A 67,033-nucleotide genomic window follows, 5' to 3' on the forward strand; every position below is an offset into this window, starting at 1 on the left:
AGAAAGCTTCGAGGAGACACCATATCATCGGAGACAACAGACAGCTACAGTGTCGGGATCCTGAGAGGTGTTACTACGATGGCTACCTCGAAAAGGCGAAGTGTCTCAACTCCAGTACGCAGGCGTCTCTCGCCGAGATCTCAATATTATTATATTCGCGGTTCCCATGCACATACCTGGGACAATCATCGTGGTGATCGAGGGATGTCTCTTCAGGATTCAATGAGCTATCGAGTCCGAATCGGCTATGCGAGATGATGCTTCCGAAGAGCAGACACACACTTGGAAACGTCTCCGTCAGCTGCGAAAATCTTCCAGAGATTCGGTATTGCGTCTTACGAGGTCAGCCGGGAGCGGAGTCAATGGGGGAGATGCGGTAACGGAAACCCGCTCATCCTGCTTTCAGTCGCAGAATTTTACGTTACAGATTCTTGCATTTTGCTCTACTCCCCCGGTAGGAGCACACAATTCTTCTTCTATTTCGCGATGACGTTGGCAACGGTATCAGTTCTCCTGTGTGTGCTTGCCGTCGGGTGCCCGAGATGCAATCACCAGCGAGACCTGAATTCTGCTATGAGGGGACTAAACGGAGATCGGCACGCCTTGTCAAGAGCCTCAGACGACCCGCCATCTTACAGCTCGGTGCGCAAGAACCCTGAACGCTTTGGAACACCTCTTCCGAGCATCGGGAGAGCCACAACCATCGGACAACGAGCATCATCCGAGTCTCCTCCACCGTCTTACGAGACTTGCACAGGCAATCGCCAGCCCTCGACGGAGGAGCTACGTCCGATCTCTGTAGATAAAATCCCGTGAGACAATTTCGGATCTAAGGGCAGGTGGTGCATATTTTCGCCCGGGCGTCAATATTGGAGGCTTTTTGAGGCGCTGGACTCAAAGCTTCGTTATGAGTGATGAGTGATGACGCGTTGGAGACCGTAATAAGCGTTTAGGTGATGTTCCACGATGGCTGGTGCTGGGAAGGAGCCGTAGGATGCTCTCCCTCCAGAAGGATACGCTCAGGCATGAGTCTGAAGGAAATACCAAACAAGTCCCTCTCTGTGAAATGCCGCAAGGGGTCCTCTATTTCCGCGAAGCGATGCAATACTTGAAAGCAGCCCCATGCCGTGTAGATGGTGGTCACAGGTCGCAGACCTCGAATGGGCGCGGAATATAGGCGGTATTCCCTAGCTGGAAGTCGGTAGCCCTCGTCATAGAGGATATTCGTGATCACTAGATAAACCGGAAAAAAAGATTAACGACGGATATTGCATGCAGGTTGCTCGTCATGATGACCCGACTCTACCCGTATCTCATCTAATGACATTTTCTCCCCACCAATCCCACCATTGAGCTGGGAAGCTGGCTTTCAAGTTCCATGTTTGAAGCCCGCGGACCATTTTCCTTGCGCCGCCCCTGAATCCAACTATGGAGTCAGGAACGCAGAACCATCGATCAGCGATTTCGCCAGTCTTAAATTGCAGACGGTCGAGCTCGATCATTATCGTCACTTCCGACTCATGATCGCCAGGAGTTGTGGTGCCACCAAAGTTCTCCTCCGCGAGCCTAATCTCAGGCCGAGAACATATCGAGCGTCAGGCTACGAGACTTTGTTGAGCAAGATATATGCTTGGCCCCAGAGACGGGAACGATCGAAATGGTAGAGGAGATCGCGTGTCCGGACGGGGGCTCAATGAGATCTGCGGAACTTCAAATCCTCAAGGAAGCAAAGTGCTCCCCGTGGAACAGGGACCTTACCCATTCCCTTCCGCGAAAATTTCCCCTGCTGAATGACCCGCAGTCGCAGCTGCCGAGAATGTGTGGACTGTCTCTCGCGTCTTTTGAGACCGTCTACGAGATATCAGACTGCTGTGCCTGGGGATCAGTCATTGTAGGAAAATCGGTGTTCATCTCGATGTGAAGCGAATATTCTTCGCGACTAGCGCAGACACCGGCAGGTCTAGAGACAGAAGCGAGAAGATGTCTGGGTTTTCATTGCTGCCGGTACGAACATTGCCAGGTTCCGTGGCAAGCGTGATCTCACTTCTAACCGCTAGCTTCTCCGGAGCGCTACAACGGTATGTTGACAATTCTGTTCATAGGCACATACCTAACGTATGGCCCTCATGGAGTCGATATGCAGAATAAGGCCGTCACATTCGGGTCAGACACTGAGCGACAAGGCGAAGATCAGCTAGCTCGGACACTCTGGTAAATGTGGAGCTCGGAAGGGGCGCCCGCAAAGTAGCGATGGAGATGAGGCTCGCCTGTTCTCTACTGAACTTTGTCCCATGTCACCGGGACCTTTGGAAGACCCCGGTTTCTCTCGATCCACGACCTTCGGACTGCTTGAAGTCTGGACCTTTGTATCAGAGCACTCCGGAAGACCTACGACAAGCCTTTTGCGAGTCCTCGAACGCTACGCGGGTGGCTTCAAGCTTCCGGACGAGCTCGAGGTATTATTCGCAGGACCGAATCCATCTCGATGAGTTACCGTCTGTCTCTTCTGGAGCCCCATTCTGATGACAGTAGAAGATTCGCATCTCTCTGATTTTTTGACAGCCTCACAGAATTCCGAATTTTGAGACGTTTTCATCAGATATCGCCCCATGATGATAGCATATAGTCCCGATTGAACCAGCTCTCCATCCCGCAGAGCGGTCAGTATTCGATTATCTCCGTAGGAGCTTACGAGTCTAGAGCTCCGAGTCAACCCCTTCTCGGGAGAAGGGGAAATCATTCATCCATGTCCCGCGATGGGAGGAGCTGCGTAGTCGCCGGAGAGCGATAGAATCATCGAAGCTCACCCCCTGAAAGGGAGGGTAGGAGATATCATCGCTCAGGTTCGGAACAATCTCGGAGAAACCGCGATCGTCAAAATCCACCCACCACACGGTGGAGGGGTCCTCTACGTACCTACATAGGTATCGACTCAAAATGTACGTCCTCCGTGCCAGGAAAGTGATAGGGAGCGGGGGTCTTACTCCGAGCGAACTTGAATCAAAAGTAAACTGACTGTTACGGAAAGGAGCTGACTGAAGTAACTCGTTTGAACCAGAATTCTTCCTCTTCTGGACTTGATCATGGAGTCGTCAGTAGGGTCTTGAAGTTTATCGAATCCGAATGATTCTACGCAGAGAACCTGCTATTCTCGAATAAACGTTCCGCTTCATACCGAACGTTGTCGACGCTCCTCACCACTCTGGCTGACATGGTCCGTGAGAGCCGGAAACAGCGAAAGTGTCGGCAGAATAAACTCATGGCTGTACACATCAGCCGGCCTGATTCAGTTGAACGACTTGGTGACATGAATTCATACGTGCGTGTATCATTGGATTTTCCTCATCGCCCCCTCCGGAACAGGCATACCCAGAGAAGATTAGAAGATGCCCTGATTTCGCGTGCTGAGATGGCGCGACCGAAACTCTCAGTCGGATCGCCCCGGGAGCCAGTAGAATCAGTGGTGATCATCTGCAGTTCCGGGAGATTTCCAGAGACCGGCCAGACATGGACGCAGGACCGTATCCTGCTTGCTTTGATGTCACACGGATAAGTTTCTTCGTGTTCAAACATGCTGTACGTGCAAATCACCAACGAGACTGATTACCTCAAATGATCATCCACCTCTGAACAGAGCCGTGGGAGCGTAAACGGTCCTATTAGGGAGATTGAAAGCATACTCATGAACGCTATCCAGTCAGTATGTATCTTTGTTGCTGCAAACGAGGTTCCAGAGGCTATCATAAACTCACCGGGCCGAGCCCGAGATACGTTCGCTCCACGGGCAGTGTACCCGCTGCCCGCTGCTATGTCTTTTCGCATGCAAATGAATCGGAGCACCCATAGAGGACCTGGAGACACCACAATCCACCCGGGGGAGGGCCGAAGAGCCGAAAACCAGCGCAGGAATCTGATGCGGAAATTCAATCTTCGTCGGAAAACCCAACGACTGTATTCGGGTTCCGAGGAAGTTCCACGGACGTTCTCGCTGAAAATCAACCGAGATTGACAATGTCCGGCGCATGGCTCGTTGATGAAGATCACTGCCATCGGACAATCCGCTCCTCTAGCTCATTGATGTTTCCGCAAAGAAGAATTACCGTACGTCTCTCCACGGCGGCAGCGACGCTACGCGAGTCGTATCTTCCACGGTCTCTCATGTACGACGTTTGTTTAGAGTTTCCCGAGTCACAAATTGCTCCTCCTTGTAAAACCTCGTAGTGATAATGATTGGCGATTCTCTGAAATGCGAGGTGATTGACCAGAACAACGCTATCATTGCTTTCGTGCACTGGACCATCGGGAAGAGGGCGAAAATTTGAGCTATCTGTCTCCCTTTTACGAGGGGTCAAGAAGAGACAGTCGCGAGTCGCTTCCCCGGCGGGCTCTGCATGATTTTCTAGTTGGGAACCACATCATGCACAACGAGCACCGGAAAGAGACCAAAGTGAGTACAAATCGATTCCTGATCCATGTGAGCGGGAAATCCGTGATTCGGTCGTTCGAGTCCCTGTAACAGCCTCCGACGATGAAAATTCCGAGTCGCACCGTCGTTCGGAGCCGTGGACCGGGACCGATTGTCGCTGCTCAACTATTTGATGGGGGAATGGAAACTCTTATCCGACTGCCGAACATTTGTTCAAAGTTATCCCAAATCGAGGAAGAAGGAATGCTCCCGAACCGGCGAGATGACATGCTCTACGGCTTGGAGGATTCGCCGCGTTGGTATCTCTCTGCTCTCCTGGGCTTCCAACAGTACCTGATAGCATCCTCCGGAGCGCTAAGTTACCCATTTATACTGGCTCCGGCGATCTGTCTGAGAGATTCCGACCCGGGGCGGGGTTACCTGATCTCAACCATATTCTTCGTGTCCGGATTCGCGACTCTTCTACAAACAACTTTCGGTATACGGTTAGTATCATGTGAATTTTAATGTGTCGACAGAACAGCCGCGTGCCCAGCGCGTTTTGTACCGTCTTAGCGAAATTTTCGCTACGAGTGCGAGAGGTTTCGGGCATCAATCCGGACTCGGATCGGCTCAGCCATTACCTATATTATTATCATTCCGTCTCCCTGTAAAGTGAAGCTGAGTTTGATCGAGTTCAAGGGAGGAACCCATTGAGGGCGAAGCCCGGTTCCCCTCCGATCACCGTCAATGTCTCGTTGATCTCGTTGATGAGCCTGGTCGTCACTGATACCTCACTTTTTCAGGCTGCCAATCGTGCAAGGATGCAGCGTAACCTTCCTTGTTCCGATCGTGGCCATAATGTCGCTGCCCGAGTGGAAATGTCCATCCGAACAAGATATCATTGCTCTTCGGAGCGACAATTCTACGGGTCCTGTGACTCAAGATGAGTGGACCCATCTCTGGCAAACCCGCATGCGCGAAGTAGACCGATTTTCTTTCCTCCTGATAGATTCTCCCCTCATCTGATAGTCGTCATTTCATCTGGCGTCGATGTTCTCCTCACAGTATTTTCTCTCTTCTTGCTTCCCTGATTTGTCTGTTCAAAAACGGCATGGCAGATTTGTGGAGCTATCATCATATCGTCGGTCTTCGAAGTCGTTCTCGGATTCACCGGTGTTGTTGGAAGTCTTCTGAAATGGGTAACTCCGCTCGGCATAACACCGACGATTGCCCTCATCGGGCTGTTCCTCTTCGAAGAGGCTGCCGATCTCTGCTCGAAAAATTGGACAGTTTCAATGCTGTGAGTCGACGTGGACACGGATTCTTGAAAGTTCGCGGAAAGATTCTAATTTCTCAGCGAGTTATCGACGATGAGAAGAGAGTTAAAACTCACTCATTGAATATCATATACGATGATGCTCGATACGACAATAACGACCGCGTTGACCAATTCAAGGGCCATCACGCTGATGACATTGTTTTCCCAGTACCTCACCAATGTCAAGTGTCCACTCCCAGTAATCACGAAGTCCGGCTTGAGTTTGAAGAAAGCTCCGATCTTCAAAGTGTTTCCGGTACGTTCCAATCCTCCTCCGATGCTTCGGCTGGCACATCGAGTCCGAATGAATTCCGCGTATTATTCGACGTCGAATAAATTCCCATTGATTATGTCTCCCGCGATGCGCGACTCAAATGTCTCGGAAAAAATCTGACTGTGAATAGCCGCTCGACATTTGATGTTCACCAAGATTGTGCCAGAACGGCGGAAGCTGGTGATCCGGGTGGAAAAACTCCCTCGCTGCGGCCATCCGCGCGTGGCTCTGACAATCTGGTGACAGAATCATGATCAGAGCGAGCGAACCACGCTCCTGACACCTTCACGAAATCGTCACGAAGGATCGTTCCGCAGGTTCTGATGGCACTATTAGCATCGTGGGCGATCTGTGGTATTCTGACGGTCTCTGATTATTTTGGACCCGAAAATGCCGCTAGGACAGACCTCCGGACGAATATCATCCGAGACAGTCCCTGGATACGATTCCCCTACCCAGGTAGGGTTTCTCATTATTCTCGAAATGACTGTCAACCCATCCGTTGGCCCCAGGATCAGGTTCTGCCCTCCGCAAATTATTAGCTCCGGAAACTCCAGCTCACTAGTCATATCTCAACACTCCGCGGGAGAATTACGCTCTGCTTATGAATTTCTCTCATGAGGCTCTCCTCGTGTCGCTTGGGACAGGTCCTCGACTGCAACCCACAACTCGACCGGAGTATGGCTTTCTACTCGAATTCTCCTCGACTTACAGGCCAGTTCGGTGCGCCCACTTACACGGTTGGCGCCGTGATCGGTATGCTATCAGCGATCGTTAGCTCAATCATTGAATCCATCGGAGACTACCTGGCCTGCGCTTCGCTATCCCGCGCACCGACCCCACCGAAGCACGCTATCAACAGAGGGATCATGTTCGAAGGCGCTGGAAGCATAATCGCAGGTTTCTTCGGCGCTGGCTGTGGACTGACCTCATACTCGAGCAACATAAGCATCATCGCTCTCACTAAAGTAACTGCGTCACAACCGCGATCAGATATTTCTCCCGGACCAGATTCTCCCATACCTCTATTCATTCGTCATGACAGCGGAACTCTATGTGCGGCTCTAGCATCGGGAAATTTTTCATTTCCGGGATTCAATTCCGATGGTTTAGGTCTCGGAATAATCGATATATCTTCTGGGGAACCTACACAGCGTACAAGCTTCGCCTCACAGAAGATTTCGTGACGAGCGCTCTGCCGGAAGAAAATTCAAGCAACGAGATATCGGATCTTTTTCAGGTGGCTTGCCGGTCCGTAATCATTTGGGCTGCACTGTTTATGGTGGGTTTCGGCATCATAGGCAAACTCGGAGCGCTTTTCGCAACGATTCCGGACCCGGTCATCGGTACGTGAGGTGCAATGTGACATCGATGTCTATTACCGAGCCGATAATTGCCATGCCTATGGAATTATGCAGAAGTGCACAGCCGCTTGAGAGGAGAAACTGAAAAGAAAGCCACAAGCGGGAACGGTCCTAATCAATAGCGCGGCGGAACGCCACGAGCAGAAGCCTTCGGGCTCTCCGAACGTTCGCTCTTTCTTCTGACGGCCTGAAAATCCGGAGTATGGGAGAACCGGTTGCGATCGCCGTTGAAACGGTTTTTCGATCGGTCGCTGTTATCGAGGTGTTTCTGTTTTATTTTTGTTATATATATTTTTATGGGATTTTCGCCTTCGATACGGTCGCCAACAACAGCGCCAGCACACCCTGATTCTTCGTCTCATCTCCTTCATCTCTAGAGCATCTTCATTAATAACGAAACTATTGCTTCGATAAAAATCTTCTTCTCTTGAAACGGCAAGCGTCGGGAGGCTCGAGCGCCGAATGCGTCCGTCCAGGATCGAATATTGACACGAAAGTGCATTGAGCAAGAAGATCCGATGAACACGGAAAAATGGAGCTCCCATCGATTCCCAGCTATGTTTCTCATACGTGATGAGGCTACTGACTCACAAAGCGAGCTTTCCTTCCTGCTGATCTCCCTGACTCATTTATACAACAAGCGCATTATATTCTACGCGCTTGAGGCCTCCGCTTCCGTATTCTGCTGAGGTCCAATGATTCGATCCTGAGAGACGGAGAAGCTCCTGAGGATTCGGACAATGTTTGATCGCTAAAAGAAATCAAAGAGAGCGGACGCGAAAGAGCGACATCTCGACCGCGAGGAGTTTGAAGACTCTTGAGCCAGAACCACTCGTGCTGCGCTGGGTGCTTATTCAAAGTTCTCGATTCCATCCAGGCGGAGTTTTCGTGGTGTCTTTCTCGCTGATATCGGGTGTTGGAATCGCGTCCGCTAAACAAGTGGACCTGCATTCATCGCGGAATCTTTACGTTCTTGGAACCTCGTTGTTCGGGGGAATCATGATCGCTCATTGGACCAGGAGACATCCGGAGTCGATCCAGACCGGTGAGTTCTGGAGTGCAATTTCGCTGATAGATGTTCCCAATTATCTCCACACTATTTTTCTCGACATCTCGCTTACCGGATACTTTCCGTGCTCCTGCACTCGCTCAAATCGCGACGAAAACAAACAGTCGTTGAGCTCGCTCGTAGTTTCTGAATTTGGAGGAGAGAAAACTTATAATGATCGCCTGCGTTTCCCAGGCAACCTGATGCTCGACCAAACTATAACCATCTTGCTATCGACTTCCATGTTTGTGGGCGGAGCGCTGGGAATATTTTTAGATAACACAATCCCGGGCACGTTGAAAGAACGTGGACTCGTCGAGGATAAGGAAGCATCGGAAGAGCCAGACATGACATGCTACGGCGTTCCGTTCATGGGGAGTCAGCTCGAAAAATTGCCATTCCTGCCGTTCAGCCCGACTTACACGAAATCCCCGCTACCGGGGCTCATCAGGAGTATATCTCGGGGTAGCAAGAGATCCACGGCGAGCTCCGCGGCCCAGGAAACCTCTATACCCTGAGTCCGAAGGGTATTTTGTCTCTCACTTGTTGACCAACAATTCTCTGAGGACAGAATGGGACGAAGACGAAGGCGATGAGCTTATTATCAGTTATTCTGTTCGGAATCATTCCAGAAATGAGCGATTCGCGAAGTCGGAATCCGAGATGAGGTGCCCCGGGCTCAGTTCGACGGCAGAAGTAGCGAATAATCTCGAGAGTCTCGAGTCGGAGGCACACCGAAACATCACTCACAAGTCAGTTGTCAGTTGTTTGCGACCTGGTCCGAAGGAATGAACCGTGCTCATGTTGTCGAGGGGATCTCCTTTCGGAAGTCGAACAGCGATTTGCGAGAGGCTCTCTTGGGTTTTGTTAGATGGCTGAATTTTGTAAATAAAATTTCTCCGCACGTTTCGCAATCCTGGCGCATCGGATGTCTCACAGTAGGAAGTCGAGATCGTTCCTTGAGACCCTCCGGCGCATTTCGCAGGGGTCTTGTGAGGTCAGGACACTGTTCCTAGCCACCTATCGGGAATGGGTCTTCTAGAGCGTGGTTTCTCGTCATGGACTCGATATCATCATCTATCAGGGAAATATTCAAGTCGGCGCAGGTGTGAGTGAGCTGTAGAAGGAAAAGGAGCCGGGGGGATATTTATCGATCGAAAGTGTCAGCTCAAAGGCCACACTTTTGGGCCTTGCAGATTCCCTAGCCCTAGAATCCATTGACCTCCGAAGCTCGCGGGGAATGAAACTAGTTTCTTGACGACTAGTCAAAAAACCCTCTCTCAAACATGATTCGTGCATTAGCTTCCCTCTTTTTCCGAAAGTTTTGCCGATGCTTCGATCTCGGAAAAATTCCGGTTCGGTGCACTCCGTCCGCCGATGATAACGGCTAACGAGAAAATCGTATCTTGACGGCGCCACCGCCGATCGCTTCTGCAGGTGCCGCTCAATGTCGTATTTTAGTTTCGGAGCTGCGTCCCCTTGAAGCTTGACATGTGGCTTCCAACTTCGCTTTCTGAACATGCAAAGCTTGTAATGTATTGAATCGTTGTGATCACCGAGCATTCCTGTTTCTATGCTGCTGCTGTCAATCAGTCGAAAGAAGTTGCGGGCTGGACTAGCAGATCGAACCGGTTTTCTGAGCTGGAGTCTTCTTCTAATGAACTTATCGGAATACGAAAGCGACGCCACGCTGAGAGCTAATACCTGTATTCAATAATGCTGACTACGGTGTTCCCGCGAGTCCATCAACGATGACATCGCATCGGTGACACACGAGGTCTTCACTGAATGAAATACAGATTCCGAAAAAGAGAGAGCTCCCCGATGACGAAGTGACCGCGTGCACTTCGACGCGACAACCGTCGCATCTACTACACTCGAGTGGACACGGAACTATTCAGGATGATGTTCCCGAGGTCAACTCTGGGAAGTTCCTCCGAGTGGGAGCTCGGGTGTGGTCCTCGTCGGACCCGTGCATAGAGCACTTTTATTCAGCTGCGTGATACATTTCGATTGCTCCCCTCGGGTAAGATGGTTTACCGCCGGGAAATCTAGAATCGAGCACGTCTGCCATATGGTTCGTATTCAATTTTATCAGTATGTTCCACTACCGGATAGTTCGTCCCCAAGTCTTCCCCTATAATCATAATCCTCACCATCGATTCCCGAGCTCCTAGAGGAATATGGGCGCATCAGACGGTGAGGGATATATCATGTACGCTCTCGATTATAAGGATCTTGCGCTACCGATGGCGATGGATTCCACGGATTATGGCCACAAGGGTATGCTCCATCTCTCGAAATAAGTCAGTTCCCCCTCGCCGTCGGAGGGACCTATGGCCGAGGAAGCAGTCACAGCCAGAGCCGGGGCGAACTATCGTTGAGGCGGCGAAAGGGTCGAGGACGAACAGAGAAGTAAAAACCAAGGGGAAACCAGAGGAGGAAGAGCGATCGAGTCCACAAGAGGCACGCTCCCCGCTAGCCGTGGAGAGGATACTGGAAGGAAAAATGGCAGTAGTCGATGACGACCTGGACGTTCAGCCGGCAACGAGACGACGACGAAAACCGGTCGTGGGTCCGTAGCGCCGCATCTCCGAGATAAGGAGTAGCACGTCGTCGGTTGGATCCTTCCTCGCTTACTTTCTTGCATTTTCTTTCGCTGCCTTCTGGTTGACTCGATCACTCGTTCGATCGCTCGCGTGGTTGTTGTTGCTGCCGTCGCTGATGCCGCGGCTGCCGTGCGATTAAAAGCATCGCTGCTGCTGCTGCTGTTGCTGCTTCTTCTTCTTCTTGGAGACGAGTGCTCGACCGCTCGGTTTCGTTCGTCGTCGTCATCGTCGACGATACAACAGCTCAGCGGCAACAACATTCAACCATGATCAGATGGAGCAACGGGCCCCGCCATGATAGCAACAACAACTACGGCAAGAAGAGCCACGGCATCATGACAACAGAACAACACCGCGCACGGCGAGAATACGGCGTCCGGTGCATGGTTCGGAGTGAGCTCTGGACAAAGAGGCTTCCGAAACAACGGACGGACGCCCGCACCTCATCCGCTGGCCACTCCTTCGATTTACCGTCGAAAATATCCGCGACGACTGAGCTCATGATATTCGCGGTATCGATCGAGTCGCCGTCTCTGACACTGCGAAGGCGGAGAACGAACTACTCCGTCGGAAACACTGGTCATCGGAGCCTCCCCTCACAGAGAAACTTTCCAGCTGAGCACTGGGAAGTGGCCTCGATTTGAAACCCCGTGGACTATGTCGTGGTTGCGAGTCCTGGCGGTCCCGATTCCCAACGAGGTTCGGAGCTCCCCAATGAGCTCGAGCCCCTTCGTCTGTCGCAACCGATGTCTCGTTGTATCGCCGCGAGGCGCGTACGGTGATACATGGCGCCGCGCACAGAAAAACAATTCCGGCGAAGAACACAGAAAGCCGACCGATGAGCAAGACGAGAGCGAAACTCAATAATATCGTTTCGATCACGCAGTGATCATTTTCTCCCCGAGGGTTCGACTCGACGAGAAAAATATCGCCCGTTCACCTCTGTCGAGATGTACGGGATCGGAGCTAAACGGTGCATTGTTCCGGGGCTTATACATCGAGGCACAAGCATAAATCTCTTCTCTTTCGCTAACGTCGACCGAGGCAGCGCTCACAGACGTTGAGATTTCGAGTCGCTTTCCGTCGGTCGACGTCTGGTACTCTGGAGGAATATATATATATATATATATATAAATATCGTGTTCAGCAGAATATTCCGGAGGCTGATAAGCGACGCCCGGTTTTCTCCGGGTTTCTGTTCCCGGTTCCATTCGGGAAAAGAGAAGCAAGAGCTCGTGGCAGTCCGCGCTAGTTTGAGCGCCGGTTGCTGGGAGAATACGCCCGGTAACAAAGTCCGAGACCTTGATAGTCACGGAGCTGAAGCTCTTGGTGGGAACAGCGGCTGTTCTCGTTCGAGGAGCGTCAGGCCCAGTTAGCATCTGTGAAGTTCCGGGGACAGGATGAATATTATCGAAGATGTGATCCCTCACCGCTCGAGTCGCTGGAATGGAGAGCGTCGGCTCGCAAGTGCGTCCGGGCGACTCAAGGTACGCGAAGGCGCTCGTCATCAAATTAAAATGTCCATTTATCTCAAGCCGGGCATTGTTTGAGCTCGAGCGCGAGAGATGGATCTTCGCGGCTCGCTCACGTATATTATATAATGGAATAAATGTTGTTTTTCTGTTCGGACGGAACGAGAGGCCGGCAAAACTGTCAGTGCGCCGGACACGACTGACCAGCAGGGAGCAGGCCGTTGTATGGGAGCGATTTTCGTAACAAACTCTCCGGCCGCGCAAGCAGCCGTGCATTAAAATTGCCTCTGCTAATAACAGCAGCAGCTACGCCCTTAATATGCGCTGCTGAATGCAGCGTTCGCTGAGAATAGCGAACCGAACTTAATTCTCGACGATTCGCCGGACACACTAGCAGCCTCTGGACGCGACTGCTCCTCCTGACCGAATCCGTCGTGGTGGCTTCATCATAGCGAGCTACAACCGCTCTATCCATCTCGGCTGCCAGCCGACCGGTGGGTCTAACGCTCGCCTGTTTGCCGGGTACTATCCTCCGTCCGGTGGCCGTCGTCGTGAGCTCATTACTTAAGCACGCACATTGGCGGAAACAAGGAACAATTCTCGCAAGCCGGATCACCTCTTTCGGAAGTTGTATAAAAATAGTGCGAACCCTCCACTCGACCGCTACTTCATGCCTCTCGGTACGTTCCCATGAGATTCCCGCAGCCCCGTGTAGGCTTCCGGCAGAGACCCAGATGGATTACGGTCAGGAGAACTTGAGGATAATCCGATTTTCGCAACGCAGCGGTACGGGAGGATTCGAGGGAGAGCTCGAAGCGGATCAGCGATGGTGAGAAACCTAGTGATCATTGCCTCGTCCACCGGTGATCGTCCGAGGGAGCATTGGACGCTCAGTGTTGGCGTAGGTATACGGTGAGCAGTCTGTCTCCCTTGGAGATTCTGCCCGTATCGGACGCGTCCGGCTGGGGGACCGTCTGATATGCTCCGATGGTTTTGACGGATTAATTACGCGCTCTTCGCTCGCCCTGCGGCGAACTACGATTTATGACCGTGTGCTCGGGACTCCCTGAGTGACTGCCCGCTCATGACATCGTGACTTTTTGATGATTAGAAGTGTCCAAGGAACCGGGTTAATCTCGAGAAAACAATTCGTTGCGAAGGAATCAGAATCCGAAAAAATGAAAATCCGCTCGACCCTGGTAAGAGTGCGAGACCGAGTCTACGATCGACGCGTTCCCGTCCAAAAGGGAGGCAGGGGCGTCGAGCTCAAGCACCGTCTTCGGATATTTCTATTTTCTGTTCTCCGGGTGATTCCTCACAGTGTGGGCCGATTTGAGTCCCGCCTTCGAGGCACGTCACGGCGGGATCGAACAACTCGAGTACCTCCCGCGTAGTTCTTGCAGTTTTCAGAAGCTCTCGTCCACATTGCACGGTCGACCGCCAGTTGGAATTTTTCCCGATATTTGTGAGTATCCAGCCGAGCTTGGAGATGACGCGGATAACAGTAATGATAATGATGCAGGTAATAGTGAAATATACGGCGATGGCCACGATAATGATCCTCCTTTACAATGCGGAACGGAAGATACTCACGCTCGGAGCACGTATGTATTTGATAATCGGCGACTCGTGCACATCGTGACAAGATCGCTGTCTGACTGACAAGACACTTGCTTGCTCACTCTACTGCCGCTCGGAAACTATGTCAATCGCGAGGGAGATGCGAGGGAATCCCAACGTCTCGCTGAATTGGGAAGTATTCAGATCGAGAGCCCAAGTGATCAGAAATGCGGAACTTCCGACAAAAGGCCCATTCGAATTCGCCCGGGCCCCAGCGAAGATATTACTGGCCGCGTTTGTCGACCGCTCGGCGGGCGTAGATGGTGGTGCCTCAGCCGCTCCGGCGATAATGAGAGAACTCACTGTGCTGAAGGATATGCACGACTTCACGAGCTTCAGTTGGACGGGCTGTTCAAAATTGCCGCTGTTACGAGCTCTGCGGCTGAACTGACATTGTTGTCGTTGTCCTAGGTGATGTTGCTGCTGGTGGTAGAATCTGCGGCGGATGAGTAACGTCAGTGATTCTCCCGTAACGCCCCCGTCGTTCCCGACGTGACGGCCCAACAACTTGTTCGACAGCCCTTGTACCTCTTCTCCCATTTTAGAGAACGGTCAGCATAACATTGGCTCGTTCCCGGAAGGGTTCTTCTTTTCCCTTCACGAGGGTGATCCTTGCATGGGTTCAGTCCTCGGCTCCGATGAAGGATATCATTCTCGGCCAAGCCGCCGGCCTCAGCCTTGCTCTCTGATAGATTGCACACGTACTCCGTAAGACTGACGGAAATCATATCGGGGTCAGTCGGAAGCGGCGATCAGGAACCTTGTTCCTCTGCGATAGGCCAACGAATGATGATGGTCTCCGATGATTGAGGCGCTCCTTTCCCTCCGTTGAGCCGAACGGAGAGTACCGAAGTACAGGCTCAGTACTATCCCAATGTCACTAAGCAGCCGATGTCATCGAGAGCGGGAGCCCAGATCAGATGAGCTCTTCCTATCGTTTTTGATTTCCGAAGGAGAACAACCTCATCAAACTCATCATGATGGACGGGTCCTAAAGCTTTCATTCATATCTTCAAGTTTGAGATCTCAGCAGCCAAGGAATCAACGCTGAAGCTCCATCTGAGCCATGGGAGAATCGAGGAGGAGCTCGTTACATACATCGTCCCTGCACCAATTGTCAATTTCTCCGCGCGTTCCTCGAGCCACGCGCTTTGCCCTTCTATCGAAGCTCGAGAAACCTCCCACGCGATCTGCTTCAGGCGTACTTGCCTACTTGCTTACTCTGATGTTGAGAAGACATACACGCAAGTTCTCGAGGGGAGGTACGGATATGGTACGGTGACCTCGACACACATTGCTGGGGAAGGGGCGGAACAGGCGAAAGAAAACCGCATATCAATAATTTCTCCGAACGCTAATATCTGCTGGGAGGAGGCGAATTTCGAGTTTCCAAAACTTCTGCGTGGTTTCCGATCAATCCCTCGGCGTGAAGGTGAAGGATGTATACTTCGTTGTAACGCTCGAGACTACTAGCAATATGGATCAGCAGACCTTTTGTCCCGTCTCCGAGGGGGGACCCCATCAATAACACGCTTCGCTAGATTCCCGGAGAGCATCAGATGGACTGCATAAAAATGCGTTTTTCCTGAAGGGATGTCTCTCTATGAGCTTCATAACGTACTAACCGTTTAGCAGTTCCTACACTTGTTACAGGGACGCTCTATGCGGGGCAATTCATGAATATACGATGATGCGACAATTTCGGCTTTTATAGGTAGATTTACCTTTCTGTCCTGACCGACTAAAGCACACCTCAACCAACCAATCAATCAATCATCAATGGGTCGGTGCGTCGATGTGTCGGCAGTGCGCGTGTCCGAACAGCGAAGGGAAGAAACGGAACAGCAGATGGTTCTGAATGAATGATATTAATATGCAGCATGTCGCGAGGATTTCGCTCAATTACTATCCTTTCGAAAAATTGTTGTTTTCCTTAGTTCGAGGTAGAATTCACGAAGGGCCGGCGCCGCGATTCGGTCATAGAAAAAAATCGCCTGAGAAACATGGACGTACCGTCGACAGTGAGCAGATGTAAGGAGATGTCGGTGCGGAGATTTCTCCAGTAGTGATTGGTAATAGCAGCAATTTCTTCCGTTCGACAGCTCGAACCTTTCGTCAAGCGATTAGAAAAAATTGATGTTACACTCTCCCTGAGCAACTGATACACGCACGCATACAGGGGTCGCGGCAAAGTAAAGAAACGGAAATTACGAGAAAAAAAGAAGAAAACTAAAATAATGAAATAATTGCCCGCGAATAACATCTGTCGTTCGAGCAGGCGGGAAGAGAACCGGTGTCTCGAGCGACCGCGCCAAAATTCCGGTGGCGACGAGAGAGAAAGATCCGAGTATAATTAAGATAAAAAATTAACACGAACGGCCGAAAACTTGTCACCAACTATAATCTCTCATTAGGTGTCAACTTCAAGCCACGCATAAGGAGGCTCATCAGTCGACCGGAGATCTCTGAAGAGTCGAGCGAGCGATCGTTTTCAGATAGCGTAGGTATCAAATAGCACCATATAATCCTAAGCAGCTCCTTTCTCACAATCGGCATATCGAGTCGCTGGACGGCGCGGGGCAGGAAACATTCATCTCGGATTTGTTTCCTCTCATGTCGAACAATACTCCGCGAGCGACGGTCGCCCCGTTAATGAGCTAGACAATGCTGCCGTGAGACAACTCATTTGCAGACAATGTCTCACGATTTCGCGAATAATCGAAGCTCTCGGGCGAACCTCTACCCCGAACGGGCAAACGGAAAGCTGACGAATTCTCCGGAAAGTTTCTCCCAAACGCGTTCCCCGGGCATTTCGCCGAATGCCTGCTGATCCTCCCTATGGGAGCCTCAACGTCTCGTCCAGCAGGTATTTGGATCGGCTTGGAATCGTCCTCTAGCCGCCAACAGTCATTCTCCTTATCGTATCTTGAGAGAACGCTCGTGACGCTTCCCCTCTTGTTCACGATAAGGATCCGTCTTGATTGAATTCTCCATGGTTCCTTAATCCAGATAATCCAACATCAGCCAGCACACCATTCTTCCGCGGTAAATGGAGAAGAAATCGTCTCCCGGTCGCCCAGAAGAGCTCTGAATTTTCCGGAGCGCTTCAATATGAGCGGGGAATTCGATGCGATCGTCTCAACAATCCTGCAGCTAGCGGCTCACTGGAAGCTCGAGCGCCTGGTAGACCTCAAGATGATTTTCGTTTGTCAGAAAGGATACCAAGTCCCGAGAAAGGTCACCGATCCCAGTGAGGATTCTGACACAGGATATTTCAAATTTTATCGTCCGATGGATCAACTTATTTATCGGATTTAGTTCCCGTGATCCGACATATGTACTACTCTCCTTCACTCCACCTCGAAGGTGCACAATTCCAGTGAATACAATGGGAAGGGGCGACGGCATGAGGAAAATGATACAATCCGAACGAGAGCGCGACTTTGACAGAAGAAAAACAGAAAAGCCTTCGCGCTAGAGAGGAGGCTCGGGCAGAACTTACCTTTCGGCTTGGGACGTCGGTAATCGTTCGAAATTAGCAAGAACGAGCGAGCGAGGGTCTACCGACAAGCGAGGGGATGAGCGGAGCTTAACGACGACATTAGGCCTCAACGAGCATGGTTTGAAGTTCCTACCGCATATGTTAAAACTACAGGTACGACCCTTCAACCATGCGCACCAAGTAACCATTCAACATTCCTGTCACTCGACACTCGTGGTCCCTGTCGGCAGGAGAGATCCTCGCGCATGAACCCTGAAAGATACGGAGAGATAGGCCCATAACTGCTAAGACAGTGATGATTTCCGGTCAAGACGAGCGGTCCCCAACGAACGTCAAGGCATAATTGCAACGACAGAAAATTCCCGAACTTGGCCGGCTCCCCGTCTTGTATCACCTCCACGCTCCCTGCGCTCCGACAGTCCGCCGCCGTCCCCATCAATGAAACGAACAGGTGCTTGAACGAACGCGTCCATCTCAGAGATTCAAATGGCTTTTACATAAGTGCCGCTCTGAGGCTCTTTCGGTCATGAGTTCGGCACGCAGACTTCAAACGTTTGGAGATTCTTATTGTGGATATTTCCGCCTCACTGTATCGGGATTGAAGATCCCGAGAACGTTCATATCTGATCTCCTGCGGATGATCCTGTGATCGCGAATGTGATCCTACGATGAACTCACCGAGAAAGTTGGACGCAGCGGATCGTCGGGTCGTTCGCTCACTCTGGGCACTCAATCACTTCATCCAGTATTGCTTCACTCTCACGAGGAGAATAATCAGCGTTTCGCATCCGACGGAATCTTCTAAGAGAAGAGATCTTATCCCGAGAGAAATCCGTAAAGCCAACCAGCCCCTCGATTGGACGGAGTAGCGCTCCGGCTACCGACGACGAGCTCGCACAAGCAAAACGCCAGATGATCGGCGGCATCCGAGAAAAAAACGCAACAGATGAAAAATGCAGCACAGTTCCCTCAGCTCCCAATGAGAACACATGGCTTGTAACATTGGAACTTATCTCGGCGAGGAACGAACGAACGAACAGTGTGCGGCCGAAGTTGGACAAGCTCATGAGCGAGAATCCATCCGCTGTTGCCGAAGGATTGCTAAGCAGTGGAGCATCTGGCGTCCACTCTCGTTGATCATCGGGCTCTGAGCTCGCTCGCTCCCTCTCTTTCATTCTCTTTAATATAAAAAAGAAAAGAGCGAAAAACATCTAAAAACACATGGATCGACGAACAGAGTCTTCGCAGGCTGTGCAGAAGCAGCAACGGCTGCTCGTCGCATCGGCGACGATCGAACTGGAATGCTCTACAGCGGGTTGATCATCAATTGCAAAGCAGCCAACGAGCGAGAGAGAGAGAAAAAAAGAAAGATCGACCGCCACACGTCAAACCCGATTGGAACTGGTTGCCGAATATATCAGACTGTCGCATTGATAGCTGCTTGCTCGACTACATAGCTTCGGTCGGAAATCGGCTTGTTGCGCCTTCCCGCGGATAAATCACCGGAGAATTATTGCACTTGCCGAGCAGACCTTTCGAATTCCACTGTGACCCTCCGGCGATAGGCACAAGATATCAACGACCGTGCGAGAGAGAGAGAGAGAGAACGTCTGCTGATTTTCTGTCTCGGTGATTAACTCCACCTGAGCCTTGGCCATTCTTCAGGCGCTACCCATCCAAGTAAGAAGGAGCCGTGTAAAGCAAGCTGGTATCCCGACAGGCGATCGAGCTCCGGCGATCTCGCGAAATTCCGGTGCTCAGCGAAATCGAGCTTGTCGACTCGTTGCGTTTGAAGTACAGCAAGAACTTGACCCGCAGCGTGGTTTCGCAATCGCTAGATGATCACTCACTCAGAGCTCTCGAGAAAACACGTTCAACGTCTAGAGTAGAGAGAGGCGACCGGTGTTTTTTCCGCTCGACTTTTCCGTTGGCCATCGGGCGAGCGGTGTACGCATAAGAATTGCATCGTTTGTTACGAGTTTGACAGGCGGTCACTTTTCTGTCGAGGCGATGTCAAGCGCCACGTTAACTAACGGACATTTGTCGAGCGGCAAGGGAGAAAATCGAAGCAGCAGAGCTCCTCGTTTTCGCCGCGGCCCTATTGGTGAGTCAGACCGAGCCGGTCACCTCGTCCCGCTCGTTTCTGAAGTTAATTGCTAAAGCGAAATTCTGGTTGGCGACCGAACCAACGGGCTGATGGGCCTTACGAACTGACAGCGCGACGCTCGTTGGAACCGGCTGAGGAAGGGAGACCCAGAGAAATTAAACTGTATTTTGGCGTCTTCTGCCGAGAAGCCCCGTCAAACGAATGCATTTATCTATGCATGAAACTATCTACTGCGTGGCAGACGAGTCGACGTTCTCCATACGGTCGTGTTTTTTTTCTTTATCGCAGAGTGAGTCATGTTCCTAACTGCCCCAACCATTCCCTCGCTGGCCGCTGAGCTCGATCGCTCCAAGTGACTTTCAGGCATATGCCCAGCTTCTGCCCTTGATTGAGTTTTCCGCCCCCCGGAGTGAGGATGAGCAGACATCCATCGAGATCACTCACACGAAGATCACGGGGATTTTGCTTTCCTAGAATCATCGCATGAGAGCTTTTTCTCGAAACGGAAAATAAGTAGCGGAGCTAGATGAAAAATCCGTCGAGAAATCCTCGGGTCAGAGCCTCTCCGGGAGCTTGCAAGACACGTCGACATGGAAAGCCGGTCAGGAGCGCCGCGACGGAGAGCCAGACCACACGGAAAATGCCTCCGTGATTTTAATTAAAACGATTTATGTGTAAGCTCACGAAGATACGGGGATCCGAAGCGGAGCTGCCTTCCGACCGGTTGGCTGCCTCGTCGACTCGGGAGAAAAACTGACCAGCATCACCCGAAGTTTATTCTGCTGCTGCCGTGGCTGCCGCGGACGACATCGTCATCATCAGCAGCATCAGCTACAACATCAAGATGAGCGTCTCAAAGAACAAGAGCAGCGATATCGAGAACGGCAAGCGTCTTCATCATCTCTCCGTCACCGCGAATTCACTACAGGCAGCTCGAAAATGACGGCGTCAATCCGCGTGAATGGGAACTCTGACGGGACGCATGTTCGAACGACGAAGCCCAAAGATTGCGGTTTTTCGTTTCGCGCGCGCGCGCCTGTTTGTCCACCTTGTAATGAAAACGGAATCAGGCGACGACGGCGACGACAATAACGTTGATTCTGTGCGGCAACGGCTACCAAAAAAACCGGTTGCCTGCTCCTCGGTCCGCTCATTCGCTCGTCCCTCGGTTCGGCTATCTACTCCGCTCGCGGCAAGAGCGAGTCCGCTCGACCCGTCCTTGTTGCGTTCGACGCACTTCGTTCAAATATTCGCTCGGTCTGGCTCTGCTCCTTCCGCGATCAGTCCGATGCCTGCGTCGGACTGTTTGTCGGCCGGCGGATTCTCGCCACAACGTCTGTTGCCACGGCGAGCGTCCGTGGCAAGAGATCCATCCTCAAACTCACACACACACACACACACTTTCGCGCGACTAATGACCATCGGAACGCGCGCGCGCGTCGATTCCTCACCGAAACACGCAACAACGCTGTTACGAATCTGCACTGCTACGTGAATTATCATGAGCCGCACGAACTCGTGCGCCTCGGAGGTACAACGAAGCTCGAAGAAACCAGAGTCGGCCGCCGTGTCTTCAATGAGCGTAACAGGATTCTCATCGGACCAGCATATGTTTCCGCTCCGCTCTCTACGCTCGGCGGAGCCGGGAGGAAAACACATGCTCCCTCAAGATTAACGACGCAATCCATTCCTCGAGAGAACCTGTGTTTTTCAAACGTTCCCACCAAAGTCTCATCAAGGATCTTGATAAGCCCAACGGGCCTGATCGGATCATGGTCTGCCACGCTCAAGCATAGGGGTATTGGGATCAGGATGGGGGGATTTCAGAGTAGACCTCTTTTCTGATAAGTCTCCGAGCTACAAGAGGCGTCTAAGATCCGTAGCGGATCAGCCAGACGGGACCCAGCGGTTGGGAATCATTCTGGACCGACAGGTCAAGAAACCACGATGACTTGGGTAGAGGAAGGGGAAAACTCGAGGAACCGAGGGATCCGGTTCGCTACACAGAGGGAAAAAGTCGAGTTCAAGGGAATATCCGCTTCGGATCCGGAGCTTGAGCGTAGGGCAATACAGCTCGGCAATTCGACGTGACACAAGACTCACCGCTTGGGAATCTCGATCGATCCAGATGCATGACACCCCATCTCCTCCACGCGAAGATGAAAAAGTCTTCAGACCATCTTGCGACGACTCCGCCCTCTGTCCTCGGCGACGAATCGACTCGTCCACTCCGATGGGGAAGTGGATTTCCTACAACGCGTGAGCGTGAAGTACCACTGTCGAACATGGAAACACGACAGAATCTTGAGTCGGACAAGTGTAGAACTAGAGCATAAGGTCCCGTAGCCGTTCGGCGAGAGAGAAGATTATCAGACGTGTTGAATGCCGTGCCAGTGAACGATTCCGGCAAGAAAATAAGCCAACGGCGAGCGAGCAAGCGAACGAACGAACCAACCAACAGACCACTGAGTGAATGCGTGAGAGCGTTCAGACGGGCGCGTTATCAACGACAGGGCACAGCCCGAACCGACAGCAAATCAAGAATCGGAGCGAGCAGTCCTCGTATCCGCCTCCGACTTATCTTAAGACTCGTCGACGAGCACTCGTCCATCTATCGTGACAAAAGCAACGTCATCGGCGAGCGGCACCTCAGCTTCGCCCCCGCGGTCGATGGAATCTTCGGCGATTTATCGAAATCTTCTCGCTGACCGCCAGTTTCTACGAAGAAACCGCCGGCCGAACCTGGCGTGTCATCCCAAAAGACGGACTTCGGTTTCGCAAACTGGAGACCAGCGAAGGGAACCGACAACGTTTTGACGTATCAGGTGACCGGGTCCTCCTCTCTCGCGCCCTCCGTCGCGTTTCCTGAACGGTGTTGCTTGTCGGTCGAGTCGATAAGCCACGCCGACTGCGGATGTTTTGCTTGCTTACAGGATGTCCAGTAGTCGATGCGCGTCGTAACGAACATAACGATCACAAGAACATGACCATCGAACACTTTCGTGCGTGGAGCTGCGAGTGTGCTTCGTTGGTGGCTCGTTGTTGACAGAATGCAGGGCACAGCGAGAACTGCGCGAAGTGCTGAAGCCGAGAGCGACTGAAGTTCGGAGGCTCCGCCTCCCCGCGAACCCTCTCGCCCGATCCATCCATTCATCCGTCCAAGAGCGCTAACCAGAATGCGCTCCGCTCAACCAAGCGATCGGCCAGCTCAAGCGGTAGCCGCCGTTGGGACCCGCCTCCTCCGTCCGTCTGGGGAAATGGAGACCAGATGGGAATTCAGCAACGACCAATTTATGTTCAGGGTGCAAGACAGCGACGGTACGCTCTGAAACAACAACACAGTCGAGCAACGACCAGCCGAGCGTAAGAAGGGACATCAACGACGAACCAGCAAGCTAATTGCTGCTCGATCGCCTTCAGCTATGGACGACAACCGGTTACCGGGAAGGAAATTTATATCCATTGCCGGAGCTGCCGGCGTCGATACCGGCGCACTAACTATTAGCAGCCTCTTCCATCATACGATACATACAGAGCCGTGGCAACTTCACCGATTCGGGAGCCCGCTCGAACTCCTTCCCGGGCGTCGGATCGGTCAAATTCGCCGTGCGGCAGTTCGTCGTCATGAATCGGGTCCAGGATGAGCAAGGTGAATTTCTGGCCGCACCTCACGGATCCTTCTTTCATTCACGGGTAATCGACTGGAAAAGCAGATAATTTACGTAGGTAAGACGTGGTCGACGTTGCCAGCTCACAAAATTCACATATTGCACAGTCTTGTCAATAGTACAGTGAGCATTATTCCTCTTCACATCGTCCATGGCAATGGTGTGCACCTCCCGAATCTGACCACAGAAAAGCTTTCCGACTCCGCCGGAAAACGTCCGCTATTCCGCTTTCGGGAAACGGGAAGGATACCGTACTAGCATTCGAGTCACTGAAAATGTATCCCATTCGAGTTATTTATTCGAGGTTAAGATCTGAAATGTTCTCATTCTTAAGACGAAAAGCATTTCGAATTCATCTTAAGATAAGTTTTCACTCTAGGTGATTTTGATGAGCTGCCGGCTGAGCAGGAAATCTGCTTCAGCATATTTTCGACCGTGCCCTGCATCCTGTCGGTGAAGGTCGGAGACTACGCCGGAGAAGGCGTGGACGTCCTCGCTGATGAATTCCCATGAGTTTCCCAGAGACCGACGAGTCGTTCTGGGCACCGTCTGATTTCCTCAGACATAGTAGAATGCCGATTTCTGAAATATGTATCCTACCGCATACGTGCTCTGACATTGCGACCGACTTCGGCGAAGCACCTGTTCTGGAGCATGGAATCTACAGCATAGTAACGCTTCCGTTCGGCGCATGGTGCAGACAATTCTGAGCCTCCACTTTTGCGTACGGATCGAGGGTATTCGAGCGAAGAAGATGACCGAATATCTTCGAAAATGGGTCGAGATCGATGCCAATCATGCGGCGCGGACACGATCACTCTATTTGGGGGTCACGGAGTAGATGGGACGATCGATAGGGAACAGGAGACCTCCTTCCGAAGCATTTTCGGAATCATCAAACTTTCAGGAGATTCGTTGCAGAACTCATTTAGATATCGGTGAGTTGCCCATCAACGGAAGCAACTCAACCAGCGGTTTCAGCTGATGCGACCGGCGAGGTCTTGTCGCAAAGATATACTACCTACTTGGGAACTCTGACGTTTCTTTGGATTTTCTGGAGCGTCATTGCCCCATCTGCACCGCCCTGAACCTCGCTGCGGTCGCTGCCGTCCCGACGCTTGTTTTACACGTTGTCTTCCTCCGGACGACGAAGACGGATCCGATGTCTTCTATCTGATGCGCTCTTCGAGGAGTGGCTCACTGCACGAAGTGTCAGAAGCTCTACATGATATCTTCAGGGCACGGCATTAATACTGAGTACTAAGAGTAGGCTCCGACATGGGTTGTTCGGAGCTCGCTAGTCAGCATCTACCTCGTGAGAACTTCGGTTGTCAGCCTCGTTGCTTGATTTGCTGCCGACGGTGTTGCTGGTGGTGGTGCGGCGGCGGCACTGGCAGCCCGGATAGTTTGGTAGCCGAGCGGCAGCTTGCAACCCTTTGTAGTCCCTCCGGTTGGTCGGCCGGACGGTTGGTCGCTTGATGGATCCTTGCATAGAGCCTTGCGTCCCTAACTCTTCTACAAAAACTCTTCACTTCGCTCTCCTTCCTCTGACTCAGAAAGAGAGAGACAACAGAAAGGTAGCTGCGGAGGCATTGAGAGAAGAATCGTTGCGGGGAACCCGCCACACCCGAGTCTGTCCAAGCAGGCCGGGCGTCACACTCGCGGTAAGCGGAACAAACTATCGAAACAAAAGAATCGTACGTAATCGTCCCGTCCAGTGGGATGAAAACTTGGAACTCCGAAAATATTCTGGGAGCACTCCGCGGTAACGATTGCTCATCGGAACCTCTTCCGGACAGGGCGCGATGTGCAGTTCGCTCCGAAGTTCTCGTGCAGCCGATGACGTTACATAACGCCATCAGCCATTGTGGCGCCTGACGACATGATTTCGCTGAAGCATGAGAAGTGGAGAAACGCACAAACAAGTAACTTACTCATCAATTCACCGAAAAGACACCTCGGCCGCAGTCGCTGAGCGGCGGGCTCGTTGTTTTTCGCTCTCTGTTTTTCGTGACTCCGTAGGACTTAATCACGGAACGCGGCATCACTTACCGGAGGGCTGAGATCTCAATCGTTCCCCTCATCTCACCTGCCTCTCGTCACTTATCCTCATGATCGTCGACAAGATATATCAGACAGAATAATTAAGAGCTTCTCGTCGAGGAGCTCCGCGACTCGGGGACTCGCATGAATGAAAGATTCGCGAATAATCCTGGTCGTGCATGGATTCCTAAAGTTTTCCCGTCGTCCGCCCGATGCGAGGGCGTCTCATTCCAATGAAAGGCGATTCAGAAAGAAATCCCGAGAACAGGAGTTCTCCTCAGCGATGGGCTAACCCTTACTCTGAACGAACGGTTTAAAAGCTTGTGCGATAGAGCTTCCTACTGCAATGGCATCTGCCTTGCATATGGCCTCCAGCGCCCCTGAGAATGTTCAGGGACCCCAGCGCTGACGGTGCCAGCCTGTGATGGTGGGCCTCCCCATAGAAGGGTTACATAACAGGAAGAGGCTATCAGATCAGTCGGAAGACGAGATTCGTTCAGGAATGAGCGTCGATCAGCCAGCCAGGATGTTAGCTCCCGACTCACCAGAGTCAACGGGTCAACAGGTTGAGGAGGGAATGTCACAGCTTGTTGAAATTTCCTCAACGAATTCAAATCTCTTCCGCTCCATCTTTCACGGGACAAGAGGATGTTCATCCTGAACGAATTCGTTTTCTGCCACCCATGTGAACATTATGTAAACTCTGAGGTTTTCAGACTGGGCGGAAAGAAATAATTATAATTATCATTTAGTGCGAATGATTTGAAGAGGAGACATCGAAACTCAGAAGAGAGATATCGAGATTGTCGCTTACGTTCCGCAGATCGGAAAGGTCTATTTTGATACCCTTCGAAGCTGAGATTTATGCGACTTGAAAAGCAGGTGCGTGACGGAGTTCTGAGCTGGAAGGGGCCTTCACAAATCCCTCGTGCTTCTTCGGCAGATAGCTCCACGATAAACGGAATTCGGAGAGGCACGAGATAGAGAGAAAACGAGGGAAAAATGAGACGAGGACCAACTTGATCCGAGGTTAATATCCCCTGCTTTGAAGAGCGCATCGCGAAAACACGAGGACGATATCGCCAGAAGAGTACCCCACCGCTGCCGACGGCCGAGAGTCAGAAAGAATGAGAAGTAGAAAAACGCTCACTCGGCTTATTCTCGGTCCCCTCCGGCACGTGTTTTGCTTTCGTATCAAGCACGAGGTTTGTGAAAGCAAGAAAATTCATCGCGCAGCTTCTCATTATGGCGTGAAATCTTCCTGCTCTGATCTTCAGGGTTCCGGAGAAATCCGGCGGGCTTTGAACGATAGCTGCGAGTTCATCTGATAAGGCACCAACGGAAAGAATCATAAAGAAGAGAGAAAATCGTTTTCGGTAACTACCCAACTTCACCTGGATCCTCGCTTCCTGTTGTTAGCGCATCGAAACTCCTCCGTCGTCGTTGGAGTCGATGATAAGCGCCGAAAAATACATCCGACCAACAATAGTTTGACAACGGACGAACACTCTACTGCGAACGGCGCCGTCGAGCACGAGGAGTAATCAAAGGAGCGCTTTTCGGCTCATTTGACACCGTTGGAAGAAGAGATCCGAATCTTCATGAGCAGCACCGCGTTCGGATCTGGAGAGTTTTCAAGCTGCGAAGAATCGAAGCTAGGGGAGTTATCTCTTATCGGAAGCTGGCCGTATTGAGCCCTGAGAGACATTCGCGGCGTAGGACAGATGGCGTTTACGGTCTCCCATGAGGTTCAAGATGATTCTCAACACGACCGCATAGCTTTGGGTTTTGTGTTGAGCATTATCTGTAGTATGCCCGCAACATTTCTTCGATCGTCAGGCAGTTTCTACGTCAGAAGGTTTGTCAGTCCGGAAAAGCTTGGTTTGAGCGTCGCTCTCCGCTCGATTTTTTTCCGCAGCAATCTGTCTGTATCTCGTTGCTTTCTTGATCTATTCGACGTTCTGACTGTGGATACGAGGGCAACGTTGACGACGGACGGCGACGTTAGCGACAAGGGAAGGACGATGATGTCTCGGCTGCTGGATGTTGAAAGTGCTAAAACAGCATTATCTTATCACAATAGTAAAGCGAATAATCTGCTTGGGTTTCTTCTAGCGCGCCGGAACGGCCGCTGTGCGAGAGGAGATTATTCCAGGTTATCTTTTTGTTTACAGTCGAAAATCTTTCTCGTAGTTTCCCTCGCTCCAGATACCTGCCTTCCAGCTGCGGGAAAGAAACAGTGAACTTGGGTCGATCTCGATGATTGACCCCGAGTTCAACCCATTCGCTTTCCCCCAAATCCTCTGATGGACAATCGATGAGGGCTTGCTGACTGTAGAGAAACCCCGGAAATGAATTTTTTCCCGAACCGAGGTGTAGTTCCGGGGTGGGGGACTTAGATTTTGAGTCAGTAAACCATGAGTACATGCTTATCGCTCACGAACAAGACCGACACAGAGGAACTGTCTCCGGCTTTTCTGCATCGCGGCCGACTTCTGCTTTCGTGCGAGCAATCAGAGGAACGGATAATTGGCTGTCGGAGCGGAGGCACGAGCAGGACATTTGTGTGTGGTCGAGCTTAAGAAGTAACTGACACCATTTCTGTCGCCATCCTTACCGTCGTCAACGTGTCCCCAGCGTTCTTCACTTCTCAACCCAAGTCATTCGTTGAGTTTTCCGCGAGTCATCCGATGATGACCGTTGTCGTTGTTTCGCCGCCATCGTCGCCTGCCTCTCGTCTGTCGTGAATGCTCTAATAGCTGGGGTCAATGAATTTGGCGGGCGCGCCGAGTGGGCTCATGGCGGGTGCGCCTTCCTCTGGGCCGGAGACAGCGGGACCGGGAGCGGAGAATCCAGGGACAATTCGAGAGACATCTTCGATTGAGCCGTTGATTAGCTCGAAGACGGCACAGGAAACCACATGGGGTCGTCAGGGAGCATTATCATCCGAGCAAGCGAATACTTCAATGGAATGAAATGCTCATCAAAATTGAGTCCGTGGTGACTCTGCAAACTCATACCGCGCCTTCATCGGATGATTTCTCGGGTACCCGGTGCATTGATCTGACAAGTGACTCACTGGACGGCGAGTTCCCCACGACTCAGGAGAAATGTGGCGGCAGTTTCGGCGTCGGCCGGTTGGTCTTACATTCGACGAAAGCGGTGGCCGGAGGCGGCAGCAACAACGTCCAAAACGTAAACCACTCCCCGTCGGCCCACCCGGCTAACCGATCACCGAAGACTCGCTTCAAACTTTCTCGCTCATAAGCAACATATATGACAGCTCCGTATCCTCGTGACCTCCGTATTTCCACTATTCCGTTCCTTTTCTCTCTCATATAGAATTCAGCAGACTCGATCCTGACACAGGAAAATCCCGAACCTCCCCTCGAGAGTTTGCGAGTCCTGAGAGAGGAGTAGTCGACGAGCATGAAGCATTCCAGGAGGCAGGACGAATCATTAACGTCCGTTCTGTGTTCTACGATATTGACTCAGACGAGAACATTCGAAGTCTCAAGGCTGGCATTGGACTTGTCTCGGTCTTCCCCTGGTCGAAATTCTTCAGCGAGAAGGATATTTCGAGCTCATCTTCGAAAACGCGCTCTTCTTTTCTCGAAAGCATCGAATCGATACCAAGTCTTATCTCGGAGTAACGAACTTGGCTTGACTGCCGATTATCTCTGACTTTGAGACCCGACGGCAAGGAAGAGCGTCGCCGTCGCTGCGCCATCCGCCCGCCGACCCGATGGTCGCTCAGGCGCTCTTCCTTGCTTGACTCGACTAGGACTTGCTATCGCTCGATAATCATGCAAATTACATCGCACGGAGCCGACGACATACACGTCCAGATAGCCGATCGACGAGTCGATAACACGATGTCATCGTGAAAAATCCGCTTAACTCTAGTTTCTGACTCAGGAGAGTACGGAAAAGCTCAAGAGGGGCTCGATCACAATTCTAGCGAGAATGCGGGTTGTGGAGGGCGTCTCTGGAAGTCTCTTCGTCGGGGAGCGGCGAACGTCTCCCTGAGCGTCCGTGCCGACGCGCCATTCTCCGGTTCGCGCTCTTTCCATATTTGCATTCGATTCGATTTTGTCTCATATCGGTCAGATGCGTGCGTCTCCAGCGAAGACACCGATGGTCTTCGCTCCCGCGCCAAAGTACAGACTTCAGAGGAGTTATATATACAACGAATGATGAATATTTTCGCTCCTCGTCGCGTACAAAACGCGCGGTAGCGAGCTGTAGTTGACTCATGTTCTAGGCGAGAGCTCCGATCGACGCGGGAACATAACTCAGATATGCAAGTCGTCCAAGACGCCACGCTGAGATAATGGAACGGCTATCAGAAGTAGTTCTTCCTCCATCCGCGTATCCTGTACGGCAATAGTGTCTCTGCCGAATTGTTGATAAATGTCATCAAATACTTCCACGACACGCTACGCGTTGCACGACCGCAATTTCAGCTGGAGCGGCCGGAGAAAGAAAGCATCAGTCTCGCTGAGAGCTCGCATCCGGTCGCGAGTCTCTGCGTGAGGCATGGCTGGCAATAGAGCCACAGAAAGCTATGACCATCATCACAATTACCAAGTCCCAGCAACCGCACATTTCCCGCCCGTAAATTATGAGAGGTTCTTGTTGTAATTCTGTGGTCATAAATTACGTTTTCAGGAGTTCCGCGGAATACTTCGGAAATCGATCCAATCCCAACGTCGACGACAGACCGCTTTATCTCCGGTGAAGGTGCACAGCACTCTATAACTGATTGTTACTTGCAGTCAATCATTAGCATCAGTCTTCCGGCAAAATTGCAGCTCGGACTTCACGACTCCAATCAACATTTGCAATTTTTGAGGTCAGATCGGCGATCATCCGCGACTGGCATCGATGTCGATCACTTATCAGACGGTGCCGGAGTATCGATACTTGATTCTTGTTGAAAGCTCCCAGGTACGTCGACGACATTTTACTGTTTAGTATGGACAGCGTGGATATGATGTGGGGCGATGAACTAGGCACTGACCATAATTATTCTCTTGGACTTCATTCAGCAGAGGATTATTGTGCTTCCTGGATAACCGTATCGACGATACGATCTCATACACGGAGATTTCGAGTCATTGCGGAATGATCAGGAGTTACGCAACCCGGAGCTTCCCTGAAATGTTTTGCTTTCGATGAGGGCCAAAAGACGGGCGGTCATAATTATTATCGAAACTCATCTCATGGAACGAACTCTCAATTCCGTTCTCATACCGGTGACGGAACGGCAGGGCGCTGCTGAAAGCTATTATTCGGATGCTGATCGCACCGATGAGAAGCTGGATAGGTTACGCATAGAACACGTTGCTATTAATGATCACACCGCTCCGGAGCCAGGCAGGCAGCCACACACACCGTTCAAGATGGTGATGGATCACGTACTTAGACCGGCTCACATCTGGCCTCGAAGAGCTGCTTCTGGGGGAGACAGAAAGGAATTAAACGAAAGATAGGAAAAAAAATGATGATAACAATGCGAGCAAGACAAACGCCAGGAATCCACCGGAAATCGTCGAAATTGAAATCGGCTCCAGGGCGTGCTTGAACCACCAGCGATGGGAAATAGATCAATCTAATCTTGAAGTTACACCACAGGAGGATTTGGGAGCTCTTAAAGCGGACCTCCGCAACCGGGCTCGGGTGATCGCGGAGGGATCCATTCCCAGAAAACTCTCCGGAAAGACTTTCCCACCGTTTTATCTCTCTCGCCGGTTCTGTTCCTTGCGGTATCCTCGTTGATTGTCTTCCTCACGGTGCTCTTCAATTTCGTGCCACCTTATCGAGGATCGGATTCCACCGCCGGAACAGCTGGGTTTTTGCAAAGACAGAATGGGAACCTATATCGGGGAAAACAAGCTGATGTCATAAACGCGGGAAGAGCCCTCTCGCCCCGGTTTTGAAACGCAGATTTGTGAGGGAATTGATAATAACAGTAATAATTGATAATAATTGGCGCATTCCAAGACTTCCTATCGCTTCTCATGAGCGGTAGGTCTTGATCGGAATCTTCTGTTTTCAGGCCCACGTAGCAATCAGGTCATGGAAGGATCACTCGGAGCCACCGTTCTGCATAGATGCACATATGCAGTCTCGGTGGTCCCTGAAGACTTTGTCCAAGAAATCGAAATCGGGAATATCGAATCGAGCTTCCCGAAAATCACGAGGAGAAGTAGAGACCGTCGATATTTGGATGAATACCGAGGAGGAACCTCGGGGCGGATCTTTCTCTCGATTCTTCTCGCGAGATGCAAACTCTCCGGGAAAAGACCCGATATTTTCCCTCTTTGTTCGTATTCTTTTCCGTGTCAGTCTCGACTCTTCGGATGCGGTTATGTCCTACTTCTGGCAACACATAAATCTGAAGATCTCATTTTGTGTTTGGAACAGATGAGCAGACGTAATTCAACCCACACGAAATTCGTTCGTTTATCAGCACACAGCGTGAACAGCGTTAATTTTCGAAAGAACAGCAGATAATCTAGCATCACGTTCTGACCCCAAAATTTGAAATCCACTTTGATTCATCTATATCTCGTGCCTCTATATCTTCCTCGGGAGAATGACACTTCGCGTATTCCAACTCAGCGGATCATCGCGGGAACAGGTTATGGAATGCAGAGATCCCTCTCGTTTCCAATCGATTATCCTCCCCGACCTTCGGTCCGAGTCCGGGGACTTTCATTGATAGCAGATGACGGAATTGCGAAGCTTCCCGGCTCCCGTTTTCGCCTCTTCGCTCAGAGTCGAATACAGATTAGCTTCCAAGATTCTCGCTACGTGCAGGTGACGTATAACTTGATTGCACTGGTCGAGGTCGGGTAGGAGTGTCTTTATTGCGGACCTCGGAAGAATTCGTTTCTTCTCGGCTCGAAGTAGGTCCTCCGAACGAGTTCTTCCTTTTTATGTTATTTTTTCGATTAATCTCCTCCGTCCTTGCCCGCTCGCTTCGATTATTACTTCTGGTCTTAGGGCGATGAATCGGATCCAATCGGAGCCGAGCAGCGAGCGAAGGAGCAGACAGCGCCCAGTGTCGATTGAAACGGAGACCGGCAGAGGCCTCAAGCTTAATCCAGATGCAGTGTCACCAAGCAATCTATGCCGTTTTTTCTGCTTGATACTTCGCTCCGCTCGTCTGCCGCAACCAGTTATAAGGACGACGAGTTACTGATCGGAGAACCCATCGAGCGGAGCAGAAGATAGATAGATTAGGGAAAGCTGAACTTTGCACAGATCGTCTCCTGCGAACGACGGCAGGAGGAACACTGTCACCTGAGTGCCTCGATTGATTAGTTGGGTTCGATCCGGGATTCCGAGCGGTATCACCGATATCGGGGAAGAGGAAATTTTGTCAATTCAGGCTCGGATCGTGTTTTCATCGGGACGCGGAATTCGATACCTACAGAAATCACTGTTCAGCCCTCTTCGACCGTATCGGGACCGGAGACCTCGTCGAAGGCTGCTAACAAATCAAAGACAGTTCCGGGCTCTTGTAAGTTGATGGTAAGCAATTGGAAACGACAACAACAATTGAGAACGGCTCCACCCCGGTCGGTCGCTCGTTCGTTCGAGCGGCGAACCTGCTCATCTGACAGCTCAGCCGAATGACTGACTGAATGATTGACTGAGAGGAAGAAATGACCGACTGAGATGTTGTTCACAATAATGGGAAGATGCTCGAAGCCATAATGCGCAGCCCTTTGCGGGGCCGTCATCGCTCGGTCGCTGAATTTCGTGCGCTCGGGCACCCTGACGTAGCTGACGGCCGCCTCAGGTTGGATCAGCCCAATGAAACCTCCTGGTGCCTCTGCTCCACTGGAGCTGCGTCTTGAACACTTCCAGCATCGAGGATCGAGGAGAGGGCCAATGGAACAGCTCAGCAAGAGCGCGAGTAGCATTCGTTCGCCGAGGAAACTCTAACTTTTAGTTTTCTGGCATCGTTTCCATTTGCTCGCTGGTCGTAGAGGCTCTTGACGATTTTGAGAAGAAGATCCCTGTCTAACGAAGCATCTGGCCATCGAGTTAAATACATGCGAATTACGTCGAGCAATGCGGCACCGTCGCTTCGGGCTCCCTCGAGCCTCGCTTCCTCCCCGCTGCCGCTCGTCTATCCCTTCTGGCTCTGTCGCTCTGGGTTGTTTGGCCCGCTGCAGATTCCCTCCACACTGGATTATCTACACTGCACGCTAACATACATTCGAAGACATATATTTTATTATGGCGCTCGCCGCTTAAGCTTTGGATACCGGATGAACACACAGCTGCCGTTGTCGTTGGCGTTTTCCTTCGTCGCCGTGGTTGTCGTCATCGTCGTTGTTGTTGTCGTTGCTGCTGCTGTTGTTACCGTCGCAGTGGCCGCTGTCGTCTTCTGTGAAGTAATTACGTCGATGCCGCTGATCCTCAGGCTGTAAATTTCATCTCTGTTGCTGTTCGAGCTACGTGACTACAGGCTGTGACCATCCTAGCTTACTGGACATGAGATAACATCACCGCTGTGGCTGCTGGTGCGACACTGTGCACCACCCTACCACTAGATTCTGAATTTGAAAGTAGAGGAGGGAAAAAACGGACTATCTCGCCTATTCATTAACAACAAGATCGTCCGACATCAACTCAAATGACCAACGAGCAGATGCCTCCAGCAGCGGCAGCGACATCGCGCCCGACATCACCACCCTCGTACGGTGACGGAGGCTCCAGCCGGTTCCGGTTGGTCGAAAGTCGAGCTATTTACTGAGACTGAGTATGGCCGGACTTATGCATATTCGGGCAAAGCGGAAATGCATGACGTACGACACACTTGGAGGTATGCAACATCAACCAGTCCAACGGCAGCAGCTCTGCGAGCACCTTCTGCAGAACAATGGGAGCTACCCCGATGGGCACAATTCTATGGCAGTGGAGCGGGTACTCCTCTCGTCGTTTATAAAGTATATATATGGGCACGCACGTTCAAACACATTTAGAGCTTTTTTTTCACATGGGCGACGTCAATTAGTCGAAGACCGTCGGCAGCAAAGGGAGCTTTTGCTGAGCTCAAAGAGCGACAAGCTTTACGCTTCGAATGTAATTTAGAGGGGCTCTGGGACGATGATGATCAGGCATAATTTTTTTCGAGTGGAGCGTTTTTCTTCCAACGTGATTACCATCCCCCTCATCATTCATGACGTTTATTGTTTTTATGATTACGATACTTCCGTCAATTATGTAAGAACGACTCTTATATCATACGGAGCTCTAATGGAGGGGCAGCAGGATCATGATACACTGATGGGGGGCGTTCAGGTGCGATTAACACCGGGTTCATTCCATCGGGACGCTTCGATGGGGAACCTTCCTGGTTGGTTGCTCCCCGATCGTGGGACTCTTCTTCTGGACCATCACGGTTGGTTTGATGATTCCCTTCCCTGTCATATAATAAATTGAAGGATCTTCTATGAAATGGGAAGAATGCTCAAGACGTTTTGTACACCACCATCACAGGCAGCCGACTTCATTGACTCATGCTCCACGGGTAGGGCATCAGATTCCTCATAGGGGACGAGTCGTAAATACCTCTCTAATAATTATTCTTTGTATCAAGTAGCGCCACGGGATTCTCTGAAAAAGGGTTCTTGACCTCGTCATACTAGAGTGGAACTCTGAAAACGAGTCGGCTCTGTCTGGTTTTGTGTATCTGCAACGTATGGCTCACGTGAATCGCCATAATTCGAAACGAGTACTCGTACTCTCCCTACGAAAGTGATTTTCCGACAGTCTTCCCCAGGAGCAGAAGGACCGGTCGTCGGTTTCAACCATTTTTTCCTGTGTTCCCAGGCCTATGGTAGTTCCCTCGTTGAACAGTGTGAGACAGGAAAGACGATGGCTGAACGATGGAATCTCACTGTGTTTCTAGAACAACGCCCGCCCAGCGAGTATTACAAAGGTCGCTCGATGTGAGGATCCGGTCTCTACAGCGAAAACCGATATTCGCATGCAGAGAATATCCACGAGAGCCTGTTCGGACCTACTCCGAGCTTGGCAGAACCGATCTCGTCTGGTTCTCAACGATCGCATGCGAAAACTCAGCGCAAGCACCAGTCGGTAAACAACTTCCTAATCGCGGGATGGCGTCGGGTGTGATGGAGATAATCGCACCGACATGCCGCGCAACTCTTTTGCTGGTCACATATTTTCCTGAGTGGCCACCAGTCGACACGGTGGGCTGGTCCAGCGGTAGTTTAGGGGCGGTTCAACGGAGTCACGATTCAAAAACCGCATCATGAGACGAAGGCAGAGCGAAATTCAGTTCCGAATCCGCGGCGACACCACGAAGGCTAGTGACAACCGGCTACATCTCACTCAGTCAGTCTCAGTCGAATTTGACAAGATGCCTACCACGATGTTTCGGCTGTTGGCCGATCGGAGCTTGGGGGGACATCGATCTTTCTAGATCGATTCATTGTTTAGGAAGGCATCACTGTGGAGATTTGCAGATTTATTCCGAAAATCACAGTCTTGATCACTAATCTGATCTCGGGAGCTCCTCCGAAGCTGATACACGCCTGTTCACCGGAGTCTCAGAGTGAGTAACCGCAGCTGTACCGTCTACGTCGGCGAAACGGGACCGCAAGCGCCGATCCCCGTCAGGTCATTAGAAATCGTGTCCAGAATCGGAGAAGCTGACCAGATCCCAAGTATCGCTCGCGTGCCACTAATTTCGCTGCGATCCTGTTCCCGTAGAGAAATGACTGTGATGTCGGTGGAAATGTGTATTCGAGCTTCTATCTCCGGAGCATTGGCGCCTGATCGAATTTTCCTTCGGCCATCAGTAGCCCCGTCGCCAAGATGCATTATGGCAGAGCTGAGCTGACAGCCCGAAAGCGAGCCGGAGGATTTCTTCTATCTACAGGGACAGACTTTCGCCACGGAATCTGAATTCTATGAGCTTGGCCGGGACGTAGGAGTCGAAATCCCTTGTTCGCGCGGAGCGTGTGCTGAGCATCGACCCTCGTTCCCTGCTTTCCTCTTCTGAATGCATCGCATGCATTTCAGCGGAAACGATCTTCTCACCTTCACATCCTCACGGTATATCCTGATGAGCATTGACAGGAGACTTCACGCGACCCGTCGCGGTGAGATCGTATCCATCTGAAACCCGGACATTTTTCACACATATCATGCATGACACCACTCGATCGGTGAGGGTGATAATCGCAGAAGCGGCGGTGACAACAGAAGCGGACCTCCCCGGACGTTGATGATATGTGTATTACACCCCACACTGTCCGATTCTGAGCCTAAACCGAATGGGCGTAACGCGTGTGGATTTCGTTTTTCTGTCTGGTGATTCCACCCCTCTTCGGCGCCTCTAGCGTGACTTCTGTCCACTGTCATAGGGGGTGCGGCTGCGACGACCGCGGTGTCCCCCGTGTTCGCCGCTGGTGCTCGCTCGGTGACGACGATCCCGGCGGCACAACACGATCTACCGCCATCAGAAGCCATGCGCCCAAGCAACTAGCCAACGAACCGAGCTGACCGGCCACGCACATCGAGATAAGACAGGTGTGCGTTAGATCGCGAGAAGAGAAGATGTTTATATCGAGAGTTTCTGCTGGCTTTCTCTTCGCCGACGGCCCGCACCTTTCAACGGATGTACATATGTATCGAAAAACCCGCGAGATTGACAGAAGACGTTGATGCGACGCTAAAAACGCACCTGGTTGCCAGGCGGTGGGTAAGTGAGAGAAGCACTCAACTCACTCGTTCGCTCAGAGTTGCGAAGAGCGTGGTCTTCTTGTCAACTGTGCACGTCGGGAGTCGGAACGCCACGGTTAAATTAGCAAAAGCGTCTCCCTGTCACCAAGAGATTAGATTTTTCGAGGAATCCCCATTAGGGAGAAACGTCTCGAAACTTTCATGAATGGATGCTCTCGTACCGAGGCGAATGACGTTAGCTCTTGTAATCAGAGAAGAATCTCGAGTACGACTCGATTTCGCCTTCCTCTTCGCAGGTGTGGCGACGTGATCTCTCCGCATGACTCCTGGACTCCCCGTAAGAAGCTGGGTCGATCGCGATTCTCCTGCTTTCGTGCTTGGCGATAAATCGATAGTATCCTGACTCGCTCGGGAAATCGGGGTGCGCTGGCTGACTCTTTATCGAACCGTTCTGCTCAAGGAACCGGGGGCATGGACTTCCAGGGTGCTCTTCGAGTGGGCTTCTGGATACAAACGAGTTCGCTTCCGCGACTCGATCACTCGGAGAGCTCTGCCGATGACTGGATTTGTGTTCCTCGTCAACCGGAGCCTGTCCAGGACGACGGAGGGCCACTCCTCGTGCAATCCAATCGTTTGAACGATAGGATGGGTGGACTGACCGTCGCGTCGGTCCGACTTGCCACCTACGAAGCCAAGGTCTTGCTTGAATCACCGATATTTATATACGCGACTCTAAGTGCGCCGGATCCGAATGGTTTCTGTGAACTACCCTTAGAATTCGCGGAGACTGAACTTCCGCATGAGCTCTTCGGCAGAATACTCGCTCTGAGACTGCGTAGTGTGCCGGAGTTTCTCGGTCGATGGCGGTCGATCGGGATGTCAAGACTCCCACAGTCCCATATCAGGTCACGATAGCTACGTCTGATCTCACCCGGAAACGCACCCGTTTGATGCGATGAGACAATAACAATGATCGGGTCTTGCGAGCAGCTGTCGCCGCGACCGCGAGGCTCCTGGGAAGACATGCAGAAAACTCTCCCCGGGAAAATCATCACGATCAAGAGGAAGACCGGAAGTTATGACAGAGTCGGTATTGAAAAAGAACAAAGCAGCGGGATAGAGAGCGAGATGACTCGGAACTACAGCTAGCTCGGAATAGTAGTGGAACCTCAGGAAGGGTCCTTGGAAGCCCCACGAAGCTTGTGCTCTTCGAGTCAGCTTCGTTCGGTACTTCTGTGCACAAAAGCACGAAGATCTCTTACTCGAATAATTGTGTCCGAGGTTTCCTTTCATTTCGCTTCATTAACATCTCCGAGGATATTCACATTCTTTGTACAATCGCTACAGTCGCTGCATTGCTCTGCACGCTCGCGCTCATATGTTTTCCCTGATGTTCCTTAAGAACTCGCTGACGTCGTCCTCCCTCTTCCTGTTATCGCTCCTTGCTCTACCATAACGATCGTTGTAGGAGGTTGGTGGAGCAAATTCCGCAGGTCTCTCCTCGCGTTTCTCCTCAAAGTAGTCCCTCTTAGGCGGTAATCCTGAAATGATCGTTCATCGGAGGATAAGTTACGGCTCAAGTCGCACGGCGTCATGATCTGAGATTTCCCGCCGAGCGGCAGGAGCACACAACTTACTTATGGGCACTCCATGAACTTCCTTGCCCTCGTCCCAAGGTCGGATGTGCGACGTCGAGTGGGTCGGTCGCAGCGAGGGCTGAGATGGTGGAGGCGGGGGAGGCGGAGGCGGCGGCGTTGGCTGCGAGGAAGATTCGTTTTTTATGGATATCAAGAAACAGTCGCATGAAGATTAGAAGTCTGCGCAATGGATCCGGGGAACCATTTCACATTACCTCAATGGGCTCGTCGGGTTCCGGCGCTAGACCTCTTCGAAGTCGGATCTTGTTCATACGTTCCTTCCGAATCTTTTCTCTGGACTTTTTGATCTCTTGAGCCATTCGCTGAGCTCTGGTGGAATCGTCTCGCAGCTTATCGAGGATCTTCATCTGATGAGCTCGTTCCGTCTCGTCTCTTGAGAACTCGAAATGGGCCTGCAGGGATTCAGGTAGCGTCAGTTGCCGTAACAATAACGCACGAGCTGATGATCACCGCGACTCATCCCCAATAATGAATGGCCGGTCTACCCACCTGCCCGTGCTCCCTGATTTCATCGAAGAGGACGTCTCGATAATGTAGATGCTCTTTTGAGTTGTTCTGTTGCTCAATTTCGTCCCATTTCTGGAGCCGCTCTTGTTTCCCAGGATCCTCTGCTGGATCTGTCGCCTCCACAGGCGGACCCTCCGGCAGCGGGATATTGACGAACGGGTCGGAGGCTGGAGCTTCAGGGGTCTGACTTCCGGGTCGTTGAGATTTCAACGACTCTGTGAGTTTCATGTCTTCGTTCCGATAATGCGGCAGATCAATCTTGAGGCATTTCCTAGTCCTCCCCAGCGCATCCTCGAAGGTTGTCCTGTAATCGATTCGTGTTATGAGCCCCCAATCATGCTCGTCATTCCCCTCCTCAAGTGGTCCCAACATCCTCGAAGATTCCGAAGATTTCCCGACGTGTCTCACCATTCGCTATCCGAGTCTGAACTGTCCTCGTTGGCCTCTTGAAGATGCTTCTGTTCCAGTTTCCTCTTCCGATTGAAGTCGATCAGAGAGTCCTCGGTCTCCTCCGTCCACGCCTCGGCCTTCTTCGCATCGTATAGTCGAGCTTTCTCTTCGAGACGGCGTCTGAGAATCAATCAGAATCAGATCATCTTCTCGTCCGGGGTGCAGGTTCTCCGTTCCCCGAATCATAGCGCCGAAAATTCTGGAAATTCTCGAGTGCGGAATCTCCTGATCCTCAGAAGTTCTTCCGGAAGCATCGTCGAAAGAGACAGAACCACTATAAGAGTTCTCATATCAATATATCGCAATATGCAACCTCGATTCATTTAGCGCCTCCTCCTCGCCGTCGTCTGCGGGTGGAACGTGTTCCGATTCCCTCACTTTCGGTTTTCGTAATTCAACTTTGAAGCCACCTTTCCTGACAGTGAAGGGCTCGATCTGCAGCGAAAATGGAAGCAACTGAGAATATTGCCCCCAAAGAGAAAACGTGAGCTCCGTCATATTTCGAACGAGCTCAATAATCGGACTTCACCTTTTCCGAGTTGTTTTTATTCTTCACATTGTTGTACTTGCGGAGGAGCTCGGCCTTGAGATCCAAAATCTGTGTGGAAGAATGAGTATGCATTGGGGTGAACGCGTAAGGACAGGCGATCTCGGAATATCTACGTCTGTGCACGGATGGCAGGATGGTGAGCCATTCCGTTTGTCATCTAGGCCACAGCAGAATATATTCGAACTTACGGCCGCGGATCCCGAAGCGATATTCATGGCTCACTAGAATGGGAGATCAAACAAGGAATAGAACACCACCAGGGACTCTGTGCTCCACAACTCGACCAGCTGAGCGGACCGAACTTTTCACGCCGTCCGTCGATCTTCCCGCACGGATGGATGCATTCTTGTTATCGTTGTTCTCGGCATAGCGGTGGTGACGGCGTGGCATGGCGGTTGGAGCGACCGAAGAGGAATCGCGCGCTGTAGGAAAAGCTGAGCAAGGACAGTGATGAGAGCAGGAGAAACATTTATTCATGAAATTTTCTCCTTCGCGTTCAGGAATCAAATATTTGACTGTACACATGAACCTAGATGACTCCCTGGAGTCTGGGAGACTCCGAGGACCGTCTAGCCTAGCCCGACCCGCAATCCGCGAAGACTGCCGTCGGTCACCAGAATCTGTGACGTCCTCGTTGCCCGAGAACGGACGAGAGGGGAGACATTTGGGAGGGCGTTTCTCGACTCTTGTTTTAGCTCGGGAGAGATCTAAGTTTCCGGCTCGAACTCCGTCTCCAATTCTCACTCGAGCTTCAACAGCTGATTGATGCTATTCGCCACCCTGTCACATACTTCGCTCTGATCAGCAGAACCGTCGATATATTCGACATTCGCAATGTTTTGATCCACGAATCCTTTAAGTTTGAGATATTCTGGGAAAACGATTGCATCGAAGTAGCCCGGAGGATCTGGTGGATCGTATACGCGCTCTGAAATCGGACATCGGATCAATCGGCGACCTTATGATGATGATTGATGATCAGGCCTCGACTTTCGTCGCGGTCCGTGACCGCGATTTTTCGTTGCATTGCGGGGCGTATCCCCATCGAAAGTCTATGGGAGCCTGAAAATGCCGCGGATTTCCGGCTAAAAGGCCGCGACGAAAGTTGAGCCCTAATGATGAAAAGCAACCATTCGCAGCACTAGAGCAGCGTCATCATGACATCATAAAGAATCCTCGTAGGGATCGCTTATCCATGCGCACCTTTGCGTCGTTCCCAGCATTGTTCTCTGGTCAGCGTGAAGAAATAATTGAGATCACTCCATTTGACAACGTGCGGGTCGGCGTAGAGTAGGTGTCCCTCGAGCACAATCAATCGGTACGGGAGTTCCTCTCCGCTTCTCGTTAGGTCAATCACCTGAATCAATGTATTTTCTGTCAGAAACAACAAGTTCGGCACACTTATTATCGTGATCATTCATATTATTATTCCGCGCCACCAAGACCTGACTTCTTCCCGCCGCGGAAACTCATTGAATTTCTTCACCTTCTGCTTCAGCGCCTGGAAGTCTACTGACTCGGGAATTTCCCAGTTCTGGCTCCGGAACTCAGAATTCTCAACCCAGACATGTCTTGGATCATCGGGCTTCAAAAAGAAGTCGTCTTGATTGATGTACTTCAGATGCGGAAAGCGACGCCTCAATTTAGTTGTCAGCGACGTTTTACCGCCGTTGGTGACTCCGCCGACGCAAACGAGAGAGAAACCATCGCCGACGACCATTTGCGGCTGACTACGGGTTCGCGGGTAGAGACTAGGGCTGAATCCTGATGAGCTGAAAGCAAGAATTGGCTGACTCGCGGGGACGATTCTCTCGGGCTCCCCGGAGACAGAACCTCAACGGTTGCGAAGGACTTCCAACATTTCGGGATTCTCAGGCGTCTCTGGTTATCGAGGCAACGGAGAATTTCCGATTAATCAATGTGATGGATGGGAAATCTTTCCGAACCTTTATCACTTGGACACTCACGTCCGGTATCGGTGAGACTTCCGAGCCCTGACTGCCTCCGACTTTCCCAAAAGAACTTCCAACTCACAGAAACATGCGAAGGGTCCGGAACAGCTGATGATCGCAGTGAATGTTTCCCTACTGCCGAAGGCTCGGCTTGAGACCAACCAGTTTTAATCGATTGTTTCTTTCGAATCCCACAAGGGGACGCTACTAGCGGCGGCACTCTCGCTCGCGCAGCGCTGACAGAGTTTCCATACCCTCGAGAGGGGGACGTGATTCCTCAATCAGGGACTTGCTGACAACTTGGTAGTCGAGGAGATCTTCTCGGCCAATCTCGGCAATCTATCGGAGACTCGGGAATAGAGCAATGTCTCGCCGAATACTCCTGCGCAGAATAGCTTCTGGTTCGAGCGGTTCGAGAGATCGAATGAACGACTCTCTGCCGGACTCCCGAGGAGGGATCTCGCTCACGGATGTCCAAGCCACTTATCTTTTCATTTGATCTGGATTCCTTCTATCAAAACTCCAGTACTTCGATTCGCGCAAATGCGCGAGATTCGCTGTAAGAAGCCACCGCAATGCTCCGGTCTTCCGCGGTGTGTCATCACGTCGATTGCTCAGTGACACATTCGAAGGTTCCCTCAGCTTCAATGCATCGAGATACTCCTCTGTCTGAGACCGCGGAGGCGGGGGGGGGGGAGGCAGGCGCGTTTCCAGAATTTTTTTTTGGGTAGGGGGGAAATTTTTTTTCCGAGGACTATCTATAGCTGGCTGGAGAGAATCGATCCCGTGTACTGCGCTCACAATTCATGCAATCGCTGTCGCATGCTGACTGTTTCGAGAAGAAACTGGTAAGTTTTCCCTGACCTTTCATCATGAGAGCTCTTCGAATCTGACTAACGATTCCTCAGTCGCGTTGGCCGTAAAATCCGCCCTCGATCGACCTAGTGGCTTAATGGGGTCACGCTAGAAACTCGAACCGCCGTGAATGTCCCCAAAAGCTATGATCTTATTTCCGAGAGAAAGAGTTCAGCCGTCTATCGAATCTTCAACGCGCTCAAGTTCGAAAGATAAGGCGCTGACGTTTTTCCATGAATGAAAACCTAAAAGTTTTACTTTCGAAGTCCGACTCAGATAGTATGAAGCCGAAAATTTGCCCCCCTCCTGGATACGCCTCGTGGGGGGGGGCGTCCATTGAGCGCTCTCACGCTTGCAATTCCAACGGGTGGTGTGCATCTATTCGCGAGGCACTAGGCTGGTCTGCCAAGACGATAGACCTTGTCGACCAGGATGCGGGAAATGACATTCCATTTGTCCGAACTCAGTCGAACGACAATGAGCACAGCCTCAATAACCTCGGCGGCCTCGCTGATGAAAGTCTAACATAAGAAGCGAAGCGTAATCCTGGAAGTTCAATAGCTCCTTAGGCGACACAACGTGAGACTGCAGCGAAAGGGTCTTCCCGGGGATCGAAGCGATCAGCGCCACCCAATCATTCACTTTGGGGCACCGGTTCGAGCTTCCCGGATACTACAGAGCGCCCCATCGGAAGCAGAGCGCCACGATCTCACGCATCTCGGAGGCGAGGTGCCCATTGAGATAACCATTCGGGCGAAGCTCAAGCTTTGACCCGGGAGAGCGCATTTTCGTGAATCCAATTCCCAATGGTCGAGAACGTTTTTCCACGTTCGGCAGACACTGTTGCGGAGTTCTTGCAGGGCCAACTGCGTCCGTGGATGTTCAAGAACCCGTTGCGAGATGGGCTTCGGTGGAAGGAACCTAGGGAAGAGAAAGCACCGGAGAAGGAAGGCGCAGGCGATTCGGACTCGAAAAAAAAAGACGGTGGACGAAACGTTGGGTGGAAGAACGGGAATTCATTCGAATATTCACTCAATTAGACTCCACCTGAATACGGGACTTCGGAGAGCCAGGTGGGAAAAGAAATGTACAGAAATAAGGAGTACACGCGCGAGGAGGGCCTGGAAGAAATGAAGATTGCCGAAGCTATACATGTACCTCACTGAACGGATCCATCCCGCCTACTTTATTGCCATAATACCATCGTAACTTCGTACGTCATGTTAAATGAATCACTGCTGTGTGAATAGATCGGAGTTCCCGTACTCTCGCTTTGCACTCAATGTCAGGCATACCAGCCGGCCTTTGGCCGGCCCAACGCCCAGTATGTTGCGTTATTTGCGCCGAAGTAGATGCCATGGCTAGGGCAGAATTGGAATTCCGAATGTTGTCATGAAAGTTATGCTGGCGCGATCGGTTTTCGGCAGGAACCGCGTTGTTGATAGAGGAAAGCTCCTTCAGGTATGAGGGGAAGTTCTCGAACAGCCGAAGTCGAACTCTTCCCAGCTCACAGCACGATTCCACGAATTGACCCCTATGATTGGATTTTCCCTCCGCTTTAAAGTGAGTAGCTCCGCGATCAAAGCATACTCCTCCCATAGCTCCCAAAGTGAGTGGTTCACAATAACGGTTGCGTAGCGCGACCGCATCCTCTGACTGCCGCGAGCGTTAATTTTCCCTGCTCCTTCTCCGACGCTGGACGTCTAGGCTGCGTCTGTGGGCTAAGCGCTCGACGGAGTCATGTAGCTGGTGAACTATTTGTTCCTGCGGAGCTGCGCAGACGCAAGGATTCCGACGCGATCCTGCCGCGCGTTTTGCGGCTACCGGCACTGTCGTTTTGCGGAAATTTCGCGCTTATGGCGCGATTCCCTGCTCAGCCTCTGGCGCTGTGCTGCTCGGAGGTGCCGTTGATTCGAACCTTCCGAGTAGTCGTCTTCGGAGTTTGCCTGTGGGGCTGTTCGTGTCCGTGTTAAGCGAGTCGTAGTCGCTGTCGGCGTTCCGGGTGCCATGGATGACCGCGTTCTCTTGGCGACAGGTTCGTGAGGAGAGTTTCCCATGGTGAGGAATGCGACGGGGAAAAGATAAAGATGCGGAGGGAGAAAGATTGCCGCGCCAAAACGTTTGCCGTCACAGTTTCCTCTCGACATCGAGGCCGGAAAAAGATATGCCTCGAGCCCGTTCTCTTTCTGCTGGAAAAATTATCTCAGGATGCATCTTGCGGGCCCATCTCGGCTCAACTGAACAATGTAGTGCTGAAGAACCGAGGACTTGATCACGGTGAAAATCGTGGGCTGTACGTGGAATTCTTCGAGAGACAAACGATAAGCGCTTCCGGCAACGCGATCCACATCCGTCCACCGGAATACTTTCCAGGAGGGAGCGATAGCCATGTGTCGTGACATCGAGAAAGAAGACCACCGAAAGCCTAGCGGATGTTCATCTCTCGAGTTCGCCATGAACTTGGCAAGAGCTTCTGGTTCTCTTTCTCACAAAGCTCCCGAAGACCATGCAACGGATTTTCAATCGTTCTCGGCACATCCGCCCGTTCAGAGCTGGTTTCTGTACCTTGTGAGAATCCATCGCAATGCTCTTCGGTCTTTTTATGTGTGTCGTCACGTCAATCGGTGAGCAACATACTCGAGATTCTCAGGGTTGCAGTGGATTAGGGAAATCCGAGACAGCGCTCATAGCTCTTATGCTTGCAGCTTACACGGGCGGTGTACATCTATTCGTCAGGCTCTCGGCGGGTCTGCCCAGACGAGAGAGCTCGTCAAACAGAATGCGGGAAATCACTTTCCATTTGCACGAACTCAATCAAACGATAGTGAGCGGAGGTACATTGATCTTGGCCGCCGATGAAAATTTTGGAAGCAAAGCTCATTCCTGGAACCTTAATAGCTCTCTGAGCGACAAAACGGATTACTTCAGCGGAAGGGTCTTCTCGGGGATCAAATTCAACCATGTGAGTGGATTAGTGGCACCACTTAAAAATTCATTCTTAGGCACCTGTTTACTCCCCTTGGTCAAAACGATGCATTCTCCGGAATCGGAAGTAGAGCGCTTGAACCCTCCACAGACGAATTTCCGCGATCGTCGTGTGGGAAACTCATGCTTGGGCTTCCATGTGAAGCTCGAGATGAATGGCGAGCGCCTTGCATGGAATTGTCTCAGGATCCACCCCGACTGGATGGGCGAAATCCTTCTCACTCATCCCGGTTTCGGTCGGTATGTTTTTCTCCAAAACCGAAGCAAAGCATCACGAGAGATTAGCAAGGAGAGCCCGACGTTTAGGGACTCATAGATGAAAACAGCGAAGGAGATCCTACGGATGCAATTCGCGATTATTCTCAGGGTCCCTCCCTCTGACGTATTTGGCAGTGCCAGGAACGCACAACGCCGGTTCCTTCAAAGTTTTCGAGGGAACCGACGACATGGACGAGTTATATCGCGACTGCCAGGAAGAGGACACGTATACGCAGCTGATCTACGGTTCTCGATATCTTGATCTTCGACCGGGTATCAATTATGTCAAGCAGGTCAAAGGTTAGAAAAGGGACGGTCCTCAGCATAAGCCATAGCTGAATCCGCAGCTGCTCTCTCAAGAACGCGATTCTCCCAGGAATCACGGAATTCTGGATATTCCATTGGGTCCTCCAGACGAATAATCGGCTTCGAGATGTTCTGCTTGATGTGAAGAGGTAATCCGTTGATTGTGCGCTCACAATTGGAATCCAGAAAGAGCTCATCGGGGGAATTCGTCACTGACACTTCACTTCACTTCATTCTAGGTTTCTGGACGAGCATCCGGCTGAAGTGGTCTTCGTCGACTTCCACGAGTTCCCTTATTTCTTCGATCATTACGCAGAATTAGACCAGCTCGTTGAGAACTGTTTGGGCAAGTTTATGGACTTCGCTTCCAGAATGAATCAGGCGCTTCCAGAATGAATCAGGCGCTTCCATAATGAATGTATCAGGCTAGACCGAAGAACCGCCCCGAATATCGATCGTTTATGTTTATCAGGGGGCTACATCTTCAAAGGGGACGCTTTCAAAACGACACTGTCAGAAGTTCTAGCGTCTGATCAACGAGCCGTCGTATCCTTTGCAGAGGGCGCGAGACTCTCCAAAAAGTTAGTCCATTCGACCATACGAGTTCCGAATTATGCTGGGACTGAAATGTTATGCCCCGATACGAGGGGGACCCCGATAGGTGGAGTACTCGATGAGTGATTACGGAATGGGGTGCAATCTGCAGGTACCTTCCCGGCGTGCAGCACATATGGGCCGACACCGACGTGCTCTACGATCTCAAAGTATTTGTTGAACGCACACAAATGGACAAACACTTTTCCGGGAGACGGTTCCTATATTCGGCGATGGCTGAACTCACACCAACCGGTAGGACGCTCCTTAGTATTTTAAGGCCAAGCATATCACCTGGCCTGATATGTGTTGTATGATATCCTTGAATTCTATGTTGATGTATGTATCATGGAACCTTGAGATTTCGGAACTTCCTGTTGATTTCTCGGTAACCCTACTGGCTCTTCAGGTTGGGGCATCGCGACAAATCGCTACGAGGGGGTCCGAGGTCTGGCACACCAACACAATCTACAGATCTCTTCGTGGTGGGTGTCAGATCCCTCGTACCGGGACTCCTCCAACATCGTGTCGGTGGACTATCTGATGTCGTCGGACATCGTGGAGGCGTGCATATCGATAAACTCAGAACGCGCACAACAGGGAAGCCTTAGCAGGAACGGAAATCTTCGGAGCTCCGACGGGAGACGGAATCTGGCGTCTAACGTATACGGTCACGCGACCTTCCCTTTCCTCCCACCAGCTTAGAGAACTCAGGCTGCACGCTTGTGACCACCTTCAAATACGTTCTAGAGCGAAGGGCTCTCAACCAGGGTTCAAGAGTAACCCCAGGGGAGTATGGGTTCCAGGGGGGGGGGCACGGGAAGCTTCCGGAGGGTTGGTAACGATGATGAAGAGCAAGAACACGAAAAATCAGATGCATTCAAAGCGAACTAATTTATACAAAATGAAGTACGAATTTATTACTGTACAATCGTGTTGCTCAGTAGAGAGTTCTATTTCGAGCCCAAGAAAGCTGCCATTGGATCACCTGGACGACTCCTCTCAGGACAATAGGCTTCCATCTCTTCTTCTGGCGCTTTAGCATCGTACATGGAGTTGTAATTTCGCTTGCGCTCATCAGTTTCCTGCTTCTGGTCTTCGTCGAACTGGCGCATGGCTTTGGCGATCTTCTTTTCTTTCGTGTCCTTCTCGCGCTTGTGCTCCTTGTTCCTGCGCTTCTTCTCATTCCGCCTCGCTTCCCTAGAATTCCGGTTACCCGTTGAGATGGCTGTAGGTGAATGTGTAAGAGCTATAATGATTGAAAGAATCCTCGAATGAATACCCACTTCTCCTCTCGACGCTTCTTCCACCGTCTCTTTTCTTCCGAGTCCGAATCGCTGTCCCCCGACTCTCCGCTGCTCTCACTTTCTTTGTCTTCTTCGTCCGAAGCCGATTTCGCAACGGATTCCCGAACATCTGCGGAGGTGGTCGGCTCCTCCGAGGACTTCGCGACTGGTTCTGCGAAATGGAGGAGGACTCTTGCTTATGCTCCATAGATTTGATCCGGTCACCATTTTGCTGAGAGTGGACCCCGTTGAACCCTTTTCGACGCTCACACACACTCTCGGCAGTCGATGCACCCGTGGTCTCATCGTGCTCATGCACAAGTCGCATCTCTGCATCCCTCCAGAGCTGCGGTTACCAGACAATGGAGATGGGAAGGATACGACGAGCTCGGAAGACTTTGGAACTTGAGAGCCTACTGCACGATTGTCCGCGTGCAGCTCCGAAGATTTTCAGTTCTGTGGGGTCAGAGTTCGGAATTACCGGGCGTGAATGCCGCGAGAGGAGGAAAACAACTGTTCCCGGAGGGATCAGGGTAAAAGTCGGGGAGAACGATGGTGCCTATATAAGAAGCGAGGCTCCAGAGAATAAATTATTGATTGGAGATATCGATGGTTGAACGTTGAACTGTCCGACAACCCGAAGTCCTTTACTAGCTATGATGATGATGATTAATTTACATCGGAGACTTCTCGGTCACTACATCGGTCACTCCTGATACTGAGGGGAAATTAATTCGGCAGGAGGAGCTTTGAGATGCTCCTCGCCGCCATACTTGACCAGAATGGATGTCTTGATGGTGTGTCGAACTTGATCCTTCTTCTCTTCGAACTCCTTGGTTAGCATGGACGCCTTGGTAGGTTCAGCACGGAGATGGATATTAACCCCGCTCTTATCGGCTCCCCGGGCGGGAGCTGCGAGGAACAGAATTTGAGGCTGAGATTCCTACTCGGGCTATTCGGTCTCTTAACCAATGATCCGACATCTTGGACCTCCAGAAAGTCCCGCTATCGAAGGGACCTATTCCAATCGGACCGCGCTTATGTTCTTCGGTATGCAGCGAGGAATGCACCGAAAGCACTCTGAAAATGCTCCAAGTAATTCCATTCAGGTTGAGAACTTCAAAATTCCTACGAGCGGCCATCGAAGCCGAGCTGGGGGAGGGTGCTCGTATTATTTGGCATCATTCTTGCTTTTTTCCGGCCATTCTCCTTGAGTTCTCTTGAGTGCCCCATCCTCGGGGTTCACACATCATTTCAATGGATCAGGTAAACCGTATTCGGAGACGATCGCCGTGGCGTCTTGATAATTCTGCTACGGGTGGCGCGCGGAGCGGATTGGAGAGGACGGAAAGACAAAACGATAGCCAGCACGGACAATGATTTCTGCCGCCATGAAGTCTCGCGGGTCGAAGAGTGGACGATTATGCCCCCCATGTAGAATATTCGGGGAGAATACGGCGTTGCCGCGAAATTCTGGGCTTCTTGAATCTCGGGCTAATGATTGCAGACTCCCTGCGCCCAAGTCCAGGAAACCGCGGAGCCTTCGCTCACGGAATCTGGCATCCCCGGATATCGGCTATGGCGATTGACTGACACATCGCTGCTTCGCTTTTCGGGAGCCGAGGGAGCCTTGCGAAGTCGATGAGGACCATCAGTGTGAAGAGGAAAATATGCATCGAGCAACTGAGAAATATGAGTTCGAGCAGGCAGGACAAACATCGCTCTCGAACCAGTCTTCGATGCTGCACGGATCGGAAATACTGCGGAAATACCAGCTTAGAGAACTCAGGCTGCACGCTCATGACTACATTCAAATACGTCGGGAGCGAAGGGCACTCAACCAGGGTTCAAGCGCAACCCCAGGGAAGAACCGGTTGGTAACGATGATGAAGAGCAACAACACGAAAACTCCGATACATTCACAGCGAACTAGTTTATTTACAATAATGTACGAATTTATTACTGTACAATCGTGCGGCTCAGAAGAAAGTTCTATTTCGAGCCCAAGAACGCTGCCATTGGGTCATCTGGACGACTCCTCTTACGATAATAGGCTTCCATCTCTTCTTCCGTTGGCGCTTTACCATCGTACATGGAGTTGTAATTTCGCTTGCGCTCATCGGTTTCCTGCTTCTGGTCTTCGTCGAACTGGCGCATGGCTTTAACGATCTTCTTTTCTTTCGTGTCCTTCTCGCGCTTGTGCTTCTTGTTTCTGCGCTTCTTCTCCTTGCGCCTCGCTTTCCTAGAATTCCGGGTACTCGTTGAGATCGCTGTGTGTGAATGTGTAAGAGCTATAATGGTTGAAAGAATCCTCGAATGAATACCCACTTCTCCTCTCGACGCTTCTTCCGCCGTCTCTTTTCTTCCGAGTCCGAATCGCTGTCCCCCGACTCTCCGCTGCTCTCACTTTCTTTGTCTTCTTCGTCCGAAGCCAATTTCGCAACGGATTCCCGAACATCTGCGGAGGTGGTCGGCTCCTGCGAGGACTCCGCAACGGGTTCTGCGAAATGAAGGAGGACTTTTGCTCATGCTCCATAGGTTTGATGCGGTCACCATTTTTCTAAGAGTGGACCCCGTTGAACCCTTTTCGACGCTCACACACACTCATGGCAGTCGATGCACCCGTGGTCTCATTGTGCTCATGGACGAGTCGCATCTCTGCATCCCTCCAGAGCTGAGCTTACCAGACAATCGGCCGGTTTGTCCCGTTTCCGGAATTTCGGGCTGAACCAGCCCCAACAGACTGGGGGGAGGTATAGACCTAGCGGGCACATCCCGACACCGGAGGGAACGAACCGAGCTGTCTTCGGCACTCCGTGATCCCTCAACTGAGCCTCACAGAAGCTCGATCACAGTGGCACGCCAACTTGACCGGCATCTTTAGACCACTTGAAGTCTCATACACGGACAAGCTCTCTGCTAATTCGGAGTATGAGCTTTGCCTGAAGTATGATTAATTATTTACGTACCTCGCCTTTCTGATGCGTCATCGTAGACAGAATCTTGACTGGGCTGGCTGTCGCTGTCTCGATCCGGTCGCTTGATGAGGGCCGAGCCGCTGTCGCGAACGAGCTTGCCCGTGCTTCCAGTGCAATAGCTGTTCTTAACGGTCGAATGACAGCATTTGTATCCCCATTTGAAATTGTCCCAATAGGAGCCCCAAACGGTCGTGTGATTGTTGATGAAAACATCCTCTTCGTATTTGGAGCGAATGATTTTCCGCTCAGCTCCTTTGATTATCTGGCCCGTCCGGGAGTATTCGACGTAGTGTTCCTGAAAAGCCATCCTATTCAATCAATTCTTGGAACCTCACTCAGTTAGTTCCGATGAGACTTGAACACGGATTCACCATTGATTCACTACCGTGCATGAACTACTCGGTAAGGGTAACCTGAAGGCGGAGAATCCCACCGCGGTCGAATCAAGCTTTTTTCGCAGCAAACGGACCGTGATAGTTATGATGACGATTAATTTATATGGGAGACTTCTGCGGATTCCAGATGGTCGCTCCTGATACTTACACTCTGAGCGAAAATTAATTCCTTCGGAGGTGCTTTGAGATGCTCTTCGCCGCCATACTTGTCCAGAATTGACGTCTTGATGGTTTGTTGAACTTGCTCCTTTTTCTCTTTGAACTCCTTGGTTAGCATCGACGCCTTGGTAGGTTCAGCGAGAAGATGGATATTGACCCCGCTCTTATCGGCTTCCCAGGCGAAAGCTGCAAGGAACAGAATTTGAGGCTGAGATTCTTACTCGAGATATTCGGTCTCTTAACCAATGACCCGTCATCGTGGACCTCCAGAAAGTCCCGCTATCGAAGGGACTCATTCGAATCGGACCGTGGTTCCCTTTGCGCTAATAACTCACTTTGCGCCTGGAGCAGCTCTTTTGTGTCACCACTGAAACGCACGAAATTCTCTCCGGCGAAAGACACTTCATCCGACGTTTTCCCAGTGTTCTTGTACGGGTTGTCCCTCATCGATCGAGTTTTAGGATCGTAGTGAGCTGAATCAGGATCGAGGTTGCGAAGATATTTCGCCGTGTCTTCTCGTATTCGGAGATTCCTCACTGTTATCCGCTGCTTGGAGTCGACTTTCGTGCCTGGCATGTCGATCTTAGGAAACATGAAAGTCGTTAGGAATTTGAGCTTCCCAAATTTCTGGCGGGAATCTGTTGGGGGATGAGTTCACATCTTGCTTCGGAGCACCATAAGATTCGCTCCGATCGGAAGCTCGACGGGGAGGGCTCTCACAAACTCACCTTGTCCGCGTATTTGTCCTCATCGTCGGAGTCTTCGTTGTTGGCTGAGGGCTCCGAGGTTCCTGCTCCGACGTCGTTCTCTTCTTTCAATTTCTGTTCTTTCAAGAGTCTTTTGGCCTCTTCCACACGGCGATACTCATCCACAACCTCTTTGAAGTGTGACGGGTCATACCTGGAAAAAGGATGCAGCGGTCGTTCATTTTACTGGAGCATACGCAATCGATGACGCGAGAGGTGGCGTTAAGCTCGATTCGACCCGCAAACTCACCCGTTCCATCTGTCTCGCTTTCCGTCGAAGTTCATGTTTAGTGAGGGCTGCACCACATCATCGAAGGCGATGTTTTTGTTCGATAATTTTGCTGGGATTCTTCGCGGGAGTTCGAAGCAATCTTTCCTTTTGTGGCCCATCGCCCCGCAATTCTCACATGCTCCTGCAGATTATGGAAAGTGAACCGTGAATCAGCTGATTCCGGTCGAAATCCTGCAGATGAGGGATGCGGTCGGGAATCATAATTACCTTCTCTCCATTTGGTGGCTCTAGCGGTAGAAGTTCCTCTGATGTAACTCTCGTGGATAGAGGAGAAACTCGCCTGCTTCTCCGGCTGAGGTCTCTGATGTTTGAGAGTGGGACCGCTGCTTCCCACGTACCATGGTACTGTCGAGATGTATTGTGGAATGTGTGGATTGATATCTCTGGTGAAGAGAAACTGTCAATGCGGTGCAGCAGAATACGATATCCGGGACGTATGTGCCTCGCGCTTGCACTAACTACCTGAGCGAGGTATTGTACTCACTTTCCGGTTTCGTCAACCGCAGCAGGAGCATTTCCGAGCTTTCTTGCCTCCTCGAGCTCTCTTTGCTGTCGCCACTCTTCACGAGATTGCTTCTTCGGTTCCGAGTCGTCCTTGCTCTTCAGCAACTCTGACAATGGCTTCGATTGATTCATGATGTGAACTCACCAACGTGCTGGTCGAGCGTGCAGAGCTCGAATGCTGCTTCGAGAAGAATGAATGGAACGAAATGTTCGAGCGAGATTCTAAGCGCCCACTCCAGCGGTTCTCATCAGATTTCCCGGGAACGCCGAAAGATGAGCTCGCGTTCCTCGAGATCCACGAAGGACGCCGAGGGATCAGCTCGAGCTCCCTGGGAGCGACAAGGAGGGCGAAGAATGGCAAATAGGAACCAATGAAACGCGTATAGAAGTCCTATTCGCTCATCGACAGCGGCAACAGACGAGCATGGTGGTGGTGATGATGATCTCTGCTGGTAAACAACGACTGCTCGAGAAGTCCCGGAGCCCTGCTGCTTTCTCTGCGGGCTCAGGAGGACTTCGACTCTCACTCCGTGAACTTTTCGAGGCGATCACTAAGTCAAGGGTTTGACCAAAACTGGTCAATGCTCGTGGGTAAAAGGTGGAGGAAGTCAAACGTTTCCGCAGCGGCACGATTTCACCAGTGAGGAGACTAGAGTTCAGGCGCTGACACTCTGGCACTCTTCAGAGGTTTCTCCAGACAGTGGTTTATTCAAACAAACTGAGGTTTTCTCATTCTAATGTCCTTCATAGAGAGAAAGGGAAAGATACATTACATGCTCTGCCTATCCGAGGCTTCTTTCACGGGTGGTCCGATCCCAGTTGAGATGTTCTAATTGGGTCCTCTCGTTGTTGCTCATTAATTTGTATGATGAACGCGATGCTCCTGCTGATTCCGCGGCTGCGTGTACATTCAGACAACCATCGCCCCAGTCTCGTGGCGGCTTGGCGTCCAATAAAATCTACATAGATGCCGACGGGTATGTGAGCCTTCGCGTCCGCGATTGATCAGACTCTCTTCTATCCAGGGCTTCAGAAACGTCAAGCTTTCCAGCACTCATCGCTTCTCTCTGATACCCCGAGAGTCTTCTGAGAGACACTTCGTTGGGGACTCGGAATTAGCGCTATCTATGCAGTGCACCTAACATCAATGTTCCAGCTCTGGTTCACGCCCTGACCACACCAATATTCCCCAAAGAATAGCTCAGGGAACGAAGGGACAGCATTGGCGGGGAAACGACGCGTCGTCGCGAAGTCTCCTGGGTACTTTGAACCCATGAGAAGTGCTCTCATACACGTCTGATTCAGTACTGCGACTTATGGTGCGAGGAGCACTCGAGGTGGGTTCTTGCGTCCCTTTTAAGAAGTGAGCGACTTCCCACCGTGTATTCCGGAATGCGAGACAGGGGCTTATGTTCTTCGATATGTCGCGAGGAATGCACCGAAATCACTCTGAAAGTGCTCCAAATAATTTCATTCAGGCTGAGATCTTCGAAATTCCTAAGAGCGACCATCGAAGTCAAGCTGAGGGACGGTTGCTCGTATTATTTTGCATTATTATTTGTTTTTTTTTCCGGTCATTCTCCTCGAGTTCTCTTGAGTGCCCCCTCCTCTGGGATCACACATATCACACATCATATCATCAGGTAAACCGTATTCGGAGACGATCGCCGTGGCGTCTTGATAATTCTGCTACATGTGGCGCGCGAAGCGGATGGAAGAGGACGGAAAGACAAAACAATGGCCAGCACGGACAATGAAGCCACCATGAAGTCTCGCGGGTCGAAGAGTGGTCGATTATGCCCTCCATTTGGAATATTCAGGAGGAATGCGGCGTTGCCGCGGAATGCTGAAGTCCTTCCGGGAACACCGAATTCTTGTGAGGGGGTCTTGTTCTGAGAGATGCGTCCTAAGAGTGACGGACAGGCTCGAGAAGCCCTTTGCGGGGAACATCAGCCACCTAGAGATCATCAACATCATTCTATGAAGTGTCTCCTGATGATTCCATCCTGGAAGAAATCGACTTGCCTTCTTCTTTGCATGTTCGCGCGAAAGGAATAGAATCAAAGAACTCTGAGACGCCCTCTGCCGTACACAGCCGCGCCTTGAGTACGCTTCTCGACAAAAAAAACGTGCGCGCCGGTCCCTTGTCCATGTGACAGAATTTCGTGTTCGATTTATCCTTCCCCTGGAGCTTCTCGAATCAAGGGCTTTCCGTTCATCCCGAAGCTCTCCATTCCCCTTAAGCCGTGCAAACATCGCGAAGGATGTTCGCGGCTAAGCCACCTCGACTCGTAATACTCTACGGGAGCCAGACCGGTAATGTTTCTTGAGAGCTCTCTAATGCTTACTCCGACCGGAGAAACTGGTCGATTCCAAGCATGCTCCAATAAGTTTGCTGAGCAAAGCTCATCCTTTGAAGGTACCGCTGAGGACTGCGCGGAACGAATCGGCCGCGAGGCTATGCGCCGACATTACGTCGACGTTACAGTGTTGGCTTGCGATGAATATCCGATGGAAGAGATGCTGCGCGATTCGTTCTTCTTATTCGTGATTGCGACAGCGGGGCAAGGAGACCAGCCGGACAACATGAAGAAATTCTTCCAACGCATCATGAGGAAAGCGTTGCCAGATAAGCTTTTCAGGTTCGTCTCATGTAGATCAGAGCTGTGCGCCGTATTCAGGACGCGGCGCGCGGTAATAGACTCAAGGGTTGAGCGTCATGGCGCGCCGCAGCGCTATTGAGTCTATGGGACTTGCAAGGCTCGGCGCGGCGCAGAGCTTCGATGTAAATCAGGGCTTCTCAAACCTCCCGAACACGCCTGCCACACTCTGCACCTCACAGCAGAGAAAGTCCCGAAAGCGAGCGTGGATCCACCGATCCTTCCGCTTGCGTTGCAGAATTTGAAGCCGCTTCTCCTTTCTGCCGCTCGATGGAACCACGTTGGACCGCTGAGTGAATTGGACCTTTGAGACTTACCATCTTTCTCGTGGAGATGCCTGCACCTCCTTCGGAGAAGGAGAGGTCGTGTCCCTCTTCCGAGGGCGCCGCGCCGCCGTAGATTGTCTTTCAGCTTCGATCCGCAGAGTAACATAGAGGGAACTGCTCGTGATAAGAGGAATAATTTTCACAGGCCTGGAGCTTCTTCATCATTGTGTGTTCTTACAGTCACATACACTTCGCGGTTTGCGGCCTTGGCGACTCTTCGTATCAGAAGTTCAATTATGCCGCGAGAAAAGTCAACAATCGAATGATTCAGCTCGGAGCGATTCCCGTGACGAAGCCCGTTTACGCCGATGAGCAGCACGCTTTCGGTGTCGACGGTTTGATAGATCCTTGGCTGGTAGAATTCTGGCAATCCTCAGAGTCACTTCGAGGGCCTGGCTTCCCGCTACCAGAATCGAAACCGCCACCGAAGTGAGTTATCGGCGATGTTGTAGACTGTTGAGCTTCCCTATTATCACAATGGAATTTCAAGTCGACTACGAGCACCAGATGCAGAGTCTCGCCGAAATTTTTCTGATGGCCCGATTTCTCCATTAATCTGCAGGTTCTCAGTAATTAAGACGCTTGCAGCGCCCGTACCTCTCCCCATTCCTGCCCTCTATAAGGAATGCCGGGTGATCACCAATGGAAGAGTGACCGCTGAGGAGCACTTCCAGGACGTGAGATTTCTCACCGTAGAGTGCGATTCCAAGTTCTCTCCTGGCGACGCGGCTGTTATCCTGCCGAAAAACACAAAGGAGAACATCGATGAATTTTTGAGACTGTTCGCGCACATCGAGCCGGATGCGGCGGTTGAACTGCGGCGCGGTAAGTGTCTGACACAAAACAACGCTGCTGTACTTTCCCTAGCCCAGGACTGCATCTTCGGCCCCTCTGGATCGCAATCGATCGCGAAGCTTCTTTCCAGGAAGCGCCGCTCTACCTCAACACTTGACCGTACCGACGACGTTCAGAGAGTTGGCTGAGAAACATTTCGATCTCAACTCAGTGCCGAAACGTTCGTTTTTCGACTGTTTCAAATATTTCTGCAAGAGGGAAGGGGACGGCTCGAACGGTGACGAGGCTCTATATTGGGAGAAATTGGACGAGTTCAGTCGAGCGGAGGGTCAACCAGACCTCGTGGATTACACCATCAGACCTAAGCGGACGGTTCTGGAAGTTTTTCAAGACTTCCCTTCCATCTCGGAGAGGCTTTGCCTAGAAGACTTGCTGACTCTGATCCCAGCGATCCGACCGCGGTGATTATTCAGGAAGAAATCTTCCCCTCCGAAGCTTTGATATATTCCTTCATGTGAGGATGATTCTCCCTCGCCTTCAATCACGATATTCGCCCCCAGGTACTACAGCATAGCTAACAGTGCTCGAAAGCATCCTGGTGAAGTGCATATGCTTTATGCAGTCGTGAATTTCAAAACAGCGATCAGAAAGCCTCGCAGCGGTCTCTGCACTTCGTATCTGAAAGCGCTCCAACCCGGGGAAAGAATTCTCATGCACATCAGGGAAGGTGAGAATATTGCTCCAGCCCCCGCATATCGGAGTCCGGTAATGGATCAGGGCGGGGTAGTCCCTGAGCACTGGTCTCACCCTCGTAATTTCTTCCAGGCTCATTGAGTCTCCCCATCGATCCAAAGAGTCATCTAGTCATGGTAGGCCCTGGAACGGCTGTGGCTCCATTCCGAGCTTTCATCCAAGAACAGGTCGCTCGGCAAGGATCTCCAATGACCCTGTTCTTTGGATGTCGCAACTCTGACAGTAAGCATCGTTGTTCCGGAGGATCCGACGAGATGAACCTCGATATCATGTTTTCCGTAGAACGTGACGACTCCATTGGATCTCTTCGAATTTTCAGAAGATTATTTCTTCGCTGACGAATGGCGAGAGCTCGAAGCGAGTGGTCATCTCGAAGTAGTCACAGCATTCAGTCGCGACCAGGCCCATAAAATTTACGTGCAGCAGCGGATCTCAGAGCGCTCGGTGAGTTTTTCGTATCATAAACGAATTTCCAAACACCAGTGAGACCTGAGTGAGAGATCGGAGAGATCTGAGGATCGGAGCAGATTCGAGTCTCAAACCGAGCATGCATTCGCAGGATTTCCTTCAGAGCCTATCGGAGTCCGGGGAACCCTGCGCCATTTACATCTGCGGGAATGCTGCGAAGATGGTTGGAGATGTTCTAGAGACTTTTGAACGTATCTTGGGTAAAGAGACGGTAGAAAAAATGCAGAAAAGCAAATCAATCCAGATCGAAGCTTGGGCATGAGTTGTCCATGCCACGGAGGAAGACCGATCGATATCGCCTTCTGAGGAGACTTGAGATAGCTGGCCAAATATCTCGTCCCGATTGTCTTTAGCGGTTCCAAGGAATTTTCGGGCGGATTGTCTTCAATACCTGCGAATACCGAGCTGTCGATTTCGATGAGCCAATAAAAACACGATAAATTATAATCCATCATTGATCAATCAAGGGAGCTCGCTGCTCACGGGTGATCTCGATGCACTTCTGAGAGGATGTATACATAGATCGATGGAGCGATCCGAGATTCCGGAAGGCATTGTGTCGAGAAATACCGCGCCGTGACGCTTCGGCATGTTGGCCATCATATCCTGTAAGCAACCGGTGTGACCCGCCAATCTCGGAAGAAGGGGGGAAAAACTCGTCCTCAGACTCCCCTCCTCCAGCCAGTACCGTCGAGAAGAGCTACCAATGTCCACTCTGAGACCAATCCTTGCGGCGACGAAGAGGTCGGCGGCCGGCTGCTTGTACGAGAATACCGAATTCGGAACTTTTCCTGACTCGCCCTGTTCGCAGAATTTATTTTATCTTATGAATCGGTTTTGAGAACCAGCTCCTATACAATGACCGAAAAACTCACACTGGATCCTCAGCCAATCTCAACGTTGGCCGAAACAGTCGCCACATCAAGTAGCTGCGACAAGGGTGGCAGAGGTGCAACTTGTCGATAACAGTTGAGACTGCAGACCGGGAAACCGTTCGAGCTGCACTGATACTTTTTCACTTGTGTGCAGCCAGGATTACTGCACAGTACCTCAGACGGATACTGGACTATCCTCGGGGTCAAGTCGAGACCCAGCGACTCGGGAGGTGTCTCGACTGGGAAACTCACCGTAACACCCTCAGAGGTGAAGCGGTAGGAAACCTTAGGTATCAATTGCGCTTTCTGCTTCTGTAGTTTCTTAAGCTTCTGCCGGGAGTCGGCTTTCTTGAGAAGCCGTTTTATCGTATCCTTCTTCTCTTTGTCTCTCTTCTCCTCTGCCAATTGTTTCCTCTTCGCCGCTTTCAAAGCTTTCTTCTCCAGAATTTCATCGCTCAGAACTTCCGTCGCGAGCTGGTCTCGCAAGGCTTCCTGCATTTCATGGAACTTCTGTAATTGTTCAACTTTGGCTTGTTTAGCTTCAATGACGGCTCGCTGCCGAGCGGTCATCAACTTCGGATCCTTCATGGATTTCAATTCGGAATCGATTTCCTCGAGTTTCCCGTTCTCCAACGCTTGCAGCCATTTCTCTTCGGCTTCCTCGTCGCTGTTCTCTTCCGTCTTTGGTTTTTTCAGTTTCTTGTCGAAACTCATCATGTTCGAACCGAGGTAAGGGGGAAAAGCCGTCGTCGACGTTGTGTTGGATGTATCGTCAACCACGAGAGGACCTGGAAGTGCAGGAATCGAGTTCGAGATGAGAGTTGAAACTTGCCATCAGTCGGATAGGAAGGGGGCTGATGTGGGGAACAGTACAGGGACAGGAAAATTATTCCTCGAGAATAAGGCTTCTAACATTGCGAGAAGTTTCACCTGAATCTGTGAACTGTGTGACGTCCAGGTCATTCTCCTCTTCATACATCATGCTCTCGGACAGACTTTTGAGGGGCGAGGTTTGGCCGCTAGAGGCTGCGTCGACATCCGAGAAGCTCTGAGAACTGTCTTTCTGCGTCCGAAGTGGAGTGGATCTAGATTTCTTCTGCGAGCTCGAGCTTTTCCGTTTGCGATTGGATGCTGAACTCGATGGAGTTCTCGATTTCGGCGGTTTCACTGGCGTGCTCACTGGAGGGGAAGAGGCTTTCGGCTCCTTGGGCTCGCTAGGTCGTTGACGCTTCTTCTGACTGACTTCAGCTTCCAGAGCTATCATTTTCGCGGACAATTTCGGTGTCCGCGAAGAGCGCTTGACCGGAGACAATTTCTCGGACATCTTCCCACGTTGTATGTACAAATCTTGGGGAATGAAGGAATTAAATCCTCTTCTATCCGGACTACCCGGGCGCAGGTCCTACCCGACGCTGAACTTCATCCGGAAGGTTGGGCGCTTCCTGCTCCGATAATTCACGGGGAGAAGCGACTGACGATCTCACATGAGCTCCATCCCTCGGCTTTCCCTGGGCAGGAGTCGCGATTCGCTCGACCGCGAGGTCGAATTATCATTCGAGAATTCTTCTCAGTCTCCACAATTACTCGTCCCGGAAAACGACGACAACGCGAGCAGAGATCTTTTGTAAACAAACTGAGAAGCGTCGTCTGCTCCGGCGCGCTCTAAAAGAGAGTCTGACAAGGGCGATCTCGCATGGATCCGGAACGACTGCAAATGGGAGCTCGGGCGCTCTGAGACTTTAAGGAGATCGGGGAGCCCCTTCCTCGAGGACTCACGAGCGACCGGTCTGAACCGTTCATGGGGGAACGGAGAAGGGGGGGCGGACGCATCTGTACTCTCGACTCTCGATGGACACCACGAAGACTTTCGCAGAACTTGCAGAAAACAGAGCGCACCGTCGCTGCTCCGAGTCGGGATGGGCGGGAGCGGTGTGAAACATTCCATGAAAAACGGCGCCTATTGACTGCGGTTATCCGCTGTCCCCCATGAAGTCCCATAATGAAGAAAAAACGCGATTGCGCTTAATTATCGCGGTTGCAAAGCCTGGTCAGAAGCTGGAAGTCCCATAAGTTTTCCGAGGGTCGATGAGTGATTGGCTTCCTTCGTCGGCCATAGGATCTCTTGGAATTCTTACTTTCGGATCAAGGCAGTAGCAGGCAAGCTCTCGAACGCGGGGAGTTCGAATGTCGTTCGGGTGATTTGATCTTTACGTGGGACAGGGATCAGACATCATAATCCATCAGTCCTGAATCGAGAGATGAGATATTACACGATCAGATTGGTTGATTTCTTTTTGATCAATTAATATAGTCGAAGCATACGCGGCATTACACTCAACTAAATGGAGTCGTTCCAGAACACGTCGAGCTTTGCTGTACGGCACCTGGCGATTATTCTCCGGTGACTTGCATCTCCGCCCACAAGAATCGCCGTTTTTTTCTTCTCAAAATATCTGTTGAGATTCTAGGGAAGAAAAAGAGACTGGCAGCGCACTATGACGCGGACTTTGAAAAGGCTGACCGCGGGAGTCGCTACTACGGCGTGGTATCCTACGTCCCTCGTGAAGTAACACTCTTTCTACATACGTACAACCCCTAAAAAGATTTACAGAAACTCATAACGCCAGTGTAAATACGTAGGGAGAAGAAGAGAAATTCACGATCGAAAGGGAAATCGAACTACGACGTGGTTCGGGATCGATGTGCACAGCGTAAGGGAGGTGGTTTGGATCTCGAGTGCTCCCCCCACTGGGGATGTGAAAATTGAAGATGAAAAGGGCGATCACGGTCAATCCTTCCACCTCAGACCTGCGGGAGGAATGATCGCGAAGAGCTTCCGAGAACATTAGCGCATTTATTGAGGTTTTCGTGTCCATGAGCGTATTACTCTTCCTCTTGTTGGTATCGCTCAGCGTAGTGAACGCATTCGAAGATGACTTCGATCACAATCAGAATGATAATCATCAGCTCCAGCCTGCGGAAGGAAAAGAGGAGCTCTACCACTTGTAACCTCTGAGGGAGACTAGATCGAATAATCGGGAGAAATCTGAGGAGCCTCATGATTTATCGTCCGTCCGCCCAAAATGAGTTAGGAATCCCACCTGACGTGGTGCTTGTCTTCGAGATGATGACTTATCAGTTCCATCAATTCTTGACAATGATTGATTTTCTCGTTCATTACTCTGGTGCGCCGCTCGATGGAATATAATCGTATGGCCTTAGTGAACAGCGACTCGAGATCGGCACGGTCCCAGTAGAAATCTGGGGTATCCAAGAAGTCAGACGACAGATTGAGACTGTGTCTCAGGGCGAAGAGCTCGCCAGTTTTCCGGAAAACATGGTCGCGAGTCGCTGCGAGTTTCCTTCCGTGCCGAATGTCCTGAATGGTGGGCGATCGCCTCATGAGACCCGGGAAAGAGCGATGCATCTGACACATATGAGACAGAGAGAGAACAGTTGCATACCTCGAGCATGCATTCTATGCTGTCGACATATTTCTCTAGTACAGCTTCCCATATCGCCAATTTGACGGACAAGGCGATCCCGTTGGAGAAAGCGTACATCTCCAGAACATCTGCTTGTTTCTCCACCTTGGCGTCGGGCTCCTCGGGCTCGTTTGCGCTCAATAGCACCTTGCCGTTTGTAACTCTGGTTTTGGCACTGGAAAATCGGAGTCACCGCAAGAATGAATGGATGAATGGATGAAGAGCATTTGAACTCCTATCTTCCGGCTTCTATCACGGAACCCGCGGCGGTCACCACACGCGAAGCTCTGGTCTCACTTGTGGAATTGGAACTCCATAACTTCCAGCTCTTCCTCCACCATGTCCTCGTCATATGGTCCCGTCTCGCAACCCTTCAGGAGTTTGAGCACGGTACGCGCCTCGATTTCAGTGAAATTCCAGAACACGACCGTACCTGCAATGCATAAAAATTTGAAAACCTGCCTTGACTCCTCTCTCAAAGGATCGGTATACGCTCTGAGAGAGTATCTACGTCCAACGATGAGCCTAAGCATTCTCCCGACGCTGAGAAGGAGCGATCGGAGGCCTCGAGAATAGTGTCGAGATTATGACCTTCCTTGAAGAAAAATATGTCCCTGTGTTGAGCATCAACGACGTATCGGGCTTTCGCGTGCAGAGCCTCTGTCTCTTCTGGTAGTTCCCGAACATCGTACAACCCCTTCGGACGGATAGAAGCCGTGGTTAATTCCTAACTCGTGGGCATACTTCTCTTTGCCACATGGACACAGAGTGGTCTCTCGAGCACACTCGGGCTCCATTTTCAGGCGTCGCATCTCTGAGAAAAGCTCCATGATTACCTGGTCGGCGAGCCTGTTGCGGATCACATCGAGTTGATACTCTTCGCATGTCGAGTACGCGAAGATATTCGGGCTCGCCTGGAAGGAATCATTCGTCACGGACAGGGTCCAAGAATCAACTAGATCCACACAGGAGACCTGGTTCATTATTTGAACCAATGATATTTGATAAGAGCTCAACGGTGTAAACTCACTCCTCGAGCTTTCTTTTTAATCGCTCGTTTCTTCTGAACACTCATCTTGGGCGATGGCAGCTTCGGGATCGGGGACGGTGCTTCTCTTATCGACTTCAGGACTTCGTTTGAGAAACATTGAACTCGATTTAGCCCAGAGGAATAGCATAACGAGGGAAGAAGCGTAAGACAAAGCAATAATCAATCGACTCACCGGTGGGCTGAATCGGACTCTTGAGACCGCTCATCGCTGCGCTTGTCCTCAGGCACATCCTTGTCACTTTCCCTATCTGCGGGGTCAATCGAACCACGAACTGTCGCAACATCTGAGGGATGAGAAGGAGCTGTAGAGTATTCGTGCTCTAAGGCATGGGAACTACAGCGCGAGTCTTTCTCTGACGAACATGCCCTCATGGGGCAAGGGGTAAGCAACACGAGGAGAGTCGAGATTTCGCTCCTGTCCTGAGGCTCGCAATAGCAGTTAGTCATCCTCGGAACATTGCAGAACTTTCACCCGCGCGTGATCGGGTAGGACAGAGAGCGAACGGGTCAGCCGGCGCCGAGCACAGGGAGCTTGCCCGCTGCAGGGAGTCCGGATTTCCGACCCCTGAAGACTGTCTTCGGGTAGGAATACTCACGTTTGGGAACCAGACAGGATTCCCGAGGAAATCTCCTTTCGAACTCCCAGACTATAACAGACGTCAACAACACCGGGGTGGAAAGCGCTACCGGCGATATCGGGAAATCAGAGATCTCCAACTAGGCAGGCGATGGACTGATGGCTTCCATAGGTAAAGAGAGTATTCCTCATATGAGGAGCGAAACCATGGCCGCAATCAAAAGGGAGCAGGACCCAGGATGATCGGGACAGAACAATCTCTTCGCGCGCGGTCCGCGTGGTCCGCGCACACTCGCTCGAAGAGAGGCACTGGGTCGTGCGCTTCAAATTCCCCCGCCTCTTCGAGTCGCATATGTATTATTCGTGGCAGTCTGTCTCGGAGCGACAGCGGACGTTCTTCTCTCGTGGACGTCTCCGCTAGAGGCTGGATTCGAGCCCTGACTATGAAGACCGGAAAGCGGATCGAACCCCAGATCGAATGGCGGCGAATTCGGGTAGGACTATTTAAAGGGAGTTGTTTGCAAACATTGAGAGAGAGAGCGCGTCGTCGTATTGTTGATGAAGCTGCCTTCGACGACGTCCGGCTGCTGTTGACTGCCTGCTGTTTTACATTGCTCCGGTGGTTCCGGAAAGTTCAGTTTTTGTTGTTATCGATCGAGATGTTCCTGAGTTGAATCCTGTCCTGACAGCGTTCTGAACAAGAGAATCTTTTGTATAGCAGGTTTACACACACCTTGAACCATGGCTGCAGAGCCGAGCGGCCAGGATGTGAGCCAGAGGATTCGAGTAGGTTGATCGAGTAGACCTTGCGGAGTTATCCTAGGGTGCACTTGACTCTCTCATCGTGCAGTAAAATCGAATCCTGAAGGAGACTCCAATGCAATAGGCTGTAATACGCCAAGAAGCATCGTTGGTCGGCTACAGCCGACTGCATCGGCTTTCCGCACTTCCGTGTTGTTCGGACGGAGCAAATATTCCGACAGGGAGCTAAGCCCTCCTGTGATTTCTCAACGGCACGATAGTCTGTAATTCCGCCGTGTCCCAGGCTGTTGAGCTACGGGGAGCCATAGTGGCGAGCTCTTCGATGTCTCAGAGGTCTACCGGACGGTCGGGGTGGCTCGCGAGCATCTCGAGATCGGAATAACTTCGATCTGTAGCTCTTGAGAGATGTGACCCCAAACTTCGGACAGTAGTTTTGACTCGAGGACGGGGAACGTCCATGGGAGGTTCTCCTCTAAGGTCGAGCGAGTGCTCGCCTCTCTCGAACATCTTGCCCACTTCTCGAATGGACAAGAGTTCTCCCTCTAGTTGGCTGTACGGAAGAGGAGCCGCTAGGGCAGATAGCACCCCTGGCTTTCGTTTTCTGCGATAAGTTCGCTGGACAGCTCCTTCACTGGAAGACATCGGTAGTTTAGGGATATCTTTTGATCCCTGTCTAGTTCAAGAAATAACGCCATCTTCCTTTTACAGAATGCGATCAGGTCAAAGCTAGTCGATATTGGATGTTATGTCGGTGAGTTTGTTGCTTTGCCTCGTGAGTCGTGAGCTGTCGTGGATCCCCACAAAACGAATGCGGCAGCTTCGCATGTTGCTTCAACGATAATTATCACTTGAGACCGGCCTGCTCTGCGGACGGGACGAATACTTCCCTGGGGTTCGAACCACAGGGCATCCAGGTTTGGCACTGTTGAGCTAAGCTAGAATTTCGAACGTTCACAGACGATGAGCTCCCCGATTACGTTATGGTGATGATCGCAAACAAGAAAACCAAAGATCAGATGAAAGCGGATCTCGAACTCTTCCTCGGAGAATACTGCACTTCGTTTTGTGACTGGCTTCATCAAGTTCTCGACCATCTCCAGCGGTAAGACTCCCGGAAGGAAACCTGATTCATTTTTTCTCTTCCTTGTCTCTACCTAATTGACGCCTGTTTCAATGCTCCAACCGACTCTTCCGCAGTTATGCCCGTGAGGGGAAGAGGCGTTTGGAGTTATTCGATGAGCGGAGCAAAAACAGGACGTCCGTCGGCGACTCGGAAGATGAGGTTGACCTACATCCTAATGCTGAGGAAGCGCGGGATTTCCCAGATTTCGAATCGAAGGTGCGTTCCAAACTTCATCTCGCGGTCAGTTCCGATAGCACTACCAATATTTCGACGTAGGGCTACATATTATGCTGATGGGAGGGGAGGATCACTGATCTGACGAAATATTGCAGGATAACAGCGATTCGAAGAAGAAGATCGATTCCAAGAAATCGAGAAGTCCATTGCGGAAGATCGAGGAGAAAACGAAAAAACGTCTCAGAGACCGAGTCGAAGAAGTCGCCAAGGAGGTGCGTGACCTATCGCTTTCTGAATGATCATTCTCTACAAGGCTTCTGCAGCATCAGTGCATGGA

The 67,033-nt window shown here is 51.3% G+C and overlaps 9 protein-coding genes across 9 annotated transcripts in view; 4 read left to right on the forward strand and 5 right to left on the reverse strand.

Annotated features, from left to right (window-relative positions):
* The first annotated feature begins 4,418 nt into the window (after positions 1–4,418).
* Positions 4,419–9,186, forward strand: LOC100906461 (solute carrier family 23 member 2). Its single transcript, XM_029112422.1, has 10 exons — positions 4,419–4,447; positions 4,646–4,911; positions 5,212–5,389; positions 5,527–5,708; positions 5,865–5,982; positions 6,318–6,459; positions 6,715–6,968; positions 7,241–7,346; positions 8,242–8,409; positions 8,608–9,186. The coding sequence occupies exons 2-10, from the start codon at positions 4,670–4,672 to the stop codon at positions 8,928–8,930; spliced, it is 1,713 nt and encodes a 570-aa protein (XP_028968255.1). The 5' UTR covers positions 4,419–4,447; positions 4,646–4,669; the 3' UTR covers positions 8,931–9,186.
* A 29,107-nt stretch (positions 9,187–38,293) lies between these two features.
* Positions 38,294–41,164, reverse strand: LOC100906604 (coiled-coil domain-containing protein 174). The gene is made up of 9 exons (XM_018640775.2): positions 41,126–41,164; positions 40,523–40,768; positions 40,314–40,382; positions 40,098–40,219; positions 39,743–39,904; positions 39,317–39,638; positions 39,022–39,219; positions 38,807–38,927; positions 38,294–38,710 (listed from the first exon to the last, which is right to left on the reverse strand). Exons 2-9 carry the CDS (start codon positions 40,547–40,549, stop codon positions 38,544–38,546), a joined length of 1,188 nt encoding a protein of 395 aa, XP_018496291.2. The 5' UTR covers positions 40,550–40,768; positions 41,126–41,164; the 3' UTR covers positions 38,294–38,543.
* Positions 40,796–42,410, reverse strand: LOC100898798 (nicotinamide riboside kinase 1). The gene is made up of 4 exons (XM_029112428.1): positions 42,369–42,410; positions 41,821–42,106; positions 41,538–41,691; positions 40,796–41,262 (listed from the first exon to the last, which is right to left on the reverse strand). The coding sequence occupies exons 1-4, from the start codon at positions 42,374–42,376 to the stop codon at positions 41,075–41,077; spliced, it is 636 nt and encodes a 211-aa protein (XP_028968261.1). The 5' UTR covers positions 42,377–42,410; the 3' UTR covers positions 40,796–41,074.
* A 3,510-nt stretch (positions 42,411–45,920) lies between these two features.
* Positions 45,921–47,989, forward strand: LOC100906752 (PI-PLC X domain-containing protein 2). Its single transcript, XM_029112413.1, has 8 exons — positions 45,921–46,103; positions 46,218–46,371; positions 46,484–46,684; positions 46,761–46,839; positions 46,930–47,036; positions 47,163–47,271; positions 47,397–47,539; positions 47,694–47,989. Exons 1-8 carry the CDS (start codon positions 45,921–45,923, stop codon positions 47,987–47,989), a joined length of 1,272 nt encoding a protein of 423 aa, XP_028968246.1.
* Positions 47,990–48,237: 248 nt separating this feature from the next.
* Slu7 (Pre-mRNA-splicing factor Slu7) lies at positions 48,238–54,054 on the reverse strand. The gene is made up of 12 exons (XM_018640777.2): positions 53,625–54,054; positions 53,348–53,523; positions 53,099–53,261; positions 52,831–53,002; positions 52,438–52,684; positions 52,092–52,288; positions 51,540–51,843; positions 50,978–51,070; positions 50,574–50,861; positions 49,336–49,482; positions 48,571–48,742; positions 48,238–48,484 (listed from the first exon to the last, which is right to left on the reverse strand). Exons 1-12 carry the CDS (start codon positions 53,774–53,776, stop codon positions 48,238–48,240), a joined length of 2,358 nt encoding a protein of 785 aa, XP_018496293.2. The 5' UTR covers positions 53,777–54,054.
* Positions 54,055–55,908: 1,854 nt separating this feature from the next.
* Positions 55,909–58,908, forward strand: LOC100907041 (NADPH-dependent diflavin oxidoreductase 1). The gene is given in 9 exon segments (XM_029112414.1): positions 55,909–55,960; positions 56,064–56,286; positions 56,811–57,059; positions 57,193–57,461; positions 57,556–57,886; positions 57,986–58,152; positions 58,251–58,400; positions 58,498–58,622; positions 58,738–58,908. Coding segments are annotated over 9 exon segments (1,737 nt in total).
* Positions 58,909–59,442: 534 nt separating this feature from the next.
* Positions 59,443–60,845, reverse strand: LOC100907186 (RNA polymerase-associated protein RTF1 homolog). The gene is made up of 2 exons (XM_003746672.1): positions 60,452–60,845; positions 59,443–60,309 (listed from the first exon to the last, which is right to left on the reverse strand). Exons 1-2 carry the CDS (start codon positions 60,843–60,845, stop codon positions 59,531–59,533), a joined length of 1,173 nt encoding a protein of 390 aa, XP_003746720.1. The 3' UTR covers positions 59,443–59,530.
* Positions 60,846–62,355: 1,510 nt separating this feature from the next.
* On the reverse strand, positions 62,356–64,954 carry LOC100898944 (required for meiotic nuclear division protein 1 homolog). The gene is made up of 9 exons (XM_003746616.1): positions 64,654–64,954; positions 64,230–64,341; positions 64,037–64,137; positions 63,843–63,920; positions 63,598–63,703; positions 63,304–63,439; positions 62,986–63,181; positions 62,623–62,900; positions 62,356–62,495 (listed from the first exon to the last, which is right to left on the reverse strand). The coding sequence occupies exons 2-9, from the start codon at positions 64,339–64,341 to the stop codon at positions 62,405–62,407; spliced, it is 1,098 nt and encodes a 365-aa protein (XP_003746664.1). The 5' UTR covers positions 64,654–64,954; the 3' UTR covers positions 62,356–62,404.
* A 244-nt stretch (positions 64,955–65,198) lies between these two features.
* Nab2 (Nuclear polyadenosine RNA-binding 2) overlaps positions 65,199–67,033 on the forward strand; it is a 4,907-nt gene continuing 3,072 nt past the window's right edge. Inside the window, exons 1-5 of the mRNA XM_003746673.2 lie at positions 65,199–65,420; positions 66,105–66,147; positions 66,354–66,498; positions 66,594–66,735; positions 66,852–66,968. Coding sequence (XP_003746721.1) covers positions 65,376–65,420; positions 66,105–66,147; positions 66,354–66,498; positions 66,594–66,735; positions 66,852–66,968 — 492 coding nt within the window. The 5' untranslated portion in view covers positions 65,199–65,375. The remainder of the gene's footprint in view (positions 65,421–66,104; positions 66,148–66,353; positions 66,499–66,593; positions 66,736–66,851; positions 66,969–67,033) is intronic.

This window comes from Galendromus occidentalis, unplaced genomic scaffold (genome assembly GCF_000255335.2).
Source record: "Galendromus occidentalis unplaced genomic scaffold, Mocc_1.1 scf7180000077500, whole genome shotgun sequence".
In the NCBI taxonomy this organism is placed as follows: domain Eukaryota; kingdom Metazoa; phylum Arthropoda; class Arachnida; order Mesostigmata; family Phytoseiidae; genus Galendromus; species Galendromus occidentalis.

Excerpts from the sequence above, each read along its gene's own strand:
- LOC100906461 (XM_029112422.1), top strand. The coding sequence starts at position 4,670 with ATGCTCCCGAACCGGCGAGATGACATGCTCTACGGCTTGGAGGATTCG. Across the intron at positions 6,460-6,714 it reads GATACGATTCCCCTACCCAG|GCCAGTTCGGTGCGCCCACT; the intron begins GTAGGGTTTCTC and ends CTCGACTTACAG. Across the intron at positions 7,347-8,241 it reads GATTCCGGACCCGGTCATCG|GCGGAGTTTTCGTGGTGTCT; the intron begins GTACGTGAGGTG and ends GATTCCATCCAG.
- LOC100906604 (XM_018640775.2), bottom strand. The coding sequence starts at position 40,549 with ATGAATATCGCTTCGGGATCCGCGGCC. Across the intron at positions 40,383-40,522 it reads TCGCTTCGGGATCCGCGGCC|ATTTTGGATCTCAAGGCCGA; the intron begins GTAAGTTCGAAT and ends TCTTCCACACAG. Across the intron at positions 40,220-40,313 it reads ATAAAAACAACTCGGAAAAG|ATCGAGCCCTTCACTGTCAG; the intron begins GTGAAGTCCGAT and ends TTTTCGCTGCAG.
- LOC100898798 (XM_029112428.1), bottom strand. Across the intron at positions 41,692-41,820 it reads TCCAGGCGCTGAAGCAGAAG|GTGATTGACCTAACGAGAAG; the intron begins GTGAAGAAATTC and ends ACATTGATTCAG. Across the intron at positions 41,263-41,537 it reads ATGCTGGGAACGACGCAAAG|AGCGCGTATACGATCCACCA; the intron begins GTGCGCATGGAT and ends GTCCGATTTCAG.
- LOC100906752 (XM_029112413.1), top strand. The coding sequence starts at position 45,921 with ATGCGGGAAATCACTTTCCATTTGCACGAACTCAATCAAACGATAGTG. Across the intron at positions 46,104-46,217 it reads CGGGGATCAAATTCAACCAT|ACGAATTTCCGCGATCGTCG; the intron begins GTGAGTGGATTA and ends AACCCTCCACAG. Across the intron at positions 47,272-47,396 it reads GGCGCGAGACTCTCCAAAAA|GTACCTTCCCGGCGTGCAGC; the intron begins GTTAGTCCATTC and ends TGCAATCTGCAG.
- Slu7 (XM_018640777.2), bottom strand. The coding sequence starts at position 53,776 with ATGAATCAATCGAAGCCATTGTCAGAGTTGCTGAAGAGCAAGGACGAC. Across the intron at positions 52,289-52,437 it reads AGAGCTGCTCCAGGCGCAAA|CTTTCGCCTGGGAAGCCGAT; the intron begins GTGAGTTATTAG and ends TGTTCCTTGCAG. Across the intron at positions 50,862-50,977 it reads GGACGAAGAAGACAAAGAAA|CTCTTACACATTCACACACA; the intron begins GTGAGAGCAGCG and ends CAACCATTATAG.
- LOC100907186 (XM_003746672.1), bottom strand. The coding sequence starts at position 60,845 with ATGTCCGAGAAATTGTCTCCGGTCAAGCGCTCTTCGCGGACACCGAAA. Across the intron at positions 60,310-60,451 it reads CACACAGTTCACAGATTCAG|GTCCTCTCGTGGTTGACGAT; the intron begins GTGAAACTTCTC and ends CTGCACTTCCAG.
- LOC100898944 (XM_003746616.1), bottom strand. The coding sequence starts at position 64,341 with ATGTTGCGACAGTTCGTGGTTCGATTGACCCCGCAGATAGGGAAAGTG. Across the intron at positions 63,704-63,842 it reads GCAACAGGCTCGCCGACCAG|GGGTTGTACGATGTTCGGGA; the intron begins GTAATCATGGAG and ends ATCCGTCCGAAG. Across the intron at positions 63,440-63,597 it reads CATATTTTTCTTCAAGGAAG|GTACGGTCGTGTTCTGGAAT; the intron begins GTCATAATCTCG and ends TATGCATTGCAG.